Here is a 72,089-nt window from a genome sequence, read left to right as displayed (position 1 = left end):
TGCTTTATTTAGTTTGTCCCTGCTATCTCCCTGTAGCTAGGCTCTGAGGTAATAGCTCCTCCCTTCTTTCTGTGCTTAGTTGTCTTTCCTCATGGTTCCCATACTGTGTAGTCATCTCCTGCTCAACTCTGGCAAAATATCATCTTTTCACCTGCTGGTTTGTGTACATTACAAGTATTTCAGCCTGAAAATAAACTTCTCTGGAAACTTCCCACGTGCCTCTTCAGCTGAGTTGACACTATCTGACAGTGTCTTGGTGTGAGTACCGGTTCAATACAGACATATACAGTGAGATTGTCTCAAGGGCCCTACAACTTACAGCCTGGTCATGGAGTCAGAATAGTGAAAAGATGATTATATATCTGCCAGATCCAGCTGTATAGTCAGTGTGCAGCTCCTGCAGAGATAGTCACAGACAAGCAACTGCCTGCAGAAGAAATCATCAGTGTGTGTGACCCCACAGAATAGACCCTTCTAGCAAGCTAGCACCCCCACCTCTGTATTATCCACATCCTGTCTGTGAGGTGTCATGTCTGAAGAGAACATTGCACAGTCTTCTCAAGGTGAACAGTACCTACAGTCAGAAGAAAGTATGGATCCTAGTCTGCAGTACAGTGAGAGAGCTAAACGCTCTGCTAAGCCTACATGGAAGGTTACAGAGAATCTAGAAGGTGCAAAACATGAACTTTCTTCTGCTGTCTCAAACTTCTGGCAAAGATTGCTGAGTCACATCTCCACCATCTCACAGCCTGCTCACAATGTTTCACCACTAGAGGGAGCTCTAGAACAGCTTTGTACAGCATATGAACATTATTCACTGAAAAGCCAGGAATATGTTGGCATTTTGAAGAAACTTAATACAAAGGATTCTTTAGAAGAATTTGAAAGCTTCCAGAAACTTAATTTGGAACGAGACAGCCTAGTATGCAAAATTAAGTCTAACACAGAGGCAAGAATCGCGCAATTACAGGAAACGTCGTCTCGCATTTCTAAGTCTACCAGTCGTTCAAAACTATCTTCTAAGTCAAGATCTTCAAAATATTCCACGCTCAGCGAACAGCTCATAAGAGCGCGGGCAGAAGCAGAGGCTACTAAAATACAGGCCGTCTTTGCGCAAAAGAAGGCAGATATAGAAGCCGATGCAGCGCGCCAAAAGGCGGAAATAGAAACTTTAAACAAACAATGCGAGCATGCCACAGCTATGGCAAGGTTAAAGGTTTTAGAAGAAGCTGCCAGGGGAAGTGAAAGAGACAGCATCAGTGTATGTGAAGTGGAGGTAGAAGATCCTCTTAAGCGCACAAGAGACTACGTACTAAGCCAAAACAGTGAACCTGTGATCGCTGCTAATGATCCTGACAGCGCAAATATTTCTCCAGAGCAACGGGGCACAGATTCTTCTGCAGCATTCTGCATCCAAGGTCAGTACAATGCATTACCAATTTGTCATCCTTACCTTTCTCCACATACCACATTGCACCAGAACCCTGCACCTCAGCAAGCTCATTACACAGACGCCCAGGTGAAATCCAATATGCTAGCAAGTCACCAGACTCCTGACAACCACATAGTTCCAGTTCCATGTGTAGCTAAACCTATGGACTTTAAACTATCTCCTGGATTGAACGCCTGTGCAGACCCGTATTTCCCTATGTCTCTTAGCCAGAACACCGCAAATAATATGATCAGCACTACTCAGCCAGCAATACTCTGCCCAAAGTCAGAGAGAACTGACATGACAGAGTTTGCAAGATACATGGTTCGCCGCGAACTTACTAAAACCGGCCTCACAAGGTTTGACGACCAGCCTGAGAACTACAGGGGCTGGAAATGTGCCTTCAGAACCGTTATTAGTGACATTGGCATTACTGCTGCTGAAGAACTAGATCTGCTGATCAGGTGGCTCGGTCCACAGTCTACAGAACGTGTCAAGAGATTGAGATCTGTCCACATTGAGAATCCAACTGCAGGCCTCATTGCTGCTTGGGAGAGACTGGAACAAAGCTTTGGCAGTCCTGAAGCCATAGAGAATGCTCTGTTTAAACGGCTGCAAGGTTTTCCAAAAATATCTGGCAAAGACAATGAAAAATTCCAAGAGCTCAGCGACCTACTCTTAGAGCTCCAGCTGGCCAAGGCAGACCCACACCTACCTGGCCTCAGTTACCTTGACACAGCTCGTGGGGTAAACCCAATAGTTTCCAAGCTGCCGTACAATATTCAAGAAAGGTGGACTACACTTGGGTCGAGATACAAAAAAGAAAAGCAAGTCTCCTTTCCTCCATTTTCTTACTTCTGTGAATTTATCAGGAACATTGCAGAATCCAAGAATGACCCAAGCTTTACCTCCAGTGAGTCCAGTGGTCCTGGTCCACCCCATCCTAAGTACGACAGCCCACGTTCTAACTTTAGAAACCACAGAGGTCCAGTGTCAGTGAAAAAGACTGATGTCCTTCCCACACCCTCATCAGCTCCAGACAAGTACAACCAAGGTGAAAAGATTGAAAATCCTAATCGCCTATGTCCTATTCATAAGAAGCCACATCCTCTCAAGAAATGCATTGGCTTCAGAAAGAAACCGCTCCAGGAACGCAAAGAGCTTCTAAAGAAATTTAGGGTATGTTACAGATGTTGTGCGTCTACTGAACATTTCGCTAAAGACTGTAAAACTACTATTAAATGCATAGAGTGCGGCTGTGAGGACCATGTGCAAGCGCTCCATCCATCTCAATTCAGTCCTGCACCACCTGCACATTCCACTCCTGCGATAAATCATGGCGGGGAGAATGCAGAGCAAGCAGCAAATCTTACTACTGTATCTTCTTCATGCACAGAAGTCTGCGGAGACGACCTTTGCGACAAGTCCTGTGCAAAGATATGTCTAGTCAACGTATACCCCAAGGGTCAACCGGAAAGGGCCGTAAAGGTGTATACCATCCTGGACGATCAGAGCAACCGTTCACTCGCAAGATCAGAACTCTTTGACCTGTTCAACTTAAAAGGAGATGCTTACCCTTACACCTTGGGTACTTGTAGTGGCATTACAGAGGTCTCCGGAAGAAGAGCCAGTGGACTTATAGTGGCTTCTCTCAACAATCAGGAGATACCCTTACCCACACTTGTTGAGTGCAACCAGATACCATCCAACAAAGATGAGATTCCTACGTCAGAGGCTGCTCTTCATCACACTCATCTAAGGGCTATAGCGAAAGAAATACCAGCCCTTGACAAGAGTGCAGAGATCCTACTTCTGCTCGGTAGAGACATTCTCAGGGTACATAAGGTACGCCAGCAAATCAACGGACCACATGATGCTCCGTTTGCCCAACGCCTTGATTTAGGTTGGGTTATCATAGGCAACGTCTGTATAGACAAGATGAAGAAGCCTACCAAGATTTCCTCATTTAAAACTCACATTTTGCCAAATGGTCGCAACACTTATTTTCAGCCATGCCCACACCATTACTGGGTGAAAGAGAAGCTGAGCAACAGTAAGTGGCAGCTTGACCACCAAGATAATATGAACACATTCCTGTCCTGGGATGACAGTCTTGGAGCAACAGTGTTCAATTCTACAAGTGAAGACAATAAGTTGGCACTTGCAAGAGAGGATAAAGAATTTCTCAAGGTTATGGACAAAGAATTTGCTCAGGATGAGTCTAACAGCTGGGTAGCACCTTTGCCTTTCCGTTCCCCAAGACCGAAATTACCAAACAATCTACAGCAAGCAGTTTCGAGATTTTCCTCTTTAAAACGCACCCTAAAGAGGAAACCAGAGATGGAAAAACATTTTGTAGACTTCATGCAAAATATATTTGATAGAGATCATGCAGAACCTGCACCCCCACTAAAGGAAGGAGAAGAATGCTGGTACCTTCCATCCTTTGGCGTGTATCACCCTCGCAAGCCTAATCAAATCAGAGTGGTGTTTGATTCCAGCGCTCAGCGTGAAGGCGTTTCTCTAAACAACCTGCTCCTCACTGGGCCTAACCTAAACAACAACCTCATAGGAGTACTCATCCGCTTCAGACAAGAACCTGTTGCAGTAATGGCTGACATCCAGCAAATGTTCCACTGCTTCATTGTCAAGGAAGACAACAGGAACTACCTCAGGTTTCTATGGCACAAAGACAATGATGTCAACAACAAGGTCACAGATTACCGGATGAAGGTACATGTCTTCGGCAACAGCCCCTCTCCTGCTGTAGCAATCTATGGATTGAGAAGGACAGCCCAGGAAGGTGAGAAGGGGTATGGATCTGATGCTCGTCAATTTGTTGAGAAGAACTTCTATGTAGACGATGGACTTAAATCCTTACCCACAAGTGAAGAGGCAATCGATCTCCTCACCAGAACGCAGGCAATGCTGTCTGTAGCAAATCTCAGACTTCACAAGATTATCTCTAACAGCCAGAAGGTAATGAAAGCGTTCCCCTCTGAGGATCATGCAACCAACTTGAAAGACCTCGATCTTGGTTCTGATGTTCCTCCTATACAACGAAGCCTAGGTTTGCTGTGGGACATTAAGCAAGACACATTCACCTTCCAAGTGTCAGCCAGTGACAAACCTTTTACCAAGCGAGGAGTTTTATCTGTTGTGAACAGCATCTATGATCCTCTTGGCTTCATAGCCCCCGTCACCATTCAAGGCAAGAAATTGCTGAGACAGTTTACCACTGAGAACATAGACTGGGATACTTCTCTGCCTATTGAGAAACAACAAAGGTGGAAGATATGGAAGGAGTCTCTGAAAATATTAGAACAACTCCAAGTCTCACGTTGTTACGTTCCCAGCTCTCTTTCAGCTGCCATCAGAAGAGAAATACACATTTTCTCTGATGCGTCTATCGAAGCCATAGCTGCAGTAGCCTATCTGAGAATCCCAGGAACCAACAAGCCTCACTGTGGATTTGTCCTGGGTAAGGCCAAACTAACCCCAAAACCTGCACACTCTGTGCCAAGACTTGAGCTTTGTGCAGCTGTGCTAGCAGTAGAGATTGCTGAAGTTATTAAAAACGAAATGGACATTGCAATTGATTCATTTGCTTTCTACACAGATAGTAAAGTTGTGCTTGGTTATATATACAACCAAACAAAACAATTCTATGTATATGTCAGCAACAGAGTAGAACGCATTAGAAGTTTTTCTACTCCTGGGCAGTGGCAGTACATCTCCACTGACCTTAACCCAGCTGATCGTGGAACAAGACCTGAACCGGCAGCAGGCCTATGTGACATGTGGTTGTCACCTCCAAGATTCTTGTATGAGGATCCCTGTTTAATTCCTACCAACACCACCTATGAGATGGTGGATCCCGAGTCTGACAAGGAAATCAGGCCTACAAATACCACGCTCTTCACTTCTGTAATTCCAAAATTGAAGCTGAAGTCACATCGCTTTGAGCGCTTCTCAAATTGGTCATCTATTGTGCGAGCTGTTGCTCACCTAATTCATATCGCTCACTGCTTTGCTAAGGACACATCAGAGTGTCATGGCTGGCATATCTGTAAAGAACACCCTACTGTCGCAGACATCGAACATGCTGAAGAAGTCATTACCCGTTGTGTGCAACAAGAAGTATACAGTCAGGAGATTGACAATATTACAAAGGGTATCAATCTTTCCAAGAGCAGTGCACTCTTTGAACTGAATCCAGTGCTTGATCATCACAAATTGCTGAGAGTGGGCGGCCGTATAGTGAGATCTGATCTAAGTAGCAAGGAACAAAATCCTGTCATTATACCAGGTCGGCATCATATTGCTACACTATTGGTCCGACACCATCATGAAAGAGTGCAGCACCAAGGCAGACAGTTTACGGAAGGTGCCATCAGGTCAGCCGGCTTGTGGATCGTAGGGATGAAGAGATGCATCTCTTCCGTGCTCCATAAATGTGTCAAGTGTCATAAGTTAAGAGGAAGACACCATCAACAACAAATGGCAAATCTCCCAGCAGACCGACTAAGTACGGAACCGCCCTTTACTTATGTTGGGGTGGATGTCTTTGGCCCATGGTCAGTTGTTACACGAAGGACCCGTGGTGGAGTCGCAAACAGCAAACGGTGGGCTGTGCTGTTTACATGTCTCAGCATCCGAGCAGTACACATCGAAGTGATTGAGTCTATGGATTCTTCTTGCTTCATCAATGCCCTCCGAAGATTCTTCTCTATCCGAGGACCCGTCAAGCAACTGAGGTCTGACTGCGGCACTAACTTCGTGGGAGCCAGCAAAGAACTGCAGTTAGACAATTTCTTGTCTAACAATGGGTGCACATGGGTGTTTAACCCTCCACATTCGTCTCACATGGGAGGATCATGGGAACGCATGATTGGAATTGCACGCAAAATCCTTGACTCCATGTTGCTGGATCACAAGTCTTTGCTTACTCATGAGATCTTGGTCACCTTTCTTGCAGAGGTGTCCGCCATAATCAATGCAAGGCCACTAGTCCCAGTATCCTCGGACCCTGATTCCCCAGTTATTCTTACCCCAGCTACGCTTCTTACCCAGAAGATCGGGACTGCTGCAATCCCTCCGGGAATCTTTGACCACAGCGACATTTACCGACGCCAATGGAAACAGGTACAATACCTGTCCAACGTGTTCTGGCACCGCTGGAAGACAGAGTATTTGCACATACTTCAAAGCCGTCACAAATGGCAGACGTCGAGACCTAACCTCCAGGAAGGTGACCTTGTTCTTCTAAAGGATAAGGAAGCCCATCGCAATGAATGGCCAATGGGTCTTGTTACCAAGGTTATGCCTAGTGATGATGGAAAGACTCGAAAGGTAGAGGTCAAGGTGACCAAAGGAGGCTCAGTGCGAGTTTTCTTCCGCCCAATCACTGAACTAGTGCTTCTTCTTCCAAAGAAAGAAGGCACATAAAGGACACAGCCCCCAGCTGGCTGCTAGCTGTGTTATATTTGGAACACCTTACCATTTGGAATATACAGTGGGTTGGTGGAAGTATTGGCAAGTTGCGGCTTCCCCGATCCGAAGATGGGTTTCTTACTTGGAACTTGTACAAGCGGATACCTACTGTTGTGGACTATCGGCAACAGACTTGGACTATAACTATTGTCATTGTTTGCATGTTCCTTTTGTCTTTCAGGTTCCAGGATCCACTACTGGACATTATTCAAGGACATTCTTTCAAGTTTGATTTTATTGTGAAATCTAAAGATTTCAGACGGGGAGTGTCATGTCCCTCGACTTAGGTTTCTATTCACTGTCATGTTATGTTATATGCTCCTATTGCAGTTGCTTTGCTTTATTTAGTTTGTCCCTGCTATCTCCCTGTAGCTAGGCTCTGAGGTAATAGCTCCTCCCTTCTTTCTGTGCTTAGTTGTCTTTCCTCATGGTTCCCATACTGTGTAGTCATCTCCTGCTCAACTCTGGCAAAATATCATCTTTTCACCTGCTGGTTTGTGTACATTACAAGTATTTCAGCCTGAAAATAAACTTCTCTGGAAACTTCCCACGTGCCTCTTCAGCTGAGTTGACGCTATCTGACAGTGTCTTGGTGTGAGTACCGGTTCAATACAGACATATACAGTGAGATTGTCTCAAGGGCCCTACAACTTACAGCCTGGTCATGGAGTCAGAATAATGGGTCTACTCAGCCTGTTTTTAGCGGTCAAGGGAATGTGAGCGAAATACAAAACAAATACAAAAATCTATTACACCGCCGTATGAAAATATGGTGGAATAAGATTTTTCTGGAAAATTATTTACAAAGAAAATTGATCCCTAGAGGTCTTAGAGTCCAGATCTTCCCCTCCTTTCCAATCGAAGACTCTACATTTATCACCAATTGGGAAGAAGTTTGCAATCAGAGTTCTTTCAAATTTATGGAGTTGTTAACCAATTTGAACCAAACCACATTAGATCAGCTCGATATAAATATTGAAGCCATACAATCTGATCTTAAAGAAAAAATGAGCACTGATGGTTTGGTCAGATTTAACCTTACATTGGAACAACAATTTACCGAATGGGAAAAAGAAATTAAAGATATGAAATCTAAAAAATTCTCAAGAGATACCAATGATTATGCTCAGCACAAAGTATACAAATGGAGGAAAAGCACCCAATCTACACAGATCAATCGTCATATGTCCTCTACATCAATCTCATCTCAGAGTGAATCTGATGGTGGATCACGACAGAGGCCATATCACGCCTATAGCACGAGACAAAAAAGAAAAGTATCATACAGACAAACTTCTAATAAAAGAAAACTCGATGTTGATGGATCTCAGAATCCACTTAAGGTAATTAATTTATCCAATCATGTTTTTTCTACCTCTGATTTGGAGGTTTTAGAGCGAGGACTTACTTTCGCTCCATGTGCCCGTTTTGATGCATTTTCTGCTATCAAAGATCTACACATTTTCGGTCGATCACTTATCTATAAAAAATATTTCCACAGGTCTGATGTTCATGAGATGTTTCCTACCGTTGTAGAACAACAGACTATATCTGACCTAGAGGAACTATTGAGAGAACAAGAATACGACCCGACAGGTAAAGTTCCCCCATCACTCAGGGTAAAATCAAAACGGTTCCCTCCAATGACAATGTGCTCAGCAGTAGACTCTTTTGTCAAATCTGTTAGTCAGGAATTTGCAAAAATGCCTAATAGGATTAAAAATGATAACCTATCAGTAGCACAACGCCAAAGCCTTAAAAAATTAAGTAAAATTGATAACGTCGTGTTTAAAGCAGCCGACAAAGGCGGAAACATTGTGGTTTGGCCTTGTGTGATGTATGAATCCGAGGCTTATAGACAATTAAACGACAAAAACTGTTATAAAAGACTTACATATAATCCTTTATACACTTTCCAATTAGATCTGGAGAAGATTCTAACAAAGGCCCAAACTGAGAATACCATCTCTAAAGAATTATATGATGCACTCATTCCTACTGAACCAACTATATCAACTCTATATTTGCTACCAAAGGTTCACAAAGATGCTAAGGTCCCCCCGGGAAGACCGATTATTTCAGGTAGGGGCAACCTTACTGAGAAAATCTGTAAATTTATTGACCATCACCTTAAAGGTGTTGTTGAATGTCTACCGTCCTATGTACATGATACCGCCGATCTTCTGCAGAAAATAGACGGAATCAGCGTGGAGGATGACATGTTACTGGTTACATGTGACGTCGAGTCACTCTATACCAGTATTCGCCACATCGACGGTTTGAGAGCCGTCTCTACATTTCTAAACATGGAAAATATGGAATCCAATTTCTCCAAATTCATCTTGACACTTCTGGAATTTGCACTTAAACATAATTTCTTTATCTTCAACGAACAATTTTATCTCCAGCTCCAAGGAACAGCAATGGGGGCAGCATGCGCGCCCTCATATGCAAATTTGTTTCTGGGGCTGTGGGAACGCGACCTTTTCCATGGTGGGCGTGGTGTCTCGATGGACCGGGTCATCTTTTGGGCCCGGTACATTGATGACATTTTGCTCATCTGGAAGGGTACGCCAGAGACCTTTGAAACCTTTATCAATAATGTAAATTCCAATGATTTAAACATCAAATTAACCTATCATTACGATAAATATCGGGCAGAATTTTTGGACATCAAATTATGTAAAGATAAAAATGGTTTTCTCCAATCCGATGTTTTTCGGAAAACCACGGCGGTTAACTCTTTCCTTCACGCTTCCTCTTCTCACCCTATACAGACGATTAAAGCAGTTCCAATAGGTCAATTCCTCAGAATCCGAAGGATCTGTTCCTCTGTTGACGTATTCGAGAAACAGGCCTATGACCTTACCAACAGATTTCTTGTACGGGGATACAGCAAACGTTCCATAAAAAAAGCATATCATCGTGCGAAAAATACACCGAGAGACGAACTCCTATTCCCCAAACCAAGAAATAAAACCGAGACACAGGTAAGATTTACCACAGAATACCATTCAAGGTGGCCCCAAATGAGGGATATATTGAAGCAATTTTGGCCTATCTTACTTACTGATCCCATAATCGAGAAATTCATCTCCAAATATCCAGCAATTTCGGCACGACGCTCGAAAAACCTCAAAGACCATCTTGTACGCAGTCATTATCAATTAAACAATAAAAAGTTTCCGTTTGGTACTAAGGGCCCTAAATGGGGCTGCAAGACCTGTGGCCACTGTGTAGCGTGTCCCAACATAGAAAAAGCGTCGACTTTTGTCGACGCAACGGGCAAACGCACATTTACCATCACACACAATATCACCTGTTCAACCAGGGCGGTTGTCTATTACGCCACCTGCCCTTGTCCCAAAATATACGTGGGACTTACCACTCGTGAATTTAAAACTCGAGTCAGGGAACATGTTCGCGACATCACGTTAGCTAAAACGATCGAGACCGTAGAAATCCTGAAACCCATCGCTCGACACTTTAAGTCACACCACTCATGCGATCCAACTAAACTTAAAGTTAGAGGAATTGACTGTATAGAAAAACACATCAGAAGAGGCGACATCTCTAAAAATTTGGCAAGGTGCGAATCCAAATGGATCTGGACTCTAGGGACTATGTCCCCTCATGGGCTCAATGAAACCCTTAATTTTGCTCCCTTCCTATGACCGTTAACCTCCAGCGGGTTATTTTAAACATGTTTTTAGTCTTTTAAATGTCTAACTACTTTCCTCTTTACCATAGAACATCGTTTTGACACACATTTGGAGGACGAGAGGACATGCATGCAGTGCGGTGGACATATGTTTATGTTTGATAATGAATACGATTTACCTTCTTGGTTAATGGCTTGTATATGTGGTTTAATGTTCTTATAGACATATATATTTACAATATGTATATGTTTAATCACTATATTTATATACTGTATATCTTCATTACTTATCAGTAATGTTATCATATTCATTTGTACTAATTGTATATATACATTTTTAAATTTTATTGTATTCACATTGTCTATTAATATCTATATGTTCACATATTACTTTGTTGTATAATTCACTCTATTTTATGTATTTTCACATATATGTTTCTAACCACCATTTTTGGTGTCTTGTTATTCATATACAATGCAGTATGTTTCGCAATAAATCATTCACATGTATTTTGTTTCACTATTTACACACATATCCTACATCATTAATGTTTATATACACACTTCACACACATAACGTTTCACAATCATCACGATGAATGTTCTATAATCACAACATACACATTACATGTTTGCACATGCACTTTCCTATTTATACACACACATCTTTTGCACTTTTTTTATGTCATAACTCAACATTACATTGACATAATATACATTTTCACCTTTTCTGCTTTTCACCTTTTAATTTTCAATTGTATGTGTATACTATATAGACACGAGAAGGGGCAAATAAAAGTATTAACACAATAATAACTTTTTTTCACATAGTATTTTTACTTATGTTTATTACTTCTATGTCTCTACATGTTTTTATAATAAGTTATATACATACATTATTAATCTACATATTAGTGCTTTTGGATATATACGTGTATGACCTTGCACATGTTATTATACGGCCATGATTGATATATACATATATGAGACCCACAATTGGTCATCAGTACGATACACTTATTTATGTATTATATGGCAAAAATTGGTATACGGTATATATCACTATTAATTGCCGTTTAAATATTACCTCCGGAGCTATATAGCAACATACATTTTTTATTTGTTAAACACATCCATGTCCACCGCATTCATTTTAACATATGAGGATTCATTGATTTATGTTAAACCTTCTGTCACACTCTCTTCCTCCTCTCTGCCACCCGGTCCTGTATTTATAACATCTCATGGGATACCGTAATTTCAGCAGTGCTTACCTGCGCGCTTGAGTCGGGAAGGAGCCCCCGCTTCCCCCAGTCCTGCGCGTCTCTATTGGGGTGGGCGTGTCTCTTCGGCGTCAGTCGCTGCTGGGTCACGCCCCCCTGATGACGCGCGTTCGGAGGTGAATGACGGGCGTCCCCGCCCCCGGCACTTGACGCCATTGTACACACACCCACGGTCCCATGTGATGTCAGATACGCTCACGATTGGTTGGCCATACACTTTAAATGAGGAGCTTCCTGCTGGAGAGACGACACCCCCGGACGAAGGCATTTCGCCGAAACGCGCGTCGGGACTGACGTTCTCTCCAAGCAGAGGACCACAATGGGTACGTTACATGCTTCCTTGCTTTGGTTTTGTTCCACCTAACTTGCCTGTATCTTGCATTGCCAGCACGTCAGTGTCATTTCTGGACCACAGTTGTCCTTTTCTTTGCTGATAATCAATGTTCATTTCTTTGTTGATAACCAATGTGCTGGTTATATATCTTTACTCTTTTCACACATAACGCATAATATAATTATCAATGTGATCAGGCTACTTGCACCCAGAACAAGGATATACATTCTTCACATTGTCAGGCATCCCCTTGTGTTTGTACGTTCTCTGCAAGTGTCAGACGTCTCTGTGCTTTTGCTCAGCATGACCCATCTTTTAATGTTGTATTTTCTCAATAAAAATTGTTATATTTTTTTCTATTTACTTGTGTTAATTGTGCCCTACACGTCTTTAGGTTTATACTAGTCATTTAGGGCAACACACCAAGAGTCACTTGGTTTCATCGAGGTCTAGCCTTTATACATAGGCTGCAATATAGCATATATTAATATGTATATCATTTAGACCTTTTTCCTGCATGTACCTATTGGTTTATGTTGGTTAATTCTTTACTGTGTTCCTCACAGATTCAAGTACATCAGGGTCCATGGATCATAAAGCTAGAGAACGCATCTGGCGTTCTCAAATGGATCAGGTTTTTAACGATGGGTCTACTCAGCCTGTTTTTAGCGGTCAAGGGAATGTGAGCGAAATACAAAACAAATACAAAAATCTATTACACCGCCGTATGAAAATATGGTGGAATAAGATTTTTCTGGAAAATTATTTACAAAGAAAATTGATCCCTAGAGGTCTTAGAGTCCAGATCTTCCCCTCCTTTCCAATCGAAGACTCTACATTTATCACCAATTGGGAAGAAGTTTGCAATCAGAGTTCTTTCAAATTTATGGAGTTGTTAACCAATTTGAACCAAACCACATTAGATCAGCTCGATATAAATATTGAAGCCATACAATCTGATCTTAAAGAAAAAATGAGCACTGATGGTTTGGTCAGATTTAACCTTACATTGGAACAACAATTTACCGAATGGGAAAAAGAAATTAAAGATATGAAATCTAAAAAATTCTCAAGAGATACCAATGATTATGCTCAGCACAAAGTATACAAATGGAGGAAAAGCACCCAATCTACACAGATCAATCGTCATATGTCCTCTACATCAATCTCATCTCAGAGTGAATCTGATGGTGGATCACGACAGAGGCCATATCACGCCTATAGCACGAGACAAAAAAGAAAAGTATCATACAGACAAACTTCTAATAAAAGAAAACTCGATGTTGATGGATCTCAGAATCCACTTAAGGTAATTAATTTATCCAATCATGTTTTTTCTACCTCTGATTTGGAGGTTTTAGAGCGAGGACTTACTTTCGCTCCATGTGCCCGTTTTGATGCATTTTCTGCTATCAAAGATCTACACATTTTCGGTCGATCACTTATCTATAAAAAATATTTCCACAGGTCTGATGTTCATGAGATGTTTCCTACCGTTGTAGAACAACAGACTATATCTGACCTAGAGGAACTATTGAGAGAACAAGAATACGACCCGACAGGTAAAGTTCCCCCATCACTCAGGGTAAAATCAAAACGGTTCCCTCCAATGACAATGTGCTCAGCAGTAGACTCTTTTGTCAAATCTGTTAGTCAGGAATTTGCAAAAATGCCTAATAGGATTAAAAATGATAACCTATCAGTAGCACAACGCCAAAGCCTTAAAAAATTAAGTAAAATTGATAACGTCGTGTTTAAAGCAGCCGACAAAGGCGGAAACATTGTGGTTTGGCCTTGTGTGATGTATGAATCCGAGGCTTATAGACAATTAAACGACAAAAACTGTTATAAAAGACTTACATATAATCCTTTATACACTTTCCAATTAGATCTGGAGAAGATTCTAACAAAGGCCCAAACTGAGAATACCATCTCTAAAGAATTATATGATGCACTCATTCCTACTGAACCAACTATATCAACTCTATATTTGCTACCAAAGGTTCACAAAGATGCTAAGGTCCCCCCGGGAAGACCGATTATTTCAGGTAGGGGCAACCTTACTGAGAAAATCTGTAAATTTATTGACCATCACCTTAAAGGTGTTGTTGAATGTCTACCGTCCTATGTACGTGATACCGCCGATCTTCTGCAGAAAATAGACGGAATCAGCGTGGAGGATGACATGTTACTGGTTACATGTGACGTCGAGTCACTCTATACCAGTATTCGCCACATCGACGGTTTGAGAGCCGTCTCTACATTTCTAAACATGGAAAATATGGAATCCAATTTCTCCAAATTCATCTTGACACTTCTGGAATTTGCACTTAAACATAATTTCTTTATCTTCAACGAACAATTTTATCTCCAGCTCCAAGGAACAGCAATGGGGGCAGCATGCGCGCCCTCATATGCAAATTTGTTTCTGGGGCTGTGGGAACGCGACCTTTTCCATGGTGGGCGTGGTGTCTCGATGGACCGGGTCATCTTTTGGGCCCGGTACATTGATGACATTTTGCTCATCTGGAAGGGTACGCCAGAGACCTTTGAAACCTTTATCAATAATGTAAATTCCAATGATTTAAACATCAAATTAACCTATCATTACGATAAATATCGGGCAGAATTTTTGGACATCAAATTATGTAAAGATAAAAATGGTTTTCTCCAATCCGATGTTTTTCGGAAAACCACGGCGGTTAACTCTTTCCTTCAAGCTTCCTCTTCTCACCCTATACAGACGATTAAAGCAGTTCCAATAGGTCAATTCCTCAGAATCCGAAGGATCTGTTCCTCTGTTGACGTATTCGAGAAACAGGCCTATGACCTTACCAACAGATTTCTTGTACGGGGATACAGCAAACGTTCCATAAAAAAAGCATATCATCGTGCGAAAAATACACCGAGAGACGAACTCCTATTCCCCAAACCAAGAAATAAAACCGAGACACAGGTAAGATTTACCACAGAATACCATTCAAGGTGGCCCCAAATGAGGGATATATTGAAGCAATTTTGGCCTATCTTACTTACTGATCCCATAATCGAGAAATTCATCTCCAAATATCCAGCAATTTCGGCACGACGCTCGAAAAACCTCAAAGACCATCTTGTACGCAGTCATTATCAATTAAACAATAAAAAGTTTCCGTTTGGTACTAAGGGCCCTAAATGGGGCTGCAAGACCTGTGGCCACTGTGTAGCGTGTCCCAACATAGAAAAAGCGACGACTTTTGTCGACGCAACGGGCAAACGCACATTTACCATCACACACAATATCACCTGTTCAACCAGGGCGGTTGTCTATTACGCCACCTGCCCTTGTCCCAAAATATACGTGGGACTTACCACTCGTGAATTTAAAACTCGAGTCAGGGAACATGTTCGCGACATCACGTTAGCTAAAACGATCGAGACCGTAGAAATCCTGAAACCCATCGCTCGACACTTTAAGTCACACCACTCATGCGATCCAACTAAACTTAAAGTTAGAGGAATTGACTGTATAGAAAAACACATCAGAAGAGGCGACATCTCTAAAAATTTGGCAAGGTGCGAATCCAAATGGATCTGGACTCTAGGGACTATGTCCCCTCATGGGCTCAATGAAACCCTTAATTTTGCTCCCTTCCTATGACCGTTAACCTCCAGCGGGTTATTTTAAACATGTTTTTAGTCTTTTAAATGTCTAACTACTTTCCTCTTTACCATAGAACATCGTTTTGACACACATTTGGAGGACGAGAGGACATGCATGCAGTGCGGTGGACATATGTTTATGTTTGATAATGAATACGATTTACCTTCTTGGTTAATGGCTTGTATATGTGGTTTAATGTTCTTATAGACATATATATTTACAATATGTATATGTTTAATCACTATATTTATATACTGTATATCTTCAGGCTACTTGCACCCAGAACAAGGATATACATTCTTCACATTGTCAGGCATCCCCTTGTGTTTGTACGTTCTCTGCAAGTGTCAGACGTCTCTGTGCTTTTGCTCAGCATGACCCATCTTTTAATGTTGTATTTTCTCAATAAAAATTGTTATATTTTTTTCTATTTACTTGTGTTAATTGTGCCCTACACGTCTTTAGGTTTATACTAGTCATTTAGGGCAACACACCAAGAGTCACTTGGTTTCATCGAGGTCTAGCCTTTATACATAGGCTGCAATATAGCATATATTAATATGTATATCATTTAGACCTTTTTCCTGCATGTACCTATTGGTTTAACTTAGATGAGCTTGCAAAGTCTCTCGACGGATACTTCCCTACAAGAGAGTCATATCCAGCATGGGTGAGACAGCCGTTCACGTTTAGTGTTGAGACAACAGATGTCAATGATAAATACCTCGATGAAATCATTGAAATTCAGCAGAGCCAGGTTCAACAGCAACTCTTCAGAACAACAACGCTCTCAATGTTTTGTTGTCAACAAATGGTAACGTACCCTGTTATTGCTAAGAAAGCTCTGGAGATTTTCATACCGTTTGTTACAACATATCTTTGCGAGCAATCCTTTTCGAGGATGCTGGACATAAAAACGAAGAAAAGGAACAGACTTTGTTGCGAAAATGACATGAGAGTGGCACTTGCCAAGGTGAAGCCGCGCATTTCTGAACTGGTCTCTGAAAGGCAACAGCAGAAGTCACACTGATTTCCAGTAAATATTCATTATTATGTTTTTGTTTTTGTGTGAAAATCATGTTTTAATGGTTTTGTTCTTTGAATACTGATGTTGATGCACGGTTCATTTTGTGCACCAGTAAAATATATACCTATGTTTTGAATTGTATTTTTCCAATTAAGAAGGGTTCGGTGAATGCGCATATGAAACTGGTGGGGGTCAGTACCTCCAACAAGGTTAAGAACCACTGATCTAGAGCGTTTCTCTGTACAAGCCCTCTTGACACGAAGAGGCGATTCTTTTGTTTCCATAGACGAATCAATTCTAGATCAGCTTTACCGCTTCGTATTCGGTCAGGAGTCTTGTGCTGTAGAAGAAAAGTCTGAAGTTCTCGGAGAGTTCGACTTTCTCTTTGGATCTTAACCCATTGTCTCGGATCCTTAGAAGGATCAGGAAACTCTGGCTCAGAGTGATCTTTTCTTTCTCTGGCGATCAGCGTATTTTGTGCAGCAAACTGGGCGTAGAAAGTTGGCATCTCTACTTCTTCCCACTCATCTTGACTTTAGGCGATTTCATCATCATTAACGGGCAATCTGGACAGGGCGTCAGCATTCTTATTGGATGTAGCAGACCGGTACTTGATTACGAACTGGTAGTTTGCCAGTCTGGATGCCCATCGCTGTTCAAGAGCTCCGAGTCTGGCGGTGTCAAGGTGGGCTAGCGGATTGTTATCTGTATAGACAATGAAGGGTGTCGCAGCAAGGCAGTCTTTAAACTTCTCGGTGACGGCCCACACAAGAGCTAGGAACTCCAGCTTGAAGGAACTATAATTCTGATCGTTCCTCTCAGCTCCACGAAGAGCTCTGCTGGCATAAGCAATGACGCTCTCCTTTTTGTCTTGTACCTGCGACAGGACTGCTCCCAACCCTTTGTTGCTGGCATTTGTGTACAATTTGAAGGGTTGCTGATAGTCAGGATACCCCAAGATTGGTGGTTCAATAGGCAATTGTTTTAGCTTCTTGAAGGCAGTTTCATGGGCTTCAGCCCACTTAATTGGGATTCTTCTCTTCAGGGCTTCTTTGGACTGGCCTCTTAACAATCCCTGGAGCGGATCTGCAAACTGGGCGAAGTGTGGGATGAAACGCCTGTAGTATCCGGCAAACCCAAGAAAACTTCTCACCTCTTTGACGGTCTTGGAAGTTGGCCAGTTCTTCACAGCTGCCACTTTCTCTGGATCAGGAAGCACCCCATCTGCACTGACGACATGACCCAAGTAACGGACTTCTGGTTTCAGGAGATGACACTTAGAGGGTTTCACTTTCAGGCTGTACTTTATGAGGGTCTGGAATACTTCAGCCAGATGCTACAAATCGTCTTCATACGTCTTTGAGTAGATGATGATATCGTCTAGGTACAAGAGGATGGTCTCAAAGTTCTGATGACCCAGGCAGCGTTCCATCAGTCTCTGGAAAGTCCCTGGGGCATTGCAGAGTGCAAAGGGCATGTCATTGAACTCGAACAATCCCAAAGGAGTAGTGAAAGCAGTCTTTTCTTTGTCTTCAGGGGCCATGGGTACTTGCCAATACCCGCTGGTCAAGTCCAAAGTAGAGAAATAGGCAGCAGACCCCAAGGCAGTCAAGGATTCTTCAATGCGTGGCAAGGGATACGCATCCTTGTGGGTGATCTTATTGAGTTTCCGGTAGTCCACACAGAACCTGATATAACCATCCTTCTTTTTCACCAGTACTAGGGGTTCAGCCCATGGACTGTAACTTTCCCAAATCACATCAGCATCCTTCATCTCCCGAAGCTTTTTCTTCACCTGTTGGTACATAGCAGGTGGAATAGTACGGTACCTTTCCTTGATGGGTGGATGTGAACCCGTTGGAATGGTATGCTGTATGATGGTAGCTTTTCCAAAATCCATCCAATGCTTACTGAAAGCTTGCTGGTGATCTTGGGCTACTGTTAGGACTCCTTCAATCTGTTCTTCTTGTGTATTGGCATCGCCAACGTGGATCTCGGTCCACCAGGGTTTTGTTGTCTTCCCAGGCGTGACACGACTCAGGTTAGCATGTAGGGACACAACAGTTTCTGGACTCCAGATGTCTTCCACAAAGATCTGTGACATCTTGCCAATTGGGTAATGCTTCTTCAGCTCCACAGCTTGATCGCCAAGATTCAGGAGGCGGATGGGTACCCTCCCATTGGAAACGGTCACTAGGCTTCTAGCTGCCTGTACTGTTGGATGTACTTCCGGTGGAAGAGGTTCCACTAGAGCTTGATAGTCTTACCGTGTAAACCTGAACGAGCTCTGCACCACACCATGGTTTCTGCCTCTGGCTGCAGAGTCACTGGTTGGTTGTCCATAATACGAGCACAGCAAATCTCACCCTTTTCATTGCAGAATCTCTGTTGAGCAGTCAGGCGACGTATGGCGTTCTGAAGTGCAACTTGCTTAGAGGTAGAAGCTGTAGGAAGGGCGCCAGGTAGGGCATCTTTCATTTCTTCATAGCAGTTGTGGAGTATGTTCATGCCAAGCACCATTGGTGGAAATTCATCATCCTTCAGATCTATCACAATTACGCCTTGCTGTGGTAGTTGCATCTCTCTCACCTAGAGTGTAGGTTCCCAGTAACCATGTAATGGTATTGACTGTCCATTACCAGCTATGACTTTCAGCCATGGGTCTGGAGGTTGTATTAGCTGATCAGTGTCCCAATGTTTCTCAAACCTCCCTCTTTGCAGCGTGGTGACCTGTGAGCCAGTGTCCAGTAAGGCGTGAATCGGGACTCCCTCTTTGTGGATGATGATCGCTGGACACTGCCCAACATAGCGGGGTATGCTTTCTGGAATTGATGGACCTAGTGGCCTTCCTCCCGAGGGGCGGTCCATTGCCTCCGGGGGTTTGTCGTTTAACTGACGGCATTCTCTGTCAACATGGCCAGCTCCTTGGCATCTGCGGCAAATGGGTCTTCCCTTAGCATCAAACTTGTCAGTAGGGAGCCTACCCGGATTCTGGTAAGTTAACGTTCTCCTAACAGGTCTATCACGGAATCTGTTACTGGTGTAACTGTGGCTTTCCTCTTGGTGCTGCTTCAGATTTTCCAAGCTCTGACACACTTTAGTGAGGCTTTTGGTCAAAACAGCAACTTGTTCTCTCAGTTCAGCAACTGAATCTGGCTCTGGCTTGGGGGTTGATGGAGCAATGGTAGCTTGGCTTCCCAAGGTAACTCGGTAGTCAGCGGGAAGCTCATGGGGTGTCTCTATGGAATAGGGACAAACTTTAGTTGGAGTCGATGCAGCTTCAGTCCCCAGGATCCTTATGACTAGTTCTTTAAAGTCAAGGAAAGTACAGTCTGTGTTCTGGGAGGCCAACATTCTGAGCTGGCTTTTTAGGGCTTCAGATCCAGCTCCCTCCACAAATTGCTCTCTTAAGGCCTTGTCAGCAGCGGCAGCCTCCATGGGTTCTACCTGCATAATTGCTCGTAGCGCCTTCTGCAGGGATAAAGCAAAGTCTCTCAATGACTCACCAGGCTACTGTTTTTTCCCAAAAAATCTCATCTTGATTTCTGCCACAGTTCTCACTTCAAAAATGGCGCGCAGCCGATCCAGAATTTGTTCAACTGTCTTTCTCTCTGTTCTGGGCCAGGATTTCTCTACTCTCAAAGCTGCGCCTTCTAGCTGTCCAGTTAATATCTCAACCTTCTGTTCTGTGGAAAGAGGATACAAGCGAAACATGGACAACATCTTCTGTCTAAAATCTTTTAGGGAATGATTTTCTCCCTGGTAGTGGGGGAGCCATGGTGCTCCAAAGTAGTAGGGCATTGTGATTGGCATAACCTGGGCAGGTGGGGTAATCCACTGTTGCTGGGAGAAACTTCTTCCCCATCGTCAGACATTTCTGCTATATTTGTGGTCCGTTGCCCTTAGCAACGCTGTGCGATTTCTTTTCAAACTGAGTCTCTTATCTGCTCACCGCGGTCTCTGGCAGTGGCGTGGTGGCTTCCACGGCTGTATGGCACTTCCACTCTCGCAGGGCTAAGTGGGAATAAATTCTTTATCTTTCTCAGCAGCGGCGGCTATTGCGGCTCCGGCTGGGTAATTTTCAAGATGGCGGCGCCAAGGGACTTCTGGTAGTTCCGGCTGGTGTTTTCCGTCCCTGGCACAACAAGAGGTAGGAACTTTGGTTCCGCTGTTCACGTGATGTTTCACTGTTGCTAGGCAGATTCTGTCTCTTCCCCCCAGGAAGTGGGCGGGCTGTTACTTGGTGGTTATTCTGGTCTCCGCTTTCCCGCTGTAACACTGTCGACTGGTTAACACCTCGTGGGCTGGAACAAAATGCGGTCGTGACGCAGAAGACAATTTCTAATCAACTACAGTCTCTAATGCCACTTTTTCCTTCACACAAACAGCAATATCTTCTTGTAACAGTCTCGTCATGCACCCTGGAGGGGCCACAGTAAATTTCACACACAAAGTCTCTGAAATCACACTGCTGCTGCTTAAACACTGGGTTTTCCAAGATGGCTGATTAACCCCTGTTTTGCTGGTTGCAATTCTCTCTGCAGCGATTTTACAACAGCAATAAAGTCTCTTAGCAAATTTCTTTAGGAGGCACAGAGGTGATATAACAATCCTGTTCGTGACGCCAATTTAATGCAACGGCCCGGTGGTGATTGGGTAGTGCGAGGGCGGTATAGGGACACAATGGCTGGGCCTTCAAGCACTCCCTGCGGAGCCGTTACAGGGAAAATGGAGGGGTCTGCACTGTATGGTGAATGTTGATGGTTGTAGTTTCCCCGTGGGGCACACCCTGTTGTACAGCCTCCCGGTCTGATGGTATTTGGGGTGCCCTTGTTGGTAACGTGGGTGCAGATTGAATACACGGGAGACGGTCCTTTACTTCAGGCTTGGTATGGTACAGATACAATGGCTGCAGGCTGGCAGGTGAGGAGACAAGGCAGAGGATTCCTTCTGAATTTCCACCTTTGATTCTATCATGAGCTGGATTCACTCTCTGTGGTAATTACACAACTGGATTAGTTGTGTTTGTTTCTCCAGGTTTAATCCAAGATCTCTAAACTGGATTTTCTCCTCAGAGCTGCAGGGTTTCTCCCTACTTAGGAACTACTCCTCACTCCAACCGTTACTTGGCTCTCTCAGCACTAACTGACTGATTCAAATTTACAAGGGATCCGCCTTGACTCCTCCCCTCAGTCCAGCCTTAAAGGAACATTTTTAGGCCTCATTTACACGAGCGTGATATACGTGCATGCGACGCGGGTTCTTTTCACGCATGTCGTACGCACCAATATTAGTCTATGGGGACATGCAGATAGTCCGTGAGTTTTGCTCAGCGTGAGTCGGCTGAAAAAAACTCACGACATGTCCTATCTTTGTGCGCTGTTCGCGCATCACGCACCCATTGAAGTCAATGTGTGCGTGAAAATCACGCGCACCACACGGAAGCACTTCGGGATTCGCGCAACAGCTGTCAAACTGTGAATGTAAACAGAAAAGCACCACGTGCTTTTCTGTTTACAAACATCCAAACGAAGTGTCATAATGATGAAAATCACGCAGCCGCGCATCATACGCTGATGACACACGGAGCTGTTAAGTGCCTTTTGCGCACGCAAAACGCCGCGTGTTTTGCGTGCTCAAAACGCACACGCTCGTGTAAATGAGGCCTCAAACTCATATTTTTACATACAATGTCAGAAATCACAGTACATTTCTGCAGTGTATCTGGGACACTGCATTAGGAGGTGGAATGTGAATAGGGACAGAACAGTAACCCTGAATAACTAACTACCTCTCCTGTATTGAGTACTTCTGTCAAGAAACTGAAAAGTCCAAATGGACTAGTAGCTCACAGCTGTTAATGATAAGAGTCAATAAAGTTGTTTAGAATTGTCTTAGTCAGGCAGATTTATAGTCATATAGACATTGAATGTACCAGCGATCGACCGCTGCTTCATTCAAGTTTCTCATCACTGGGGGATGTAGTGAGCAGGAGTGGTCCTGGACCCCTATTCTTGCAATCGGTGGGGTCCCAGTGGAGGAGCCCCCAGCGATCAAATAATTATGACCTATCCTGTGGATTCTTTATGCCACAGACTGTTCCTATGAAAGCCACAATGTCCCTCACCTCTACCGTCCGTGCTCCCTATGCCACAATGCCTCATGACAACAAGAATACTTTTAATTCCCCTATAACAGCCACAGTGCCCCCATGACAGATACAATTCCTGCATTACAGCCACAATGCCCCTATGCCAGCCTAATGGCCCCATGACAGCCACTATGCCTGCCACTATGCACTCATGACATTCACTCTGCACTCAGATCAGCCACTTACATATCTTCTTATTGTAAAGGTTCTATAGCAGTTTTTAAGAGGATTGCTATATATTCTTACACTCTGAAAACATATTTTATAAGAAAACACCACACAGATGTTTTAGTTGTTGAAGTTTGTAATTGATAATGAACTATGTGAAAACACAGATACTTTATGGCCAATATTATAGGAAGCCAATTACCCTATCAGAATGTTTTTGGAATGTGGGAGGAAACCGGAATACCCGGAGGAAACCCACGCAAACACGGGGAGAACATACAAACTCAATGCAGATGTTGTCCTTGGTCAGACTCAAATTCAGGACCCCAATACTGCAAGACAACAGTGCTAACCACTGAGCCACCGTGATGCCCATAAACATATGTGCAGTTGTTTGTGCACATACCTAACAGTAAGGATGGGAGGACTGTTAGCTTGTGCCGCCATAGGTTGTGTGATGAAATAATAGCGCTATTGTCAGCCTAAGGTTAGAGTACACAGACATAATTGTGGAAATGTGCGCATTTATGGTCACACAGGCAGGGACCAGGACTCAGGTGACAGAGTAGTAGAAAGAAGACTGGTTCGCCACTGAAGTGATGGAGCGCTGATCTCAACACAACTGTTCACAGCAGCCAAGAGATAACCAGGTGGCTGAAGTACGTTAGCAGGTACAAGCGACATATAAAGCGACATTCTCCTTTACGAATCTTCATCAGATCCTCAGACTCTTTGTATTTCCAGCAATCTGAGAACAGAAACAGTGAAAGAAACCATAAGTTTTAAAGCGTAAAATAATGTAGAAAAAAATAAACGTAGAAAGGAAAAACAATGCATACTTCTGAAGTCTTTGCAGTTTAAGAAGCACGATGAATAGCAGTACTGCAACGAGTAGCAGAGGAACGCCAACAGCACAGCTGATGATTATGATGTTACGCAGTGTGTAGTCTACAGATACGGCAGGGGTGGTAGTAGCTAGAAGGTCTGATTCTGGTGCTGCTGTTTGCACTGGTGTTGTGTCTATGGTTGTCGCTGTTGTAGACATCGTTGTTGCTCTTTGCGATGTTGTAGTGTCTACAGTTATCGCTCTTGTTTTATACATTGTTGGTATTGTTGTTGAGATTGTAGTGGACACTGTGGGAAAATCAGAGCAGAAAATCACAATCATTAGTTTAGCATCAGAACTGTGTTTACCAAGGGAACATAAAAGGAATGAGACAGCCAACATTGGTGAACTACAACATTAAGCAGCGGACTGTCATCCGTCCTCAATCTTATGCAGTCTAACTGTCTACTATTATGATTCTCCATGTGTGACCCCATCAGATAACTGCTTTAGGCCAGTGTCACACAATGGGGCAGATTTATTAATATCGTGTAAAATAAAGACGGCATAAACCTAGAGGAGACAGGCAGAAGATTTTATTACATTGGTGCATGCTGTATCAGAGATTTGGCGCATCTTGATAGACATGTTAGAAACTTTTCTCTAACTTACACCCCCTTTTGGTTGGCTTACTTTAGACCTGTATTTTTCGCCAAAGTTGTGGTGCATGTCAATAATAAATTTGGCACATTTTAGGACTCCACTTTTCTAGGATTTTTGAACAGTACATAGTAAGAAGCAAAAAAATTTCTAAAACACGTAAACAAAATTGGCAAACGGCATGCATTTGTTATAGTTCATCTGCCCCATAATGTTTTGATGTTTTTTCCATGGTGTTTTTTGCGTGTTTTTTGGTGGGACAAGAATGATGCGGCCAGATGTTGGTTTAAAGTTTATAGTAAAATATAAGAAAGCCTTTATACACAGTGGGGTGTTTGTTTTTTTCCATTTTTGTAGCATATTTTCTGTCAGTTTAGTTTTTATCAAAAGTCATCATCTGGGTATGACGTTTTTCAAAATAACAAATGCCAGCAAAAATACATGTAAAAACGATTATTTTACATGCATTTCTTTCATGCTTTTTGACGGGTTTGGTACGTACAAATAAGAAGAGTCGTGATTATTGGTTGACAGCTGTCATCCAATCAGGTTGTTGTCTCATTTTATCTCTTTTGTCAGATAATGTTATAACAACATAACATTTTAATGTCAGTTTTTACCTCTGTCGCTCCAGGTGATGGTCCTGCTATTAGAAACCATAAAATTTCCCACATTTACAGCTGATCACATAAATATTTAGGAGACCTCTACCCTACAATGTATGATGTTCAGTGTCATAGACTGGGAGATATGGGGTAATATAACAGCTTACCTTCAGTTGTTGTGTCAAGCATCCAAGGATATGATTCCTCCTCATCGTCATCTGGTGGCGCTTGTTCTAATTCTGGAAATAAGAAGTGTATTACACGGTTAACCTGTAATAAATATATTCCTATGCAGACTATTTATTATAGCTGGAAGTGTCATTCTAATCTTTCCTACACAGATTGGATCACATTTCTATGTTTGAGTTTTACACAACGTGGGCATGTAGCTTATTTTGCTGAGGAAAATATGCACCAAAACCGTAGCAATTGGTAGGTAAAAACCGCACCTAATCGTGCGTATTTCCATGCGTTTTCCAGTTCAGTTTTTACGTTTTGATGCGTTCTTTGGCGCGTTTTCCTGCTGCGGTTTTGGTGCGATTTTCCACAGCACTAGGCAGATACAATTCACAAGCAGAAACGCAAGATAAATTGACGTGCTGTGGAATCTAAAAAATGCACCGCAGGTCAATTTCTGTCCGGAAAAACATTGCAGCGTGTACATGAGATTTCCTGGAATCTCTCAGACTATGCTGGTACTTCATTATGCTGCGGTTTCGCTACATGCAAATCCGCGTGGCAAAACCGCCTGTAATACGCATCGTGTGCATTGAGCCTTAGAACGAGCGTATACTGTCCCCTTTATCTGAATGTGGATTGCAGAAATCGATGTGCAGAAACAACCGCATTTAGATATATGGAACAGATTTTCACTCGTAAAAATTCCTGCAACAAATCTGCAATGTGTGAATATACCCTTATTTTTATGCATAAACTATTTTAAAAAGTCAATGACAAGAGAACAAGATCTGGAGAATATATTATCGGCCATGTTGAATTTTTTTTAATGGTATTTTTGACAAGAATAGTGCTGCAGACTTCGCTATTTTCCCTTTCTAAAATACTGGGAAGCTTGTCAGAAACCCCTGAACACGGATGTGAACAGAGTTATGCTTGTTATGTTTGTGTTTATATCGTTTATAATATAATTGCTATAATGTAGTAAAGATTTATACCTTGACGATAGGTTGTGTCTTCTGTCTTTTCAGGATGTTGTAATCCTGCATTGATCTTACGACCTGAAAATATAATAATGAAAATATTGCAAACAATTATATTGTGTGCACAAGAAATGTAAATCCTGATATTGTGATATCATCAGGGGCAGATACAAATAACGGAGGCCCCTTGTGCAAGACAAGTGTATGAGCCCCCTGTTATCCAAAGATGAATTTCATGACAGGCGGGGTGCTAGCGATAGATCACCTCATCCACTGCTCCCCAGAAAATCCTTCACAGTGTACCAATCCAGCAGTAATTGTGGGGCATGGATGGGAATAAGTAAAACCCCTTACATGTGACCGATAGACAGTAGGGGACACTATTTTCCTTAAGGTAGGAGTGGGCCCTCTTGCCTGCAGGGCCCCGGTGCAGTTAGACAGGTTGCACATATGGTATATCTGACCCTGGACATCATAATCATAACTATGTGATGATTATAATAGTGTAATATAATGTAAGAACCTATAAACCCTTATTATATGAGATGTGACTTTATACTATAAGTGTATAAGTATATTAGAAGAATGGTCTTACCTTGTATCTTTCTAGATCGAGCCAACATTTTTTTCAATGCTTTTAAGTCTCTGTCAAAGTCTGTCTCCACTGAATGGCAAAAATACCCACATTAACTTATTATATATAAAACATGTACAAAAAAGTCCACAGCAAAGTAGCATAAAATACAAGTGAATGAGGAATGGATCTTTACCTTCAGGATAAGGTGTCTCTACTCTTTTCTTAGGATATCGCAGTCCTGCATTGATCTTACGTTCTGAAAAAGTTATAATACTCATCATTGACATAAATGTGTCATAATTGAATAGTTTTATAAATTATATAAAGTCTTGTGATCATGAAGTAACAAGAGATGTAACACTCCAATATAACCTATGGGAGATATGGAAACAACTGAACACTGCCTCTTGACTTTCCTTTTCACCTTTAGACCAAATGCACACGGATGCATATTACACACGGATTTGCCATGCAAATTATCCTGCGGCAAATCCGCAATGTAATACAGTATCAGCGAAGCAAGATTCCAAGTTCTCATCTACACGTTGCAGAATTTTTCCGCACATCAATTAACCTTCGGTGCGTATTTTACAATCTGCAGGATCTGAATTTCTCTTGCGTTTCCGCTTGCGAACTGTATCTGACAAATGTAGAAAAAACGCACCAAAATCCACAACATAAAACACAAAATGTTCTTGAAATAAGGTCATATAAAGGCAAATATTAATCTTTCTAATAACCAGGAGTTTTGTTTTAAAAAACCTAATAAAAATGAGAACATAGGTAGAAATATTAACAGCCATTTTTTATACTACTCATCATAATAAGAACTTCTAGATTAACCTACCATGGAAATTTCCACGCGGTACAATGATTTTCTTTAATTGTTTTTCTTTTGTGGGAATTCTATAGGAGACACCTACATGAGAAAAATACACAAATTAACCATTATAACTGTACATTATATAATAATAATCTATTATACTATTCTATAACTTACCATGGAAATTGCCACGCGGGACAATGATTTTCTTTAATTGTTTTTCCTTTGTGGCAATTCCATATGAGACACCTACATGAGAAAAATACACAAATTAACCATTATAACTGTACATTATATAGTAACCTATTATACTATTCTATAACTTACCATGGAAATTTCCACGAGGAACAATGATTTTCTTAATTTTTTTCACTTTTGTGGAAATTCCATTTGAGACACCTACAAGACAAAAATACACACATTACCCATTATAATTGTACATTATGTATTAATAATTGATTAAACTATTCTATTAAATATGGTAGATCCTTCTTAAGACCAGACAGGGTAAGCTTCTGTCAAGGAGAACAGCATTATGGGTAGGGGTTGTCTCCTGGTCTGAGGCAGATGTACCTTATGGACCCCCTCGGACTCCAGAGCCTGTGTCTGTGATCGCCCCTACACCTCCGATAGTCATACCCTGCATAGCTAACATTATAAGTATTGTGCATTACCTTCAGTATATGTTGTTGTGGTACTGGGCAGTGATGTAACTGTTGCAGCAGACGTTTTATCTATAATAAAGAAAATATTACATTATGGAAAGGATGAAGAACAAATCATGATCCGATCATAGTATATGGATAATAACAATCCAGTATCAGACAATATATTTATTCAGAGAACTCACCGGTCCCCTGCAGATCATTCTCAGTTGGGGGTGTAGACCCTTGTGTTGTAGTTGTAATGTCTGCACTAACTAGATCTATAACACAGTACAGAGAACGTGTTAATAATACTAATAATAGTGAAACCTTCTGATGTCCGGCACACAGCAAAGAGTCATTCACTGACAGCAATATTATTGAGACACCATCAGTTATATTATATCTATTGTGCATTGATGACATTTTGCTCATTATTTTCATTACAGTGAAATTAAATGTAAGGCAGATTTCTATTATCATGAAACGATAGTATATTTTGGGGTATTTTATGGTTTTTGTCTATAGCCAGGAGGTCTTCATATCTATTATGGGTTTGTATGAAAATGTGAATATAAAGATTTAACACTTGTAACCTCATATCTCAATAGAAAGCCCTAGTTGTCTTCTGCAGATATAGTATATACCTAATTGTAATTTGTTTCCTACTATCCCAATGTATAAACGATGCGGTAGTCATAGATGTTGTGATGCATTGACTTGAACACCCCTTGTCAACGACATTATCATTTGTGACTTGTATTTATACTTAGTATTACCCTAAATAAATATATTGGTTCTGTGAAAGAATGGTAGTAATAGCCTCATACAATCAATATTAACCCTAGAGTGTATATTGTGCATTAGCGTTATATATAAATAATGTACATGGATCTATTAAACGTCTCGTATACACTGGTGTAGCAGTATTTCTTACTTGGTTCTTTGTGATAAAGTAATGGGAATTTAGTCTATTTTAATTCTTTTCTAAATAATATATAAATCCCTCAATATTTCCATCAATGTATAGACTCTAAACTTGAGTCCCGTGCCATCAATACCAACATCTAAGCCGACTGAACATGCTAATCCGCTGATATACTTGTATGTTTGTCATTACTAGATGTATTCTCTCTCTATAATAAGTTATTATATTACCTTCAGGGGGTGGTGGTGTGGTGATAGACAATGTTGTCTTTATTATCACACCAGATGTCTTGTCTATAAGAAACAAAGAGAAAATCAACATTATAAACATATTCTCTATATCTATAGAAAGATATTTCTGTCATTGGGAACAGTAATGGACATTGATGGATTCCCTATTCCTGAAATCTTCATTGGTGGGAATGTGGGGAAACATTTCCTTGTAGAAGGCCACATACTGGATATAACATGGGCCCAACATAATAATCACATCATGACACCACATAGAACATGACAGTCTTTATAATGGTTTGAGGAAACTTTTTAATCTTAGGGCACAGTTCTAGTAAATGACATAATATGGAGGAGGATATTGTAATAATAACATATTCACAATACACTTACCATTGATGTTTGAACGCGGAGTCACCACAATTTTTCTCAAACGCGTTTTAGGTATTTTTTTTTGTCCATCAGATGGACCTGTATGAAAAAAATTACATTCATTTGTTATATTATCTACATTTAGAAACAAACTATGAGTGAGGTTTGTGGCGCTGCTGCTGATGTATTTAGCGCACAGAGCATTGCCTAAGACTGTGTACAGTTGTATCCACTTCTCAGCGGAGGGAGGATTGCAGATAAAAAATAGGATCTATACGGCGCTGCTAATAGTTGCGGACAGAAACGATTACTAAGATCGGGTGAATAGTTTTGTAAAAAACTGTTTTAATTGCAACGCGTTTCAGCACCGAACCGGCGCTTTCATCAGGCATGAGGTTACAGAAGAAAAGAGACAAGTTTATATAGCGCCAGTTCAGACTGGATAATTGCACAAAAAACCGCGAAAACGCAGCAGCGGGTCAAAGTTCAAAAGTACAATCCAATAAAACATATCATAATATAAATACATAGAGGACAGATAAAAGGTATATATAATAAAAGGCTGTGTACTCTACAAAAAAATGTTTTGGAGCGTAGCATGTTTAAAAAGAAAAATGTGTAAAATAATGTCATAGTTTAATTAATTTTATTGACAGAAAAAATGTGGATGGTGACATCAGGAAAATGGGGTGGGTAAACGTTGTTTGGCTAAGGGTTGTGTGTATTGTTAGGGAGTACTGCTGTATGTTATGTTTTGTTTACATGTCGCCACGGGAACCAAAAGGGTAACGGAAGCCGACGCGCTCCAAACAGAAGTGGAACGCAAGGTGGAACGCAATACGCGAGAGAAGGATGGGATGCTCAGGCAGGACCGGCGGAGGCTGCCAGGCCGGAACGGAATATGGACATCGGACGGTGGGTGAGTAAAAGATGATTGTCAAATATAGGTGTGTGACCGAAACTAAGATTGATAGACTATTTGAAATAGGGCCGTAAATCAGCAATAGCAGGTGAGAATAGCAGCGGTTGTATGTACACAAACGGAAGGTATGTTTGCATCATGTGTTACATATAGCAGGAAAATTAGTGGATGTTAATGTAGCAAAAGACACATGAAATGCCCTCGGATAAATGTAGTAGTGGACCAAAAAAGGATTTGGAAGTGTTTGGATACTGCCATATTGTGGAGGTCTGAAGGATAGTCGGATTGATTAATCTAAAGATGATTCTGAGATATCATTTAGACCCAAAGGGTGAAGGGTGTTCATTTTAAAAATCCAGTAGTTTTCTCTCTGTTTCAATTTATTGAATCTATTTGGGACGTCACTGCTGATGTGCTCTATTGGAGTGATATTGATTTTATTGAATTCGCAGTTATGCATATGGAAAAAATGCCTAGAAACACTATGCTTAAGGTATCCGTTATTTATATTGAACCGATGGTTATTAATTCTGGTTCTCAAACACTGAGTGGTTCTACCAATGTATTGCAAATGACACGGACACTCTAATAAATAGATGACATAGGAACTGCCGCAATTCAGGAGAGACTGTATGGTGAAAGTTTCATTGGTGACTGTGGATGTGTAATCTATTTTTCTGTGACTAATGGACTTGCAGCAAAGGCAGCGTGAGTGTCCGCATTTATATGACCCTTTAATACTAGAAAGAAAGTCTGTGTTGGTTATAGGATGTTTATTTGTTCTGCTGGGGGCCAATATGTTTTTAAGGGATAGGGACCGTCGGAAAGTAATATTAGGTTTACAAAGTAATGTGTCCTTTAAATACGGATCAGTTCTGAGAATGTGCCAATGCTTCGAAAGTATGTTCCTGATTATTTTATTGCCCCTATTGTAGGTGGTGATGAAATTGAGATTGGGATTAGTTGTACCCAATTTCAGAGTTTTACTTGAGGGATTGAGGCAAGATATATGAGTAAGCTTAGAAGCTTTTAATCGTGCACCTTTGATGAGATTTTTTGGGAAACCTTTATCTTTGAACCTTTTTTCAAGGACCGCGCATTCTTTGTCAAAGTCATTGTCAGTACTGCAGTTTTTTCTAATCCTACGGAATTGCCCAAAAGGTACGTTCTTCAACCAGGGACGATGATGGGCGCTTCTGAAGTCAATATAGCTATTGACATCGACTAGTTTAAAGTGTGTTTTAGTTATAAATTTATTTCTGACAATGTCGTGATTAATAGTCAGATCTAGGTAATCTATTGATGTTGGAGAAAAGGTATATGTGAATGCTAGGTCATAATCGTTTTTATTGAGAGTGTCGATGAAACGCATAGCTTCCTCCTCAGTGCCCTTCCACACCAGAAACAGATCATCGATGTATCTTTTGTAAAGTAAAATATTGTTTTTATAGGGGTGTTCGCCATAGATATATGTTTTTTCGAATGCCCCCATGTACAGATTTGCGTAGGAAGGTGCAAAACGGCTGCCCATTGCACATCCCTTTATTTGGTGATAGAAGTTGCTGTCAAAACTAAAGATGTTATGCTTAAGAATAAAGTCGATGCAATTAGCTAAAAAATCGACCTGTGGTTTGGACATGTTGTTAATTTGGGATAGAAATGCCTGGGCTACTTCTATGCCTTTATCATGGGGGATGTTGCTATAAAGTGCGGTTACGTCTGCTGTCAGAAAACAGACTGGGGCTATTGAAGGGTCAAGTTTTAGATCATTTAAGTCTCTGATTAATTGTGTGGAGTCCTTAAGGTGGGAGGGTAGGGTGAGAACAAGTGGTTGGAGATGAAGGTCTATGAAGTGTGAGAGATTGCTAGTGAGAGAGTCTATTGCGGCAGTTCCTATGTCATCTATTTATTAGAGTGTCCGTGTCATTTGCAATACATTGGTAGAACCACTCAGTGTTTGAGAACCAGAATTAATAACCATCGGTTCAATATAAATAACGGATACCTTAAGCATAGTGTTTCTAGGCATTTTTTCCATATGCATAACTGCGAATTCAATAAAATCAATATCACTCCAATAGAGCACATCAGCAGTGACGTCCCAAATAGATTCAACAAATTGAAACAGAGAGAAAACTACTGGATTTTTAAAATGAACACCCTTCACCCTTTGGGTCTAAATGATATCTCAGAATCATCTTTAGATTAATCAATCCGACTATCCTTCAGACCTCCACAATATGGCAGTATCCAAACACTTCCAAATCCTTTTTTGGTCCACTACTACATTTATCCGAGGGCATTTCATGTGTCTTTTGCTACATTAACATCCACTAATTTTCCTGCTATATGTAACACATGATGCAAACATACCTTCCGTTTGTGTACATACAACCGCTGCTATTCTCACCTGCTATTGCTGATTTACGGCCCTATTTCAAATAGTCTATCAATCTTAGTTTCGGTCACACACCTATATTTGACAATCATCTTTTACTCACCCACCGTCCGATGTCCATATTCCGTTCCGGCCTGGCAGCCTCCGCCGGTCCTGCCTGAGCATCCCATCCTTCTCTCGCGTATTGCGTTCCACCTTGCGTTCCACTTCTGTTTGGAGCGCGTCGGCTTCCGTTACCCTTTTGGTTCCCGTGGCGACATGTAAACAAAACATAACATACAGCAGTACTCCCTAACAATACACACAACCCTTAGCCAAACAACGTTTACCCACCCCATTTTCCTGATGTCACCATCCACATTTTTTCTGTCAATAAAATTAATTAAACTATGACATTATTTTACACATTTTTCTTTTTAAACTTGCTACGCTCCAAAACATTTTTTTTGTAGAGTACACAGCCTTTTATTATATATACCTTTTATCTGTCCTCTATGTATTTATATTATGATATGTTTTATTGGATTGTACTTTTGAACTTTGACCCGCTGCTGCGTTTTCGCGGTTTTTTGTGCAATTATCCAGTCTGAACTGGCGCTATATAAACTTGTCTCTTTTCTTCTGTAACCTCATGCCTGATGAAAGCGCCGGTTCGGTGCTGAAACGCGTTGCAATTAAAACAGTTTTTTACAAAACTATTCACCCGATCTTAGTAATCGTTTCTGTCCGCAACTATTAGCAGCGCCGTATAGATCCTATTTTTTATCTGCAATCCTCGTACCCAAGCGGTCTCCTTGGCGACCGGCCCGGATCTGGCAGCAGCTACCCCGTGGACCCCAGTGCTCTACTCTTCTAACTCACACGGTGAGCATTTATATTCTTCACCCTCTTATATTACCTTCTTGATCCATACCAAGTGGCGCCGTGGCTTTTTCTCTCCTCGTTCTTCTCAGCGGAGAGCAGGTTCCCATGTTCTCATTCACTGATGGCAAACAGGTATATTACAAGTATATTAGTTATATCGTTTTATTCTTACCTTCAGCATATGCTGGAACAGTGTGAGACTTCGATGTTATATCAATCTCACCAGGAGTTGTTGCTGCAATAAATAAGATAAATAAAATCAAAACAATATTAAAAAATATACTTTTCTGTATATACTTTATTTAAATAACTGGGATTATTATACTGCAAAATTCTAATATTCCTTGTAGAAGACTCTGAAAAATCGTACATAGGGCGCACACACACACACACACACACACACACACACACACATAAGCAGCTATATAAATCTATACAACACGTGACAGGTCCATAGTATCTCTGTATTCTGTGGTGCTGGGATGTTCTACCATTGACGCTAATATGTGCACACACTGGTGATAACTTTAATATTGAGGAGAAGATTGTATTATATCATCTCCCCTCAGTCTCCCTGACTGACATCAATCTGTTGCAGAATGGAATTCTCATATACATTATTTCTAATAGCCTTTTATATATAATTCTCTAGCTTCTTGGACATCTACTTAGGATCCCGTCTATTAGCCATACTAGAGAGCCAATAGATCCTTCTCTGCCATCCATTGAACAGTATGTGGCCGCCTGTAACTTCGATACAGAGTTTCAACAGTCTTATACCAGCTGGACACGGGGTGGGGGGGGGGGGGGGACGGGACTGTCCTTAAAGAGTGGGTTGTTTTGATGGGATAACCTCTTTAATAGTAAAGTTGGCAATAAAAGTCCAGGAATATTCACATGAACAACCCAACTGTTTATAAGAGATTGAAGAACGGATAATTTGGATTTTAAGAAATTATCATTTCGATTTTAGACAAGTAGCAATTATGAAATAATCTACAACATTGTGTATCTGTCTCATTCACTTCACTGGTACAATAAGATCACAGCTAAGCTTTGTGGAGCTCATTCTAGTAACAGAAATCACAGTAACCGCCATGTTTTTCTCAAATGGCGTTACATGATTTCTCATTCACTAAGCCAGACAGAGGTATAGACAGAAGGAGACAGAGGTAAAGTGTAAGTTATACGACACATATGTAAGAGATTGTAAGTAATATAATAACTGGATAGATATGATTAAACTAGTATTAGAATGAAATAAATAACAGTCACATTACCGGAAGTCTCACGACCAAGCGCAATGTCCACAAATACAGCAAGAATCGCCAGGAAAATAACAGCTATGCTCTGTTTATTCGCCATGACAAAAAAGGGGGAAATCACTGAATGTGTGATAACTTAACCTAGGACTGCTTTATGATGTCATCACATTCTGAGAACAGCATAGAGGATGGTATGGTAATTTATAACTGCTTTATGATGTCATCACATTCTGAGAACAGCTTAGAGGAGGGTATGGTAATTTATAACTGCCTTATGATGTCATCACATTCTGACACTTGCATGTACAAGGATGATGCCATGACGAAATGAGAAGGAGGTGTATATTTTAGTGAAAGCTCAAGACGACCACCAAAATTGTGGGGATGGTCTTTTTAAAGAAAAAAGTATACAGACTGCTAGTTAAAGTGTTTAATGCAGTCAGCAAACATCCAGAGTACATGAATAAATTCACAAAATGATAAAACAGCCCAAAATCATGTTATTAATGACACTGTTCTCATATACAGATGTAGCAATTCACCCGGATTACTTTCTGCAGCGTAAAAACTTATCACTCAACACAACAAAAGATATTGAAAAGCCATTGAGAAAATCAAGTTAAAGTCCTGCCCATACCTAGTCTTGTAATTGATGTGTAACCGGTAAACTTAATTACCAAACATTACACTGCAGAGGTCTTCTACCTGTGACTTCCCATTTTACCCTACCGGAGACCTGTAGTGCATGAGTGCATGATGGGAATTTTAGTTTCATAACAACTAGACAGCCATAGGTTAAAGAACACTGTACAGTATCCTTCATAGTCACCACAATGGCACCCCTCTCCTCAGTCACCAGCATGGCACCCCTCTCCTTTTTCGTCTCCGGGATAACACATGGACAAAAAAACAAGGATTTTTTTATTGTCATATCTTGTCTGTGTTATCCAGCACCTTACCTTGGATTACATTACGTGATTCTGGTCCAATGGCAAGTGAAACGTGGAATAACACATTTTGCAGGACTTATGTTTGTTTGTAGTTGGTTTCCATGGAGACAAATAGGTCTTTGCACTAGCTCTAGACGCAAAACAATAAAATGTATACCAAGATTTTGTTTCATTTTTATTTTAAAGAGATTGTAGCAATTTAAAAAACTAATTGGAGAATTAAAAAGAGAAAAATTGCAAAGTGCACAGCCTTTAACTCCTTCAGCTCTACTTTTGTATGTAATCAATTGCATACCTAGTTTGTTGGACATACGAAATTATTTTCTAGAAGCTGTATAGTATTATTTGGGAATACCCACTTATGCTCAGAAATGTCCCTTCAAATCACACCACACCCACTTTGTGATGTCCCGCTACTCAAGTTCTCACTTTACTGCTATAGTAATACTTGTCAGCAGTTCATGACACCCTGTGTCAGTCTTGTCGCCTGTATCGCACCTATTTCTATTAACCCCTTAACGAGATGTCAGGTACTGGTACGTGGCAGCCGTTAAGGGGAAGTATGGAGGGGGCTCACGGGCTGAGCTTGCTCCATACACAGCGGGTGACAGCTGTGTTACACAGGCGACAAAATCGGCCTCAAAATGCCTGAAGCAATTTTGAGGCAGACTTTTTCGTCCTGCAAAAAACCCTGTGTAAACTAGGCCTTATACTAAAGACTACAATAGAGCAGACACAGGTCTGAACTGCTGCACATGTGCTCCACTTTTGTAAAAATAAAATTCAGGATAAATATGTTGCATAGCTAATCTTAACCAGCCGCACCACCATTACAACCCTTTACGCAACTGAATGACAAAATCCATAAATGTCTTAACTGGTTCCCGACCGCTGGCTGTGTTTTTACAGCCAGCGGTCAGGGTTCTTAAAACCCGAGCCATATACTTTTTACGGCTCAGGTTTTAACTTGCTGCCCGCGCGATCGGGCAGCTGAATGTCGGGTCTCCGGCTGTCAGTGACTGCCGGGGACCCTGAGGAGAGGATAGAAGCAGCTTTCGCTGCTTCTGTCTTCTCTGATCACTTGTACACAGCGCTCAATGAACGCTGTGTATAGGAATAGAGGCAGCGGCCATGCCACTGTCTCTATTGCTCCCGGTTTTCATGTGACTGGTCACATGATCGCCGGGTGCCGTTAGTGACAGACTGCTGGTGGGTCTTACTAGACCCAGCACAGCCCTATTAGTGACAATCGTCACTATGAGAGGGCTGATTTCCCCTGTAACTGGGGCTGCTGTGCAGCTCCAGTGGAAAAACATGGTGTAAAAGAAAGAAAAAATATATATAAAGTTCCCCAAAGGTCTTTTTTGACCTTTGAGGGACAGACCATAGTAATAAAAAAATAAAAGTAAAGTAAAGTGCAAAAAAATGTTTTATAATAAATACACATAAAATACCCACCCCCAAAAAAACGTTCCCCCCGCCTATAATTGTTGTAACGCTAGCGCTGACCCAATTACCCTAATATAGACATGTTATATATTAAAATTTATGGTAGACAATGATGATCACAAATAAAAGGTCCATTTTAGGGTAAAACTATGTTATTACCAAAAAAAAATAGCTGAAATGTAAAAAAGCTTATTTTTTTACTATTATTTTCAAACTTTAAAAATAAAAATTCTAAAATAGCAAAAAGGATGTGTATAAAAACGATAAAAAAAGAAACCTGCATTGTCTACGGAAAAAAACATTGCAAAAAAAATACCGTCGTTAGCCCAACAAATAAAAAAGTTATAGCCATTTAACACGTGCTAAAAAGGGCTAAACAGTGTCTGGTCCTGAAGGCTCAAAATAGCCCGGTCCTGAACTGGTTAAGCAGCTTTGGGATTTAAAAAAATCTTATCTGTTTGATAAGTATGTCACCTGCAACAGTTTTTTGGACCGTCTTACACCAGATTTAGGCTCTATTCACACTGCGTTTGAATCTCCCGTCAAAATCGAATATTTCCAGACATATACCCCTGGTGAAAGGCTCCTTAGGACGCAGATACAGTTGAATCTAATGCTGAAGCAGGGAACTCCCCCGCCAAGATTCAGGAGGCGGATGGGTACCCTCCCATTGTAAACAGTCATTAGGCTTCTGGCTGCTTGCATTGTTGGGTGTTCTTCCATTGGAAGAGGTTCCACTAGAGCTTGATGTTCAGGTTTACAAGGTAAAGACTGAGCTCTGCACCACACCATGGTTTCTGCCTCTGGCTGCAGAGTCACTGGTTGGTTGTCCATAATACGAGCACGGCAAATCTCACCCTTTTCATTGGAGAATCTCTGTTAAGCAGTCAGGTGACGTATGGAGTTCTGAAGCGCAACTTGCTTAGAGGTAGAAGCTGTAGGAAGGGCGCCATGTAGGGCATCTAGCATTTATTCATAGCAGTTGTGGAGTATGTTCTTGCCCAGCACCATTGGTGGAAATTCGTTATCCTTTAGATCTATTACAATCACGCCTTGCTGAGGTAGTTGTATCTCCCTCACCTGGATTGTAGGTTCCCAGTAACAATGTAGAGGTATTAACTGTCCATTACTGGCTATGACTTTCAGCCAAGGGTCTGGAGGTTGTATCAGCTGATCAATGTTTCTCAAACCAACCTCTTTGCAACATGGTGACTTGTGAGCCAGCCAACGTAGCGGGGTATGCTTTCTGTTATTAATTATTATATTTAACTGACAGCATTCTCTCTTAACATGGCCAGCTCTTTGGCACCTGCGGCAAATGGGTCTTCCATTAGCATCAAACTTGTCAATAGGGAGCCTACCCGGATTCTGGTAAGTTAAACTCCTTCTAACAGGTCTATCACGGAACCTGTTACTGGTGTACCGGTGGCTTTCCTCTTGGTGCTGCCTCAGATCTTCCAAGCTCTGACACACTTTAGTGAGGCTTTTGGTCAAAACAGCGACTTGTTCTCTCAGTTCAGCAACTGAACCTGGCTCTTGCTTGGGGGTTGACGTAGTGATGGCAGCTTGGCTTCCTAATGTAACTCGGTAGTCAGTGGGAAGCTCATGGAGTGTCTCTATGGAATAGGGACAAACTTTAGTTGGAGTCGATGCAGCTTCAGTCCCCAGGATCCTTATGACTAGTTCTTTAAAGTCCAGGAAAGAACAGTCTGTGTTCTGGGAGGCCAATATTCTGAGCTGGCTTTTTAGGGCTTCAGATCCAGCTCCCTCCACAAATTGCTCTCTTAAGGCCTTGTCAGCAGCGGCAGCCTCCATGGGTTCTACCTGCATAATTGCTCGTAGCGCCTCCTGCAGGGATAAAGCAAAGTCTCTCAATGACTCACCAGGCTACTGTTTTTTCCCAAAGAATCTCATCTTGATTTCTGCCACAGTTCTCACTTCAAAAATGGCGCGCAGCCGATCCAGAATTTGTTCAACTGTCTTTCTCTCTGTTCTGGGCCAGGATTTCTCTTCTCTCAAAGCTGCGCCTTCTAGCTGTCCAGTTAATATCTCAACCTTCTGTTCTGTGGAAAGAGGATACAAGCGAAACATGGACAACATCTTCTGTCTAAAATCTTTTAGGGAATGATTTTCTCCCTGGTAGTGGGGGAGCCATGGTACTCCAAAGTAGTAGGGCATTGTGATTGGCATCACCTGGGTTGCTGGGGGTAATTCACTGTTGCTGGGAGAAAAGTTATCCCCGTCATCAGACATTTCTGCTATATTTGTGGTTTGTTGCCCTTAGCAACGCTGTGCGAATTTTGCAAACTGAGTCTCTTATTTGCTCACTGCAGTCTCTGGCAGTGGCGTTGTGGCTTCCGCGGCTGTATGGCACTTTCACTCTCACAGGTTTGAGTGGGAATAAATTCTTTATCTTTCTTAGCAGCGGCGTCTATTGCGGCTTTGCCTGGATAACTTTCAAGATGGCGGCGCCAAGGGACTTCTGGTAGTTCCGGCTGGTGTTTTCGTCCCCGGCACAACAAGAGGTAGGAACTTTGGTTCCGCTGTCCACGTGATGTTTCACTATTGCTAGGCAGATTCTGGCTCTTCCCGCCAGGAAGTGGGCGGGCTGTTACTTGGCGGTTATTCTCGTCTCCGCTTTCACGCTGTAACGCTGTCATCTGGTTAACCCCTCGTGGGCTGGAACAAAATGCAGCAGACAATTTCTAATCAAACACAGTATCTAATGTTACCGCGTTTTCCTTCATACAGAGAGCGATATCTTCATGTAACAGTGTCGTAATGCACCCTGGAGGGGCCACAGTACATTTCTCACACAAAGTCTCTGAAATCCCCCTACTGCTGTTTAAAAACTGGGTTTTCCAAGATGGCTGATTAACCCCTGTTTTGCTAGGTGCAATTCTCTGTGCAGTGATTTTTCAACAGCAATAAAGTCTCTTAGCAAATTTCTTTAGGAGGTACAGAGGTGATATAACAATCCTGTTCGTGAGGCCAAATTTAAGGATCCAACGGCCCGGTGGTGATGGGGTAGTGCGAGGCGGTATAGGGACACAGTGGCTGGGCCTTCAAGCACTCCCTGCGGAGCTGTTACAGGGAAAATGGAGGGGTCTGCACTGTCAGGTGAATGTTGATGGTTGTAGTTTCCCCCCGGGGCACACCCTGTTGTACAGCCTCCCGGTATGATGGTATTTGGGGTGCCCTTGTTGGTAACGTGGGTGCAGTTTGAATACACGGGAGACGGTTGAATAACTTGTAAATAGTAACTTACGGTCCTTTACTTCAGGTTTGGTAGGGTACAGATTCAATGGCTGCAGGCTGGCAGGTGAGGAGACAAGGCAGGATTCCTTCTGAATTTCCTCCTTTGATTCTCTCATGAGCTGGATTCACTCTCTGTGATAATTACACAACTGGATTAGTTGTGTTTGTTTCTCCAGGTTTGATCAGAGATTCCTAAACTGGACTTTCTCCTCAGAGCTGCAGGGTTTCATTCTACACAGGAGCTACTACTCACTCCACCCCTTAGGCCCCATGCACACGAACGTGCTTTTGCGGCCGCAATTCCCTCGAAAATCTACGGGAGAATTGCGGCCATATTCATTTCTATGGGGCCATGCATACGACTGTGGTTTCCACGGTCCGTGCATGGCCCAGGAGCCTGGACCGCAGCAAGAAAGGACAAGTCTTATTACGGCCGTGTTCTGCCCAGGCTCATAGAAAATAATGGCCGCGGCTACGGTCGTGTGCATGAGGCCTTACTGAGTTCTCCCAGAACTAATGGATTCAAAAACCACCAGGGATCCGCCTTGACTCCTCCTCTGTAGCCCAGCCTTAAAGGAGCAGTTTTAAACAAATTTTTACATACAATGTCAGAAATCACAGTACATTGCTGCAGTGTATCTGGGACACCATATTAGTAAATCTACTCCATTGTGTAAAATGTAAAAGCAACAGAACACCAGGACTGAACATTTACACAGCGGTAATGGTGTGGCAGAAAGCCACACGACTCTGGCCTCATGGTACATACGACCCTCATGGAATGTATTACCACCGTATTAGTACAGTCATGTCCATGAGCATAGCTTCACCTGTTATGGCTTGTTCACACATAACGGATTTGCTGCAGAAAATTTCCACAGCTTTTACACATCAACTAGCAGACATTCTGCTGCGGAAAATCCGCACCATTTCATGCTTCTTTTACTAAGAAATATAGTGCAGAGTGCAGATTATTGCTTTCGTTTTTTTTGTGCGTTCTCTTCAAGGGCTGTGTAATGGTGATATTTCTTCTTCCGGTGATGTCATTTCCGCCCCTGTAAGAAATTCTGCAGCAAATTCCGCAGTACATCAGAAAAATGCAGGAAATTAGTCCACTTTCCGCAGCAGTAATTGACATGCTGTGGTACTAAAATAACGCACCGCAGGTGTATTCCTGGACTAGATGACATATGTTAAATCATACCCACATCGCTGCTACTGTATACCGATGCATATGTTCCCTCCGCAATTCCGGACGAAAATTATGCAGCAAATTCGTTACAAGTGAACAAGCCCCAAATGTCCTGGGCTTTAAAGCAGGAGCAGATCAGGTGTCCAGAGGTCAGATATCTCCAAACCACGTAAAAAAAAACAAGATAGGTGGTTCTGTTGTCTTATCGATTCAGCTATTCAGCTTTCTATTTACTGTGTAGTGAATAGAGGCAGCGGTAATACCACTGCCTCTATTGGACTCGGCGATTAAATGATCAACGAGGGCGCCAACCAGCAAGGCAGTGCTGCTGCTTCTTAATAGACTCAGATCAGCTTTGCCAGAGACTACTGTCACCACAGGGGGCTGTTTTCCCCTGTAGCTAGGGCTTTTATGGATGCTCTAGTTACTGAGGAAGACTGCAAAAAAATGATCGTCCCCTAGAGATCTTTTATGGCCTCTTGGGGGAGAGATTGTGTTTATATATATATATATATATATATATATATATATATATATATATATATATATATATATATATATATATATATCACTCCTCAACATTGAAATGGCAACACCAAGAAGGGCAAGCCGTAAGGTTATGCAAATCGAAGAAGTAGCAGGTGTCGCTAAAATCTGCAAATGATCACATTTTCAAGCTCCTAACTCCAATCCGTGGCATGCAGGAGAGGCACAAAAGCCAGATTGAATGAAATTTTTTTTAGCCACATGAAACCTCAAAAATCAGATCAAGTGGTGTGGGATGATTGTGCGATGCCTCCTGTTCGTCGACGTGCCAATTATTGCCACTTGCCGCAAACTGAAAGGAACAGAATCCTTGAACTAAAAGACCTTGGTTCATCACTCAGACAGATCCCTTAGCCCAGGCGGAGATGTCAGCACTGTTCAAGTGTGACTGCATGTATACCATAACCAATAATAATATAGCTAGGGATAGCCTAATAGTAAATTGACACAGGACAACATGAACGTTCCTTTAACGTGGGTTGACTCGGGGTCGGCCACAGCTTTTGTTATAAATATAACAAAAATAATGTAAAATTTTTTAAGGTAAACACCCGTATGCCAGCCTACCAACATAGGTGGGTATGTAAGTAATTCACCTTACCAAACCTCCAGCTGTGACAAAACACATTTCACCCAGGAACAAAACATAAATTAGTAAAACAAAAGAAAAGTGCAAAATACCACACAATAAAATTGTAGAAAAACCCCACTCGGAGGCAGTGCCATCTGCCACTGCAACCTTGAAGTATTGCTAACCGCATGGTAAACCAGCTACCCTGACCCTACAAATGCCTGTGATGGTACAATATTTTTATTTTTTTATTTTTTTAATAAAACACCTAATATAAATTTTAAAAATGGCGGGAGGGTGGGAGATTGCAATGTAACGGCCAAAAGAGGCCGAGACCCAGAAAACAGCTCCTTAACCCCTTAAGGACGCAGCCTAGTTTTGGCCTTAAGGCTCAGAGCCCATTTTTCAAATCTGACATATTTCACTTTATGTGGTAATAACGTCGGAATGCTTAAACCTACCCAAGCGATTCTGAGATTGTTTTCTCGTGACACATTGGGCTTCATGTTCGTGGTAAAATTTGGTCGATATATTCAGTGTTTATTGGTGAAAAATTGCAAAATTTAGAGAAAATTTTGAAAAAATTGCATTTTTCAGAATTTAAATGCATCTGCTTGTAAAACAGACGGTTATACCACCCAAAATAGTTACTAGTTCACATTTCCCATATGTCTACTTTAGATTGGCATCGTTTTTTGAACATTCTTTTATTTTTCTTGGACGTTACAAGGCTTAGAACATAAACAGCAATTTCTCATATTTTTAAGAAAATTTCAAAAGCCTTTTTTTTAAGGTACCTCTTGAGTTCTGAAGTGGCTTTGTGGGGCCTATGTATTAGAAACCCTGATAAAACACCCCATTTTAAAAACTAGACCCCTCAAAGTATTCAAAACAGCAGTTATAAAGTTTTTTAACTCTTCAGGCATTTCACAGGAATTAAAGCAAAGTGGAGGTGAAATTTGCAAATTTCATTTTTCTTGCTGAATTTCAATTTTATTCATTTTTTTTTCTGTAACAAAGAAGGTTTTACCAGAGAAACACTACTATATATGTATTGTCCAGATTCTGCCGTTTTTAGAAATGTCCCACATGTGGCCCTACTGCGCTCGTGGACTAAAAGACAAGCCCTAGAAGCAAAGAAGCACCTAGTGCATTTTGAGTCCTCTTTTTTATTAGAATATATTTTAGGCAGCATGCCAGGTTTGAAGAGGTGTTGAGGTGTCAAAACAGTAGGAATCCCCCAATAGTGACCCCATTTTGTAAACTACACCCCTCAAGGAATTCATTTAGGGTTGTTGTTACCATTTTGACCGCACATTTTTTTCACAGCACGTATTTGAATTGGGCTCTGAAATGAAAAAAATGTCATTTTTTCCAATAAAATGTCATTTGTGATCAAAATTTCTTATTTTCACAGGTAACAAAATACCCCATTTTGTTGCCCAATTTGTCCTTAGTGTGGCAGTACCCCATTTGTGGTGATAAACTGCCGTTTGGGCCCATGGGAGGGCTCAGAAGGAAAGGAGCGCTATATGTTTGTTGGAGTCCAGATTTTGTTGGATTGGTTTTCGGGTGCCATGTCGCATTTGCAGAGCCTCAGAGGTATCAAAGCAATGGAAACCCACCAAAAGTGACCCCATTTTGGAAACTACACCCCTCAAGGAATTCATTTATGGTTGTTGTTAGCATTTTGACCGCACAGTTTTTTCACAGCACCTATTTCAATTGGGCTGTGACATTAAAAAAATGTCATTTTTTCCAATAAGATGTAATTTTTTACCTAAATTTCTTATTTTCACAGGGAACAAAATACTCAATTTTGTTGCCCAATTTCTCCTGAGTGCATCAATACCCCATTTGTGGCAATAAACTGCCGTTTGGGCCCATGGGAGGCCTCAGAAGGGAAGGAGCGCTGTGTGTTCTTTGGAGTACAGATTTTGCTGGTTTGGTTTTCGTGTGCCATGTCGCATTTGCAGAGCCCCAGAGGTATCAAAGCAATGGAAACCCACCAGAAGTGACCCCATTTTGGAAACTACACCCCTCAAGGAATTCATTTATGGGTAATGTGACCATTTAGACCCCATAGTTTCTTCACAGAACTTATTTGAATTGGGCTGGGAATTTAAAAAAAATATATTTTTTCCAATAATATGTCATTTTAGCTCAAAAATTCTTATTTTCACAAGAAATAAAATACTCAATTTTGTTGCCCAATTTGTCCTGAGTGCGGCAATACCCCATTTGTGGTGATAAACTGCCGTTTGGGCCCATGGGAGGGCTCAGAAGGGAAGGAGCGCTGTGTGTTCTTTGGAGTACAGATTTTGTTGGATTGGTTTTCGGGTGCCATGTCACATTTGCAGAGCCCCAGAGGTATCAAAGCAATGGAAACCCACCAAAAGTGACCCCATTTTGGAAACTACACCCCTCAAGGAATTCATTTATGGTTGTTGTTAGCATTTTGACCGCACAGTTTTTTCACAGCACCTATTTCAATTGGGCTGTGACATTAAAAAAATGTCATTTTTTCCAATAAGATGTAATTTTTTACCTAAATTTCTTATTTTCACAGGGAACAAAATACTCAATTTTGTTGCCCAATTTCTCCTGAGTGCATCAATACCCCATTTGTGGCAATAAACTGCCGTTTGGGCCCATGGGAGGCCTCAGAAGGGAAGGAGCGCTGTGTGTTCTTTGGAGTACAGATTTTGCTGGTTTGGTTTTCGTGTGCCATGTCGCATTTGCAGAGCCCCAGAGGTATCAAAGCAATGGAAACCCACCAGAAGTGACCCCATTTTGGAAACTACACCCCTCAAGGAATTCATTTATGGGTAATGTGACCATTTAGACCCCATAGTTTCTTCACAGAACTTATTTGAATTGGGCTGGGAATTTAAAAAAAATATATTTTTTCCAATAATATGTCATTTTAGCTCAAAAATTCTTATTTTCACAAGAAATAAAATACTCAATTTTGTTGCCCAATTTGTCCTGAGTGCGGCAATACCCCATTTGTGGTGATAAACTGCCGTTTGGGCCCATGGGAGGGCTCAGAAGGGAAGGAGCGCTGTGTGTTCTTTGGAGTACAGATTTTGTTGGATTGGTTTTCGGGTGCCATGTCACATTTGCAGAGCCCCAGAGGTATCAAAGCAATGGAAACCCACCAGAAGTGACCCCATTTTGGAAACTACACCCCTCAAGGAATTCATTTATGGGTAATGTGACCATTTAGACCCCATAGTTTCTTCACAGAACTTATTTGAATTGGGCTGGGAATGAAAACAAAATTATTTTTGTCAAATAATATGTAGTTTTGGCTGAAAATTTCTTATTTTCACAAGAAACAAAATACCCCATTCTGTTGCACAATTTGTTCTGACGGCCGCAATACCCCATTTGTTGTGATAAACTGCCGTTTGGGCCCATGGGAGGGCTCAGAAGGAAAGGACCACCATTTGGCCTACTCGGGATTTTCTAGTGCGAAGTCATGTATGCAGAAGCCCCTGAGGTACCAGTACAGTTGAAACCCGCAAGAAGTGACCCCGTTTTAAAAACTACACCCTTAAGGCATTCATCTAGAGGTGTAGTGACCATTTTGACCGGAGACCTACACCCCATAAACTGTAATGTGGGTTCTCCCGGGTATGGCAATACCCTACATGTGGCTGTTATCAGCTGCCTGGACACACAGCAGGGCCCAGAGGGGAAAGACGAGGGGGGATAAGCTGTGCGGAGTGCATCAGGGTAAGTAAAATTGGGGTAAATTATAAACCAAGGGATGTATGATAAATTTTAAAACACTTTCATACAGAGCTCTGGTTATTCGGGACACGTGTCACATTGATATATTGTGTCATCCATTATCCCCCTCTTATAGCAGACTTTGCACCTCTTTTGACTTTTTCCCTTCTTGCCAGTTTGGGGAACTTCCCCTGGAAAGTGTTGCCCTGGTACGATGCGTGTGGGCTCGCTTCCAGAAGTACTGGGTGCCCCCCCTTCTTGGTCCCTAAAGATTAGGTTCTTGATAATCACCTCTTGAAATTCCAGGAAAGTTCCCGTCTGGCCTGCACATCGACGTAGCACGTACGCATTGTACAAAGCCATCTGTATGATGTGCCCGGCCAGCTTCTTATACCACACCGCATGGCGCTGTAGGGCTTCAGGGCTTGATCTTACAAGTCCATCCCTCCCATGTACCTATTGTAGTCCAGGATGCAGTCTGGTTTGGGGGTGGCCTTTCCTTCATATATCCTAAACCTGTAGGTATACCCTGATGCACTCTCACAGCTTATACATCTTCACGCCATACCTTGCCCTCTTACCCGGCAGGTACTCGCGGAATTGAACCCTCCCTTTAAAATGTACCAGGGACTCATCAATAGAAATACACTTCTCGGGGGTGTATGCTTTGGAAAACCGGGCACTGGAACGGTCTAATAGGGGTCTCCGTTTAGACAAACGGTCAAAACTGGGGTAATCTCGGGGTGGGCACGGCTCATTATCAGTATAATGTAAGAAGCGAAGTATTGCCTCATTTATTAATTTTTTTAGGTTCCAGTTCAGTTCTGAAGTTGCTTTGAGGGGCCCATATATTAGAAACCCCTATCAAATACCCCATTTTAGAAACTAGACCCCTCAAAGTATTCACAACAGCATGTAGAAAGTTTATGAACCCTTTAGGTGTTTCACAAAAATTTAGAGCAAAGTAGAGGTGAAATTTACATTTTTTTTTTGTCAGAAAATCCTCTTTATACCATTTTTTTTATAACACAAAAGGATTTATCAGTGAAACGCAACTTAATACGTATTGCCCAGATTCTGCAGTTTAGAGAAATATCCCACATGTGGCCCTTGGGCGGTAATGGACTGAAGCACCGGCCTCCGAAGCAAAGGAGCACCCAGTGGATTTTGAGGCCTCTTTTTTATTAGGCGCCATGTCCGGTTTGAAGAGGTCTTGTGGTGCCAAAACATTGGGAACCCCCCAAAAGTGACCCCAATTTGGAAACTAGACCCCTTGAGGAATCCATTGTAGTTTTCTTGGGGTGCATGCGGCTTTTTGATCAGTTTTTATTCTATTTTTAGGTGGCGTGGTGACTAAAAAACAGCAATTCTACTATTGTTTTTGTATACTTTTTTTTTTACAGCGTTCACCGTGCGCTATAAATGACATATTCACTTTATTCTGCGGGGCGATACGATTACGGCGATACCAGATGTTTATAGTTTTTTTTTATGTCTTATGGCGTTTGCACAATAAAATACGTTTTGTAAACAATCATTCACTTTTTGTGTTACCTTATTCTAAGAGCCATAACGTTTTTATTTTTCAATCAATAAAGCCGTGCGAGGACTTATTTTTTGCGTAACGAACTGTAGTTTTGATCAGTACCATGTTTAGGTGCATGCGACTTTTTGATCTCTTTTTATTCCATTTTTTGGGAGGTGAAGTGACCAAAGAATTGTGATTGTGGTTCGGTTTATTATTATTTTATTTTACGGCGTTCACCGTGCGGGATAAATAATGAAATAATTTTGTAGTTCAGGCCGTTACGGACGCGGCGATACCAATTATGTATAGTTTATTTGTTTGTTTATATATTTTTATTAATAATAAAGGACTGATAAGGGAAAAGGGGGGATTTTTACTTTTATTACTTTTAAATCTTTTATTTTCTAATTTTTACACATCTTTTTTTAACTTTTTTTTCACTTTATTACTTTGTCCCACTAGGGGACATGAGGGCAGGAGGCTCTGATCGCTATTCTAATACACTGCACTACATGCGTAGTGCAGTGTATTAGAACTGTCAGCTACTCACTGACAGCAAGCATAGTGGGTCCTGACGTTGTCAGGACCCACTAGGCTTCCGTCTATGGCATAGCCGGACGCCATTGTTTGGTGTCCGGTTGCCATAGTCACCATCGCCGGCCGCTATCGCGTAGCAGGCCGGCGATGGCAGCTTAACCCCTAAAAAGCCGCGATCTCTATAGAACGCGGCTTTTAAGGGGTTAATCAGCGGGGACACAGCGATCGGTCCCCGCTGTAGGAGCTGTGACAGCTGCTGAACAAGACAGCAGCGTCACAGCTCCTGTATGTGTCGGGAGGACGGCCGAAACGGCCGTTACTCCCGAGACGTACTATTACGGCATGGAGCGCGAACGATACAGCTGCCATGACGTAATAGTACGTCAAGGAGCGGGAAGGGGTTAAATCCACCAGGAAGGAGGGAGGAAGGAGAAGGACCATAACCCCTCCCCCCCGGACGGAGGGGGCTAAGAGCAGCAGCCAGAGGTAAGAAACGTATTAACCCCTACCCTTGCTGGGCACACAACAAATAGCTGAATCCCTAGCTAGGGCCCTATTAGTTTTTTACCCACGTTACCTGCAGTCAAAGACCCAGTGGTTAGGTCTACTAGTCCCGGAGGTTGGGAGAGCAACAGCAAACGGGAATGACTTTAAGAGGTGCTCGGAAGTGAACCTCTGCACGGACAGATCATCTGATTGGAAGAATGGTGCTTAGTGATCCATTCTGTACTGCAAGTGAAATTGAACGTCACATCCCAAGCCTAGGGTGGCAATCCGTGTCAACACAACGATCAGAAGAAGTTTGCACGACATTGGGGTACGAGCCAGGCATCCAGCTACAGGTGTTCCATTGACCACACGCCACCACTCTTAAGGGCTATCATGGTGCACAGCAAGATGGCAATGGGGGCTGGAATGGAGGTCTATTCTCTTCAGCAATGAGTCCCGCTTTTGTCTTGGACGCAATGATAGCAGAGATTGGTCTGGAGACCACGAGGGAAATGCTATGAAGAGCTTTTCACAAGGCAATATCACATTGGTCCTGCTCCCGGGATTATGATGTGAGGTGGCATTATGTATGGTAGCTTGACCCCTCTAGTCTTCATTTCAGGTACACTAACAACTCAGCGTTAAATTGATTTGGTCGTGAAACCAGTGGTACGGCCTTTTCTCCAAAGTTTCTCAGAAGCAGTTTTTTAAAAGGACAACTCCAGGCCGCATGTTGCTACTGCTACTTTGAGCATCCTGCATGGCCTAAACGTGCTACCAAGGCCTGCAGCACCTCCGGACTTGTCTCCCATCGAGCACATCTGGGACGTCATTGGTCGGCAATTACAAAGGGTGCTGCCAGCAGCCAATCTTGGTAATTTGCGTGCTCAAGTGCATTCACCGTGGCATAAAATTCCTCAGACAGCCATTAATAACCTCATTGATAGCATGCCAAGCCATGTAAGTGTGTGTATTTCTGCGATACTCGATACTGAATAAATCAAGATGTTCAGAATATTGATTTCAATGAGAGGCAGAGACTTTTTTTCCTCCGGGCAACTTTTGGCCGCTCACACGGAAAAAAGTGCCAAGTCCTTTCTTGCCGCAGTTTCCGCCTCTGAGCGTTTTTCCTGAAGGAATTCTGAGTTAATCTTTTTCTGCCTGCAAAAAACACTGTGTGAACAGGACCTAACTCTTTATTTTAGTGTGACTTAACAAACCTAAAAATTAAAGACTGTGTGCATGCTAAACCTTTTATAATCCGCTAGGTTGAATTATGACACCTTTATTTAAAATAACTTGACCAACAACCAATGTACTTTTAAACTTGAGTTGACACGAAGGTTCGGCCACAGCTTTATTTAATTTATTATTTGCATATTTATCAATATAAACATAAACCATAACACATTTTAATATAACTGTATGCCAGCCCACCTAGGGAAGGGCATGTTGGATCGCACCTTTTCCATAAAAATACCGCCTGCTGTGATATGAAAAATTTTAACAAAACATACTGTTAGAATACGAAAATTATGGTAGCCCAACGGCTAACAGACAAATACTTTAGCATCCAACATTGGATTGCATTTAATAAGCAGAAATCTTTGGAAGTGCTTGCGATTCTTCTCTCTCACCCTTTTTTATTTTTTTATTCCATTCCTAAAAATTTTTTTTCTTACTTCCATGATATATACACAAACGTAACCGATTTTTTTTTTTTTTTTTCTAAAACAAACAAACCAAATTGGCAGAGAGGGTGGGACAATCAGGTAAGTGTACTCACAATTCAGTAATAACAAATCCCTGAGTAGTAACGGCTAAAAGAGGAAGATGTCTTCCCTCCATGCCCTTATAAACTCCAGAACGGGGAGGGTGGGTAAGACCGCCCTATATCCCCCCAAAAAACGCCCTGTAGGCGGGTACCCCATACCCTATAGGCCCCACTAATATAAACACTGTATGGAACAATCCCCCTAGCATAATGTGGCTTAGTTAACCCCTTCATTGCCACCCAGTCATGAGCACAACGGCCAATAAGCCTGAGTGCCTTCAAGAATGTGTGCATGCTAAACCTTTTATAATCCGCTTGGTTGGATTATGCACCTTTTTTTAAAATAACTTGACCAACAACCAATGAACTTTTAAACGTGGGTTGACACGAAGGGTCGGCCACAGCTTTATTTAATTTATTATTTGCATATTTAGCAATATAACCATAAACCATAACACATTTTAATATAACCGTATGCCAGCCCGCCTAAGGAAGGGCATGTAGGTCGTACCTTTTCCATATAAATACCACCACGAGGAGGGTGAGCATCCTTAACTGCACACACCTCCACCCCCCCGACCCCAGGTCAACCGAAACAGAGCCTCCTCCATACCATCCTGAAGTCCAGATAAAAAGATATCCAATCCGATATCCATGAGGTGCACCCCGTCCTGTAGCAGCAGGGACCTATTATCACCTTCCAACTGCCTGTGCCAAATTACCACACCTCCACCAGCCGTGACATACCTGGACACCCTGGTGTTAAGCAGCCGCCTACCCTTTTCAATTGCAGCCTCGTCACGGGCCCCTTGCCATACTGCCCTGGGAATGACCTCCGACCAAACTAGAACCAGTTCGTTGAAAAAACGAAGTAAACCTTTCCAGGTCGGACTGGATTAGTGCTATAAGCTCACCCAATCGAACAGAACATAGGTCTTTCCCCCCGACATGGATCACCAGTACCGTAGGTCCGACTCGTTGCCTGCTTATGGCCGCCACCTCGGGCAATACATCTAGCCATCTCAGGCCTCGCAGACCACGCCAATGGAAGTTGGCTCCCAGCATGCCCAGCTAGAGACCGCCTGGTCATATTGCCGCTCTCCGTTCTGTCCAGAAGATGTTGGAATGCCCGAGGATCCATATCACAGGGCGTGAACCTAGAAAGAACCAAATAAACTTAATGCAAAATTAAATCCGGACGGATATAACCGGCGAAACAATATGAACGCCACCGCCCGATACACCAAACATCCTCATCAGATATGCCCAAACCGCTGGCCGTGATAGCGGCTCCAATGCAAAATTAATGTGTTCCGAAATCCTTGGGGGGGCAGTCAGCATGGGTTAATGTTGACCGAAATATTGCTGTGAACTGAAAGCTAGTGAGTGGTTTTCCATCGGCATGGGAGAAAAATTGGGTACCTGACACAAGAATATTTATATAAAGCGTGATGGCCCGGACAGGGCAGGCTGGCCCTGAAACCGGCCTTAAAGAAACCCAACAACCCCTGCCAAATATATCTGTCTTGGATTTCCGTATATGCGGAATCGAACCCCTGAGCTGGATAACGCAACATCATTAGCTAACAAACCACCCGTGCGGCTCATGTGCCTGATGCAGGCTAAAGCTTCGGGTTGGTCTCCTGCGTTTAAGGATGGATGCCACTGTTGAGGATTTATCCGGTGGATTGATAGTTCTGGAGGCCTTGAAAGGGGTTATTCTCATCCTCCCCATTTATTTTGGATGGACTGCCGGGACTGCCAATCCGTTCCCATTCTGCTTGAGGTACTTATCCTGTACTGGGAAGGAGTGAATCGGTTGATGTGAAGAATGGGCCTCAGTCGAGAGAACGCAGGAGTGTTCCTGGTATCTGGCCGGAAAGCATTTGATGGTTGAATATTACTGATGTATAGCTTATACTGATGTTTGATTTATAGCTCTCCATAGCGAGTTTTTGGAAAGGGCTCATGATGCAATGTGATGTGTAGGGCTGCAGATAGGGAAGGATACTTTAATACTGCCTAATAGCACGGGGCCTTCCCCGCTACTCTTTAGTGCCACGAGGAGGGCATGTTTCGGCAATGGCCTATGTGTCATATCGCATTGCCGATACAGTTCACTGTTTATATGTTAGTTCTGTCGTTCATGTTTTCAATGCCGTATGTAGGCGGAATTATACTCATTTATGAATGCAAATGTCTAAGAGATCATATAGTACAACGAGGTGTGATAAAGGTCACTAGAGAACATATATTAGTATTATGCAGGAGTCGGGAGACAACTTCCCTCCGATGTAGACTTAGTTTCCGAGTCCACTAATGGCGTCAATACCGATCATGTCTTGGAACGTACGGGGGTTGGGCACCCCGCGGAAGAGGGCGGCCATTTTTGCATGTATCCGTAAATTGAATCCCTCTATAATATGTCTGCAAGAGACGCATTTAATCCCAGATAAAATGAGATTATTGCGCAGACCTTGGATCCAATGGTCTTCGCACTCCTTTCATACGTCTTATTCCCGGGGGGTCTATGTATTAGTTCACAAATCTCTACGGTGGGAAGTGGTCAAACTTAAAGTGGATAAGGAAGGTAGATATGTGTTTATACATGCTTACATCAACACTATACCATTTGTATTACTGGGTCTATATGTTCCTCCCCTGGCGAATGCACAGATTTTACATAAGGCCGCTGCATTTGCTGCCGCATATCCGCAGGCTACGGTATTGGGTATGGGGGACCTCAATATGGTCTTGGATCCCAGATGTGATAGATTCAGGGGGGAAGTGGACTCTGGCGCTGCATCGGTGGTTCCGACATCGTTGAGCTTGCTGTTTCAAGAAATGGGTTGGATAGATATCTTCAGGTGTAGGCATCCGAATGCAAAGGTATACTCATGTCACTCTCTCGGTAGAAACTCCCTGTCCCATATAGATTATATCTTTGGGAACGCCCTAATGGTCCCTATGGTAACGGATATCTCTTATGAAACTAGGGGGGTGTCGGATCACTCTCCGGTGGTGGCGCGATTTCAATCACCCAGGGCCTGTGAGAACTGGCAACTGGAAAATTCACCCATTTTGGCTCACCCTGATAGGGCTGCAAGATCGCATACCGGATCAATTAGAGGTTTTCCAAGACACTAATAGCTCGTGCGATAATTTAAATATTTTGTGGGATACCCTAAAGGCCTATCTGAGAGGGTGCTTGCGATCTACAATATCTTACATAAAACGTGAAGCGGCAAAGGAAGAGGGTCAGTTGGCGCATCAATGTAAAACATTGGAGGGCGAGTACATAGAGAACCCCTCGGAGGCAAACAAGCATGCATGGCTGACGGTGGGCCGCAGATACTTATTATTGCTACAAGAAAAAGCTGATAGGAAATTATTTTTTGCTCGGCAAATCTACTTTGAATTGGGTAACCAATCTAGCAAATTGTTGGCTCATTTAATTCACCACAGCTCTCAGAGCTCAGCAATACTAAAGATTAAGGATGGTCAGGGACGTTACTTGACTGATACTCCCAGCATAGCTGCTTGCTTCACTCAATTCTATAGGGACTTATACTCCTCCCAGTCTACGTATGATTGGTCCGAGTGTATATCATATCTGGAAGATTTGAACTTTCCGCAGTTGGATGTGGCAGGCAGGGACATGCTAGAACTTGACATTACGGAAGACGAGGTTATACAGGCATTGAGGGATATGTCGAAGGGTAAGGCATCGGGCCCGGACGAGGTTCCACTGGAGGTATACCTTCGTTATTCAGACCAGCTAATTTCCCCGCTATGCTCCATGTATTCTCACGCTCTGAGGGAGGGTAAACTCCCGGATAGTTTCTATGATGACACGATTGTAGTGTTACTAAAGCCTGACAAAGACCCTAGAGAATGTAGTTCTTACCGACCTATCTCATTATTGAATCTGGATTACAAGCTACTTGCAAAGGTACTAGCAAATAGATTGAATAAGGTGATGTTACAAATCATCCACCCGGACCAGGCGGGCTTTATGCCTGGGAGGTCCACTTCTGACAATATACGCAAGGTTCAAGTTTTGGCTCAAATAGGTGAGGCACTAAAGGAGGACTGGGCAATGGCATCTCTTGATGCGGCCAAGGCCTTCGATTCCGTTGCGTGGGCATATTTGTTTGAAACGTTACAGAGGTTTGGTTTTGGCCCGGCTTTCATTAAATGGATAACAATCCTGTATAAGGACCCGAGGGCACAAATTTTGATTAATGGTGTAATGTCCCCCTATTTTTAACTCCGTAGAGGTACTAGGCGGGGGTGCCCTCTCTACCCGCTATTGTTTGCAGTAGCTATTGAACCTTTGGCGATCCGTATCAGAACGCACCCAAAATATCAGGGAATGTGTTGGGGGGAAGGGAGGAGAGGATCAGTTTGTATGCAGACGATGTGATATTGTACATGTTATACCCGAGGGACACTTTGGGGCTAGCTATTGAAATTCTGAACCAGTTTGGAAGATTTTCTGGTCTACACGTTAATTGGAATAAATCTTTTTTCATGCTTTTGAAGGGGGTAGGGTGGGCGGATGCTGAGTACGGTTTGCAGGTGGTGTCATCCTTTAAATATCTAGGCATTATTATAAACCGAGACCATAGGCAGGACCGAATCACCAATATACTGCCTCTGTTGGATTATATCAGACTCAAGTTCAGGGTGTGGGGGGTCCTTCCATTGGCAGTGACGGGCCGAGTAAACTTAATTAAAATGGTTATTCTGCCAAAATGTCTATATGTCCTGGAGCACGCAGCCATACCAGTATATAAGGCCTTTTTTAAATACCTTCATGCCTTATTCCCAGCCTTTATCTGGGGATCCAATAGATCCAAACTTAGTTTGTCTACCCTGCAGAGACCTAAGCATGCGGGAGGGATGGCATTACCGGACCTGTTCATGTATTATCTAGCTGGGCAGCTGAGGTACCTGCAGCTATGGACAGGGCCGGATCCGTTACCAACGCGGGAACAGCACCTCGCTACATATTTGCATCTCACACATCTTTGGCCAGTGCTGGAAAGTTCCCCCGGGAACCTATAAGGCAATGCTTCCAGTCCATAGGGTGGCAGTGCAGGCCTGGATGGCTGCCAAACAAATGTATGCATATGCGGATATACAGGTGGACATGCCACTGTGGGATGACCCCCTTCTTCCTCATCTAATGGAAGGGCAAGCCCCCCTTTTTGGTGTGGCTTTGAGGTGCGTAGAATTGGAGATGTGTATGTTGATAACGTCTTTAAATCCTTTACACAAATGCAAGAGGACTTCCAAATTCCTAGAGAAGGTTTCTATCGATATCTGCAGCTGCGACATGCTCTCGCAAGTCAATACTCTAGGTCAGATCACGAATTCTCACGATTCCCTCTGATTGGTGTTTTTAGATCACAGGGCCCCCGGGGGCTGATCTCTGCTGTCTACACTGCTCTTATACATGCTAAATTGGCCAATGTCACGTTACAGATGAAGGATAAATGGGAGGGCCCTATACCAGATCTGACGGGGGAGGAATGGGAGGATATACTCTCATCTCCTCTCTCGGTCTCACCGGCGGCAAATAACAAAATGATTCAATTATCCATAGTTCACCAGAGCTATCTCACGCCGGTGAGATTGCACAGAAGGGCAGATACCCCAGCACTGAATGCCATAGATGTCGTTTTCCCAGATCTGATTTCTGGCATATGATTTGGGATTGTCCAATGGTGGCCTCCTTTTGGGGGGATGTGATGTGAGTGGTTGAGGAAGTGGTGAAGCAGCCGATCCCCCTTTCACCAAAGGTCTGTCTATTTGGGGTGCTGACTGAAGAACAGTGGCCATTCCACCTGCGCATTCTTCTGCAAGAGGTATTGTTTATGGCAAGGAAAACCATCGCACTAAGATGGATGGATCAGAGACCACCTAGGGTGGCAAAATGGAAATCGCTGATCAATTCCATTATTCCATATGAGCGAGTTTTATATAAGAAAAGAGGGTGTATTAGTAAATTTTATAAAATATGGCAGATTTGGTGTGATTCACCATGCACTCTGTACACTCCGCATAGATTCACAGATCTGAGGGACCAGTTGTTGCAACCTTGAGGAGGGCTGATGGCATACGAGTGGTTACTTGCAGGACTTCTATATTTTGTCTGAAATAAATTGGAAATTGACCTTAAAATGTATGGTGTCCGCTGGGATGTCCTTATTGAAGATTAATATGTGATCTAAATATGTCATGACCTGTTAATTACTACCATTACTACTATGCCTCTATGTTCATGTAATTTATTATTACCTAAATGTGTTTCTTTGCTGTTCTTTACTACGGACATTTGTATTGTGCAATCTTTTCAATAAAACGAGTTTAAAAAAAAAAAACCACCCGGGCGGGCTGCAGACATGGCAATCAATTCCGAAATACGTAATGCTACAAAAAAGACCAAAGCAAAGGCCACTATAAACAAGGATATTTCAAACGGGGAAGAACAAATGTCCTTATCCCCTTAAGGACGCAGCCTTGTTTTGGCCTTAAGGATCAGAGCCCATTTTTGAAATCTGACATATTTCACTTTATGTGGTAATAACGTCGGAATGCTTAAACCTATCCAAGCGATTCTGAGATGGTTTTCTTGTGACACATTGGGCTTTATGTTAGTGGCAAAATTTGGATTCGATATATTTAGTGTTTATTTGTGAAAAATTGCAACATTTAGAGAAAATTTATAAAACAATTGAAGTTTTCAGAATTTAAATGCATCTGCTTGTAAAACAGATGGTTATACCACCCAAAATAGTTACTAGTTCACATTTCCCATATGTGTACTTTAGATTGGCATCGTTTTTTGAACATTCTTTTATTTTTCTTGGACGTCACAAGGCTTAGAACATAAACAGCAATTTCTCATATTTTATAGAAAATGTCAAAAGCCTTTTTTTTAAGATACCTGTTCAGTTCCTGAGTGGCTTTGAGGGGCCTATGTATTATACACCCCCATAAAACACCCCATTTTAAAAACTAGACCCCTCAAAGTATTCAAAACAGCATTTAGAAAGTTTGTTAACCCTTTAGTCATTTCACAGGAATTAAAGTAAAGTGGAGGTGAAATTAGCAAATTTCATTTTTCTTGCTGAATTTCAATTTTATTCAATTTTTTTTCCTGTAACACAGAAGGTTTTACCAGAGAAACACTACTAAATATGTATTGTCCAGATTCTGCAGTTTTTAGAAATGTCCCACATTTGGCTCTAGTGTGCTCGTGGACTAAAACACAAGCCCCAGAAGCTAAGAAGTACCTAGTGCATTTTGGGGCCTCTTTTATATTAGAATATATTTTAGCCAGCATGCCAGGTTTGAAGAGGTGTTGAGGTGCCAAAATAGTAGAAAATCCCCAAAAGTGACCCCATTTTGGAAACTACACCCCTCAAGGAATTCATATATGGTTGTTGTTACCATTTTGAGTACACAGGTTTTTCACAGCACGTATTTAAATTGGGCTGTAAAATTTAAAAAATGACATGTTTTCCAATAAGATGTCATTTTTTATCAAAATTTGTTATTTTCACAAGAAATAAAATAACCTATTTTGTTGCCCAATTTGTCCTGAGTGCAGTAATAGCCCATTTGTGGTGATAAACTGCCATTTGGACCCATGGGAGGGCTCAGAAGGAAAGGAGCGCTATGTGTTCTTTGGAGTCCAGATTTTGCTGGATTGGTTTTCGGGTGCCATGTCACATTTGCAGAGCCCCAGAGGTATCAAAGCAATCGAAATCCAGCAGAAGTGACCCCATTTTGTAAACTACACCCCTCAAGGAATTCATTTATGGGTGTTGTGACCATTTAGACCCCACAGTTTTTTCACAGAATTTATTTGAATTGGATTGTAAACGAAAAAAAAATATTTTTTTCCAATAAGATGTAGTTTTGGCTCAAAGTTTCTTATTTTCACAAGGAATAAAACCCCATTTTGTTGCCCAATTTGTCCTGAGTGCGGCAATACCCCATTTGTGGTGATAAACTGCCGTTTGGGACCATGGGAGGGCTTAGAGGGACCACCATTTGGCCACTGGGGATTTTCTTGTAGTGAGCATTTTGGCCCCACAGGTATTGTGTAAAAGATAATGCGCAGCAGATGGTGCAGAATGAGATTTGCAATTTTCTATACATATATGCCAATTCAGTGTCCGATATATTGTGTCAAGCATGTGCCACCGGAGACATTCACCCCAAAAAACTGTAATGTGGGTTCTCCCGGGTATGGCAATACCCTACAAGTGGCTGTTAACAGCTGCCTGGGCACACAGCAGGACGCAGAAGGAAAAGATGAGGGGGATAAGCTGTGCGGAGTGCATCAGGGTAAGTAAAACTGGGGTAGATTAAAAATCAATGGATGTATGATAACTTTCTTTCATACAGAGCCCTGGTTTTTCGGAACACGTGGCACATATATATATATTTTGTCCTTCCTTTTCCCCCCTTATAGCAGACTTTGCACCTCTTATGACTTTTTCCCTTCTTGCCAGTTTGGGGAACTTCATCTGGAAAGTGTTGCCCTGGTACGATGCATGTGGCCTCGCTTCCAGAAGTACTGGGTGCCCCCTCTTCTTGGTCCCTAAAGATTAGGTTCTTGATAACCACCTGTTAGAAAAGTTTTATTTTTAATTTATTGTTACTTTATGTAATAGATATTAAATGTGCATGCAGGTTTCTCAGAAAATACTTTAGTTGACAAAGAGTTAAATGACAGTCTCTCTAAGTGTATGAGGCGGTTGGACTTCTTAATAAAGATTGCAATCTCCAGAGGAAGTCCAACTGACCTACTCTCATTTTGAAGTGTAACATTTCATGTGACAGGAAAGCCACAAACAGTTTTTCAGTTGGTCTGTACTGCAATATGCATTGATATGTGTCTATAAACCTGTGCTTATGGAATTAAGTCAGACTCCTCATCGATGAGAATAAAACTCTTATTGGGATAAAAACTTGAATCATTATTGCTAAGTATGGAAAATTCTTCTAACACCACCTCTTAGGCTCATAAATGTCTGGTGTGGGGGGTCCAAATGGGGTCACTTCGCTCTGGGGTTTCAACTGCGGAGGGATCACTTCGCTCGGGGGTTTCAACTGCGACGGGTTCATTTCGCTCGGGGGTTTGAACTGTAGTGGTGGTCCTAGGGCGTCTCCTAGAGGGTTCCTCTTCTTCGTCACTGGATGAGGAGGTGGATAAATAAAATAGAGTCTCACCATCCGACAAGTCTGTGTCGGAGGCAAGAAATTAATATGCCTCTTCGGCAGTAAATGTTGGGATATGTTTGTTTGCTTCCCTAACTAGGAGCAATAGGCTGCTACCTAAACCAGTCCCAAAAATTGGTGTTTTTATAGAACGAGTGCGCTTCCCTGAGACTAAACCTAACTAGGGCGAGGGTTCCTAACACTAAACCTAACTAGATTTTATTTGAACTTCCCTGAGACTAAATCTAACTATTGCGACTATTCCCTGACACTAAACCTAACTAGATTATTCCGAGTTTCCCTGACACTAAACCTTACTACGGTAACGGGTGAATGACACTAAACCTAACTAGATTATTCCGAGCTTCCCTGATGCTAAACCTAACTACGGTGATGGATTCCTGATGCTAAATTCCCTGACGCTATACCGAACTACGCTTTTTGACAGTTCCCTGACACTAACTAAGCCTAATACTTAACTAGCCAGATAAATTGTCTAAACTAACGATTTATTTATCTATTAATTTTTTTTTGTTTTATATATTTAATTTAAAAAAAAAGAGAAAAATAATCCCCAGGGACCAAGAAATTGGTCCTGAAGACTAAGAAGTGGTCAGTGATAGGAGATCAAATAAGCAAAAAGAAGTTTTTTTAAAAATTTTTTTGCACTTTGCTTTTCTCACAACCACTCTGAACGCCTCTCTATTTCCAACAGAGGCATTCAGGGTGGTTGCAGCAGGATGTGATGTCAGGGAGAGGAAGTGAAGAGACCGATCTCCGCTACTGGACAGTTAGTCACTGATTGACCGATAGCGGCAATCGAAGAGGCGGGACCATCGTGATAAGTCCCGGTGTATTGAGCGGTGATAGCCTGCTGTCCGAATCAGCAGTTGTCACAGCTCGTGAACGCGCCGGCGGAAAATGGCGATGCATTTTCCCCATGATGTACTATTCCGTCACTGAGCGCGAACGGTGCAGTCAGCATGACGGAATAGTACGTCACTGAGCGCAAAGGGGTTAAATACAGTGTCTTCCAAAGATCTTAATTTCTTGAGGCTAATTAATTCGGCTGGTGTAAGATTGTCGCCGCCAATTGATGTTGATATTTTCTCAAACTCATGAGACACTAACTTTACAAACAAATCAATTGGTAAGCACAATGCAAATTGTGGAAATTTGGTTGAAAGTTTGCTTATTGACGATGGTATCCCACCTGTATCGGGATTCTCCTGTTCTTTCAATAGATGTTCCCTTCTTCATGGTCGGAAATCAGCCGGAACACCGAGTGGTAGAACGGGGTTTAGGGGGCCCTGTTCTAGAGATAAGTGCGGGTCCCAGAGGTGGGACTTGCATCTATCTCAAATTTATGACCTATCCAGTGGATAGGTCATAAATGTCCCTGATGGGAAAACCCCTTTAAGTAAGTCGGAACAACTTACTGCAGCAAGCAGTTCTTTTCAAAACTTACCATTGCAAAGAGTCGACTGCACTCCAGACTAATCGACGCAGTAGCAACATCATCAATACTGGCTAACATGCCTCACCAAAGTAAAGCAGTTCCAGCCATCACATTAGGGGTGAGTTAATAAAATGTTTTACCACATATAACAGGCGAAGTTTTAAGTTAATAATTTTGTATGGCCCGCGAATTATGTTATAAATATACAAATGGCCCTTGCAGAAAAAAGGTTCCCCACGCCTGATCTAGACTGTACCTTACGCCCCTATGTCACAGCCCTCCCATCGTATGTGGGGGATTCGGTGAATGTCCTTAGAAGACCAGAGGGCATCCAATGTAAAGGGGAGTGTTGGCTGGCTAGCTTGGATGTGGCGGCCCTCTACAGCTCAATTTCCGCATGAGGCTGTTGAGCTATGGAGCACTTCCTATCAACTAAAGGTGTGCATTTTCAGGGACATAACATCTTTGTAGGGGAATTGCTCAGGTACATCTTAGAGCATAACTATTGCAAATTTAAATGCAGATTCTTCCACCAGCTCAGGGGAGTTGCGAAGGGCAGCCCCTGTGCGCCCACCTACGCAAATTTCTAGTGGGAGCAAAAGTTTGTTTTATGCGAGGATATGGAGTCATGGACATCCTCTGTATCAGTCTGATTTAGATTCATAATTATGTTTTCATCATATGGCTGGACACTAAGAAGAAGTTTGAGGACTTTGTGGGGGTACTTAATAACAACACACTGGGATTGTTCTTCACCTCAGAAATCCAAGAGAGAAGTATTGCCTTCTTGGATTTATATATTAACTTATCTGGGAGGGGGGGGGGCAATCTCAGAACTAACATCTACAGAGAGCCCACAGCGACGAATAGCTTGCTTAAATGGGAGAGCTGGCACCCATAGTCATTTCGTAAGGGCATCCCAAATGGACAGGATTTGAGGGCTCGCCACAATTGCTCCACAATTACGGACTTCAAAACTGCTGCATGTGATCTTAAACAGTGGTTTCGTAGGAGAGGTTACCCAGAAAATGTCCTCAAAGGGGAATACCAAAATTCGCTGTCAGTTAATTGTGACCAACTCTTAAACCCTAGGGAGCGAGCTGAGGTAAACCCACAATTGAGGATTTATTGCAACCTATGATTTAGCTCACTCCCAGGTGTGAGATGTCATCCACATGTACTGGGGAGTACTCACGGCTGGCCCGGACGTAGGGGAGTACTTGGGAGATGAACCTGGTATTACATACAGAAGGGGGACAAATGTGTGCGACAGATTAGTGCACAGTCACCTGATGCAGGAGAAACCCAGAGGTAAGTGGATGTCACAAAAAGTCACGGGTACGTACAGGTGTGGGTCCTGTATGGCCTGTAGCTCGATTTTGACAGGGAAGCAATTTATCAGTAAGTCTACTGGTCAGTTATACATGTGTAGGTCTTTCATCAACTGCAGTAGCAAAGGTATCATATACCTCATTAGGCGCATAAGAGACCACATTTGTGACATAGAAAGGAAGGAGGAAAAGCCCATACCTCGCCATATATGGGAATGTCATAAATGAGACTCCTCAAAGATCAGGTTCCAAGGAATAGAACTGGTTAAACCAAATGTAAGAGGGGACTTCGATAGGAGGGTGCTCCAGCGTGAGGCGCAATGGATTTTTAGGTTAAATATGGTTACACCATTGGACCTAAATGACCAGATATCTTCAGATATCTTATGCATGCTGCATCTAATTCCTTGTGTCACAATCCTAATGGGTTAATGTAATGTGGGGTGGTACCTAATTATTAATCATAACCAATTGAGAAAATGAGACCGTATATCCTGAGCCAAACGACTATGGGAAATGGAAGTGTGATTAGTTTAAATGATATAACTCTTGGTAAGGTACAGATACAATGGCTGCAGGCTGGCAGGTGAGGAGACAAGGCAGAGGATTCCTTCTGAATTTCCTCCTTTAATTCTCTCAGCAGGATTTGCTCTCTGTGGTAATTACACAACTGGATTAGTTGTGTGTTTCTCCAGGTTTGATCCAAGATCTCTAAACTGGATTTTCTCCTCAGAGCTGCAGGTTTTCTCCTACACAGGAACTGCTCCTCACTCCAACCGTTACTTGGCTCTCTCAGAACTAACTAACTGATTCAAAACTACAAGGGATCCGCCTTGACTCCTCCCCTCAGCCCAGCCTTAAAGGAACAGTTTTAAACACATATTTTTACATACAATATCAGAAATCACAGTACATTGCTGCAGTGTATCTGGGACACTGCATACACCCTCTTTTTGAAGAAAGCCGTCCTGGGCGTCTGTGGACCTGTAAAACATGAAATATACATATATACGGCAAACATTTATAAGTCCTTTAAATCTTTAAAGGCACAAAGGTGTAGGTAATGGGACGACGACTCTTCTAGAAGGGGAACAGGGTCGTAGATCAATCAATCAACGTAACTGGGGTAGTGTCCATAGTCCGGCACTAAACTGGAAACATGGGCGCTTAGGCCCATCTGGGACGTAGCAGAGGCAAATGTTCTTGGTCTCTCTTAAGCTTTAGTCAGCCAATTGAATGGATGAACACTGACTAACAAACGCAGTACGAGAGTTCCATAATAGTTCAATCCTGATACCTGGCTGGCATCTTACCTCTGTTAACTCTCTCGGATCTTCTCAGGGGCTCTTCTGTCACAACCTCATGGTCTATGGATTCTTCCTGACAAGGTCTGAACTCTGTTGCCGAAGGCGGTGGGATGGTATTCACTGCAGGAAAAACACTGGGGATGAACACGGACATCCATGGCTTGAGGAACCAATCAAAAGGACGGAACATCGGCTCATCTTTTGAGGGCTGAGAATCTTTAGTTGGAGGAGATTCCTGTATGGGCTGTGGGGCTTCTCCAGCTGTAGGAAGTTCTTCAGCCGACTGTGGTTCTGTAGATCTGTCTTCCTTCTGGTAGGGTTTAAGCCTGTTGCGATGTACAACTTGAGGATCTCGGCTCTCTCGCTCAATCTTGTAGACATCAGTACCTGGATATGGGATAGACTTTACAGTGTAGGGTTCTTTCTCCCACTTGCTGTCTAACTTGCTGGTGCGATGGTTGTTTTTCAGCCATACCCGGTCTCCGATTTGGAGTGGTTTTGCACGGGCATTCTTGTCAAAATCTACCTGTTGCTTTTGACGAGTATCTTCCATCCGATTTTCCACACTCTCGTTCGCTTCAGCCAGGCGACGTTGGTGATCACTCACCCACTCAATCAATCTTTGGCAGGGGATTGATGGTGTCTGGCACCTCGACATCCAAGGCCATATCTGACGGTAACTTTTCTTGTCGGCCAAACAGGAGATAGTAGGGAGTGTACCCTGTGGAACAATGGATGGTATTATTGTACAGGTACACCAGTTCAGGCAGTAGACTTGGCCAATCAGCTCTTCTCTGGGATGGAACAGTTCTCAGCATCTGAATGAGCGTCTGGTTCATCTTCTCACACAGGCCATTTCCTTGTGGATGATAAGCGGTGGTTCTGAGCTTCTGACAGCCATGTAAGGAACACATCTCGTGGAACAGTTGGGACTCGAAGGCAGATAAACGATCAGTCAGAATCTTGTCTGGGCAGCCATAAGGAAGCACAAAATTCTTCCAAACGATAGCAGCAGTTGACTTGGCAGTCAGGTCTTTCACAGGCAAAGCAACAACAAACTTGCTGTAATGGTCAATGATTGTAATGGCATAGGCATAACCTGAGCGACTTGGTTCCAGCTTGACATGGTCAATGGCTATGAGCTTCAGAGGTTTATGGCTGATGATAAAATGGAGTTGGGCTTTCTGGTCTGAAGACTGTCCTTTACTCTGGGCACAAATAGGACATTCCCGGCACCACTTCTCTATGTCACTTCTCACACCCGTCCAGTAAAATCGTCTGTGGTTGGTAGCTTCAGTTTTCTGAACCCCAAAGTGTCCTGATCGGTCATGATAGGCTTCCAACACTGTTTTGGCATCTCGCCGGGGTACTACAATTTGATGCAAACGTTCACCGGTAATAGGATCTAGAGCGTTTCTCTGTACCAGCCCTCTTGACACAAAGAGGTGATTCTTTTGTTTCCATAGACTAATCAATTCTAGATCAGCTTTACCGCTTCGTATTCGGTCAGGAGTCTTGTGCTGTAGAAGAAAAGTCTGAAGTTCTCGGAGAGTTCGACTTTCTCTTTGGATCTTAACCCATTGTCTCGGATCCTTAGAAGGATCAGGAAACTCTGGCTTAGAGTGATCTTTTCTTTCTCTGGCGATCAGCGTATTTTGTGCAGCAAACTGGGCGTAGAAAGTTGGCATCTCTACTTCTTCCCACTCATCTTGACTTTAGGCGATTTCATCATCATCAACGGGCAATCTGGACAGGGCGTCAGCATTCTTATTGAATGTAGCAGACCGGTACTTGATTACGAACTGGTAGTTTGCCAGTCTGGACAATGAAGGGTGTCGCAGCAAGGTAGTCTTTAAACTTCTCGGTGACGGCCCACACAAGAGCTAGGAACTCCAGCTTGAAGGAACTATAATTCTGATCGTTCCTCTCAGCTCCACGAAGAGCTCTGCTGGCATAAGCAATGACGCTCTCCTTTTTGTCTTGTACCTGCGACAGGACTGCTCCCAACCCTTTGTTGCTGGCATTTGTGTACAATTTGAAGGGTTGCTGATAGTAAGGATACCCCAAGATTGGTGGTTCAATAGGCAGTTGTTTTAGCTTCTTGAAGGCAGTTTCATGGGCTTCAGCCCACTTAATTGGGATTCTTCTCTTCTGGGCTTCTTTGGACTGGCCTCTTAACAATCCCTGGAGCGGATCTGCAAACTGGGCAAAGTGTGGGATGAAACGCCTGTAGTATTCGGCAAACCCAAGAAAACTTCTCACCTCTTTGACGGTCTTGGGAGTTGGCCAGTTCTTCACAGCTGCCACTTTCTCTGGATCAGGAAGCACCCCATCTGCACTGACGACATGACCCAAGTAACGGACTTCTGGTTTCAGGAGATGACTCTTAGAGGGTTTCACTTTCAGGCTGTACTTTATGAGGGTCTGGAATACTTCAGCCAGATGCTACAAATCGTCTTCATACGTCTTTGAGTAGATGATGATATCGTCTAGGTACAGGAGGATGGTCTCAAAGTTCTGATGACTAAGGCAGCATTCCATCAGTCTCTGGAAAGTCCCTGGGGCATTGCAGAGTGCAAAGGGCATGTCATTGAACTCGAACAATCCCAAAGGAATAGTGAAAGCAGTCTTTTCTTTGTCTTCAGGGGCCATGGGTACTTGCCAATACCCGCTAGTCAAGTCCAAAGTAGAGAAATAGGCAGCAGACCCCAAGGCAGTCAAGGATTCTTCAATGCGTGGCAAGGGATACGCATCCTTGTGGGTGATCTTATTGAGTTTCCGGTAGTCCACACAGAACCTGATATCACCATCCTTCTTTTTCACCAGTACTAGGGGTTCAGCCCATGGACTGTAACTTTCCCAAATCACATCAGCATCCTTCATCTCCCGAAGCTTTTTCTTCACCTGTTGGTACATAGCAGGTGAAAAGTACCTTTCCTTGATGGGTGGATGTGAACCCGTTGGAATGGTATGCTGTATGATGGTAGCTTTTCCAAAATCCATGCAATGCTTACTGAAAGCTTGCTGGTGATCTTGGGCTACTGTTAGGACTCCTTCAATCTGTTCTTCTTGTGTATTGGCATCGCCAACGTGGATCTCGGTCCATCAGGGTTTTGTTGTCTTCCCAGGCGTGACACGACTCTGGTTAGCATGTAGGGACACAACAGTTTCTGGACTCCAGATGTCTTCCACAAAGATCTGTCACAGCTTGGCAATTGGGTAATGCTTCTTCAGCTCCACAGCTTGATTGCCAAGATTCAGGAGGCGGATGGGTACCCTCCCATTGGAAACGGTCACTAGGCTTCTAGCTGCCTGTACTGTTGGATGTACTTCCGGTGGAAGAGGTTCCACTAGAGCTTGATAGTCTTACCGTGTAAACCTGAACGAGCTCTGCACCACACCATGGTTTCTGCCTCTGGCTGCAGAGTCACTGGTTGGTTGTCCATAATACGAGCACAGCAAATCTCACCCTTTTCATTGCAGAATCTCTGTTGAGCAGTCAGGCGACGTATGGCGTTCTGAAGCGCAACTTGCTTAGAGGTAGAAGCTGTAGGAAGAGCGCCAGGTAGGGTATCTTTCAGATCTATCACAATTACGCCTTGCTGTGGTAGTTGCATCTCTCTCACCTAGAGTGTAGGTTCCCAGTAACCATGTAGTGGTATTGACTGTCCATTAACAGCTATTACTTTCAGCCATGGGTCTGGAGGTTGAATCAGCTGATCAGTGTCCCAATGTTTCTCAAACCTCCCTCTTTGCAGCGTGGTGACCTGTGAGCCAGTGTCCAGTAAGGCGTGAATCGGGACTCCCTCTTTGTGGATGATGATCACTGGACACTGCCCAACATAGCGGGGTATGCTTTCTGGAGTTGATGGACCTAGTGGCCTTCCTCCCGAGGGGCGGTCCATTGCCTCCGGGGGTTTGTCGTTTAACTGACGGCATTCTCTGTCAACATGGCCAGCTCCTTGGCATCTGTGGCAAATGGGTCTTCCCTTAGCATCAAACTTGTCAGTAGGGAGCCTACCCGGATTCTGGTAAGTTAATGTTCTCCTAACAGGTCTATCACGGAATCTGTTACTGGTGTACCGGTGGGCTTTCCTCTTGGTGCTGCTTCAGATCTTCCAAGCTCTGACACACTTTAGTGAGGCTTTTGGTCAAAACAGCAACTTGTTCTCTCAGTTCAGCAACTGAATCTGGCTCTGGCTTGGGGGTTGATGGAGCAATGGTAGCTTGGCTTCCCAAGGTAACTCGGTGGTCAGCGGGAAGCTCATGAGGTGTCTCTATGGAATAGGGACAAACTTTAGTTGGAGTCGATGCAGCTTCAGTCCCCAGGATCCTTATGACTAGTTCTTTAAAGTCAAGGAAAGTACAGTCTGTGTTCTGGGAGGCCAACATTCTGAGCTGGCTTTTTAGGGCTTCAGATCCAGCTCCCTCCACAAATTGCTCTCTTAAGGCCTTGTCAGCAGCGGCAGCCTCCATGGGTTCTACCTGCATAATTGCTCGTAGCGCCTCCTTCAGGGATAAAGCAAAGTCTCTCAATGACTCACCAGGCTACTGTTTTTTTCCCAAAGAATCTCATCTTGATTTCTGCCACAGTTCTCACTTCAAAAATGGCACGCAGCCGATCCAGAATTTGTTCAACTGTCTTTCTCTCAGTTCTGGGCCAGGATTTCACTTCTCTCAAAGCTGCGCCCTCTAGCTGTCCAGTTAATATCTCAACCTTCTGTTCTGTGGAGAGAGGATACAAGCGAAACATGGACAACATCTTCTGTCTAAAATCTTTCAGTGAATGATTTTCTCCCTGGTAGCGGGGGAGCCACGGTGCTCCAAAGTAGTAGGGCATTGTGATTGGCATAACCTGGGCAGGTGGGGGTAATCCACTGTTGCTGGGAGAAACTTCTTCCCCATCGTCAGACATTTCTGCTATATTTGTGGTTCGTTGCCCTTAGCAACGCTGTGTGATTTCTTTTCAAACTGAGTCTCTTATCTGCTCACCGCGGTCTCTGGCAGTGGCGTGGTGGCTTCCATGGCTGTATGGCACTTCCACTCTCGCAGGGCTAAGTGGGAATAAATTCTTTATCTTTCTCAGCAGCGGCGGCTATTGCGGCTCCGGCTGGGTAACTTTCAAGATGGCGGCGCCAAGGGACTTCTGGTAGTTCCGGCTGGTGTTTTCCGTCCCTGGCACAACAAGAGGTAGGAACTTTGGTTCCGCTGTTCACGTGATGTTTCACTGTTGCTAGGCAGATTCTGTCTCTTCCCACCAGGAAGTGGGCGGGCTGTTACTTGGTGGTTATTCTGGTCTCCGCTTTCCCGCTGTAACACTATCGACTGGTTAACCCCTCGTTGGCTGGAACAAAATGCGGTCGTGACGCAGCAGACAATTTCTAATCAACTACAGTCTCTAATGCCACTTTTTCCTTCACACAAACAGCAATATCTTCCTGTAACAGTCTCGTCATGCACCCTGGAGGGGCCACAGTAAATTTCACACACAAAGTCTCTGAAATCACACTGCTGCTGCCTAAACACTGGGTTTTCCAAGATGGCTGATTAACCCCTGTTTTGCTGGTTGCAATTCTCTCTGCAGCGATTTTACAACAGCAATAAAGTCTCTTAGCAAATTTCTTTAGGAGGCACAGAGGTGATATAATAATCCTGTTCGTGACGCCACTTTAATGCAACGACCCGGTGGTGATTGGGTAGTGCGAGGGCGGTATAGGGACACAGTGGCTGGGCCTTCAAGAACTCCCTGCGGAGCCGTTACAGGGAAAATGGAGCGGTCTGCACTGTATGGTGAATGTTGATGGTTGTAGTTTCCCCCTGGGGCGCACCCTGTTGTACAGCCTCCCGGTCTGATGGTATTTGGGGTGCCCTTGTTGGTAACGTGGGTGCAGATTGAATACACGGGAAATGGTCCTTTACTTCAGGCTTGGTATGGTACAGATACAATGGCTGCAGGCTGGCAGGTGAGGAGACAAGGCAGAGGATTCCTTCTGAATTTCCTCCTTTGATTCTCTCAGCAGGATTTGCTCTCTGTGGTAATTACACAACTGGATTAGTTGTGTGTTTCTCCAGGTTTGATCCAAGATCTCTAAACTGGATTTTCTCCTCAGAGCTGCAGGGTTTCTCCCTACATAGGAACTACTCCTCACTCCAACCGTTACTTGGCTCTCTCAGCACTAACTGACTGATTCAAAATTACAAGGGATCCGCCTTGACTCCTCCCCTCAGTCCAGCCTTAAAGGAACATTTTTAGGCCTCATTTACACGAGCGTGATATACGTGCATGCGACGCGGGTTCTTTTCACGCGTGTCGTACGCACCTATATTAGTCTATGGGGACATGCAGATAGTCCGTGAGTTTTGCTCAGCGTGAGTCCGCTGAAAAAAACTCACGACATGTCCGATCTTTGTGCGCTGTTCACGCATCACGCACCCATTGAAGTCAATGTGTGTGTGAAAATCACGCGCACCACACGGAAGCACTTCGGGATTCGCGCAACAGCTGTCAAACTGTGAATGTAAACAGAAAAGCACCACGTGCTTTTCTGTTTACAAACATCCAAACGAAGTGTCATAATGATGAAAATCACGCAGCCGCGCATCATACGCTGATGACACACGGAGCTGTTAAGTGCCTTTTGCACACGCAAAACGCTGCGGGTTTTGCGTGCTCAAAACGCACACGCTCTTGTAAATGAGGCCTCAAACTCATATTTTTACATACAATGTCAGAAATCACAGTACATTTCTGCAGTGTATCTGGGACACTGCATTAGGAGGTGGAATGTGAATAGGGACAGAACAGTAACCCTGAATAACTACCTCTCCTGTATCGAGTACTTCTGTCAAGAGACTGAAAAGTCCAAACGGACTAGTAGCTCACAGCTGTTAATGATAAGAGTCAATAAAGTTGTTTAGAATTGTCTAAAGCAGGTTGATTTATAGTCATATAGACATTGAATGGACCAGCGATCGACCGCTGCTTCATTCAAGTTTCTCATCACTGGGGGATGTAGTGAGCAGGAGTGGTCCTGGACCCCTATTCTTGCAATCGGTGGGGTCCCAGTGGAGGAGCCCCCAGCGATCAAATAATTATCACCTATCCTGTGGATTCTTTAAGCCACAGACTGTTCCTATGAAAGCCACAATGTCCCTCACCTCTACCGTCCGTGCTCCCTATGCCACAATGCCTCATGACAACAAGAATGCTTTTAATTCCCCTATAACAGCCACAGTGCCCCCATGACAGCTACA

At 42.8% G+C, this 72,089-nt stretch overlaps 2 long non-coding RNA genes across 2 annotated transcripts; both read right to left on the bottom strand.

Annotated features, from left to right (window-relative positions):
• Positions 1 to 27,867: 27,867 nt before the first annotated feature.
• LOC142740918 (uncharacterized) lies at positions 27,868 to 28,247 on the bottom strand. The gene is made up of 3 exons (XR_012880919.1): positions 28,171 to 28,247; positions 28,021 to 28,092; positions 27,868 to 27,939 (listed from the first exon to the last, which is right to left on the bottom strand). It is a non-coding gene; the product is annotated as an uncharacterized LOC142740918 (long non-coding RNA).
• Positions 28,248 to 28,693: 446 nt separating this feature from the next.
• LOC142740917 (uncharacterized) lies at positions 28,694 to 30,118 on the bottom strand. The gene is made up of 3 exons (XR_012880918.1): positions 30,039 to 30,118; positions 29,646 to 29,708; positions 28,694 to 28,768 (listed from the first exon to the last, which is right to left on the bottom strand). It is a non-coding gene; the product is annotated as an uncharacterized LOC142740917 (long non-coding RNA).
• Between the last annotated feature and the right edge of the window lie 41,971 nt (positions 30,119 to 72,089).

The sequence above is a fragment of the Rhinoderma darwinii genome, chromosome 2 (assembly GCF_050947455.1).
Source record: "Rhinoderma darwinii isolate aRhiDar2 chromosome 2, aRhiDar2.hap1, whole genome shotgun sequence".
Taxonomy (NCBI): Eukaryota; Metazoa; Chordata; class Amphibia; order Anura; family Rhinodermatidae; genus Rhinoderma; species Rhinoderma darwinii.
This window is presented reverse-complemented; position numbering and strand designations above follow the sequence as displayed.